Raw genomic sequence first — 51,076 nt, forward strand, 5'->3', positions numbered from 1 at the left:
AGTTTTTGCTCTGACAGAATACTTCGATCAGACTAAATTCATGAAAAAAGCGAAACTAACAACTCATGAACATTTTAAACAAGTTTGTATATTTTCCCTGAAAATCTGAACTTGTCTTAACAAGTGCCTAACATAATTGTTAAATAATGCTTACGTATGATGAAATTGGCTCATGTAAAATTCTGTCCACGCAGGTAAAAATCTGGCAGGTATTGAACTCTCGGTATTAAAGTTGGTACTACTTGGTATTAAAATTATACATGTCCGTAAGCATTTGCCACCGCTCTGGTAGTATTTCAATACCGAGCTATAAGTAGTACCACCTACATATGTACGTATGTATAGGTAGAATCACATAAATATTAATACTGCTTGATATTGTTTTAATACTGGATTTCTAAGGTACATATTTAACTTGGGGAGCTTAAGGTATTTTTACATATATAGCTTAGCATATGTACATAATTGTCATATGGAAAATATTTGAAATTTCATAAAATAATTTCTGAGGTACATACATTTCTGCATTTAAGTTTCCGATTTTCATTTTCATACGCGTCATGTTACACGATGAACAAAGCGAACAAAGTGAAAGTCCAGTCGACGAGTATGTAGAAGGCGGGCATCGATTCAGCCGACAGTTTGAAAACAAGAAAGAAAAATAAAATAACAATTCATAATTTTCCGTCATGCGTTAGTTTCATGTCGTTTAAATATTTGCAAACGCCACAAAATTGTCGTCGCTTTTGTAAAATACATTCCATGAAAAGGTACGGAAATCTGCAAAATAATTGATAACCAGGTTAAAATATTACGATTTACATACTTTTACATAATTCATAATTACTTACTCCTTCAGTTATTCATCTCCGTCGTCATGTCCCCGACCGAATAAATGTAACGCTAAAGAAAATTGTAAACAAAGTTCAGGTACGAGCATTTACTTATTTATCTCAATATTTAAAATAATGTTGAACCATTTACACATTTAATTGTTTTGTTAATCAGGTTCATCCTCAGTTTTCTACCAATGTGACAAATGTGACTCGTTTTTTTATTCGAAACCTCTCGTCGTGACACATCTTTCGAAAACGGGTCATGGAAAGTTAGCACAAAAATTCATCAAAATGAAATAATTTTATTAAATGGTCTTGGATAATTTTAACTTTTCACCTAATTACTGCAGACAGGAGGACGAATCAAATTCTGTGGGTTGGAGGACCGTCCCATTTCCGACCCCGATTTTAAAACTGGACCGGACGACAGACGAGATCGTCGAGGTCACAGATGACCCTCCACAATTCGCGCCGCCGCCCTTCGTCCCGGTCAAAATGGCCAAGTTTAAATTTAAAACTATCTCCAACCTTGCCGACCCCTTGGGTGAAATAGATTCCGGTAATTCACCCTAAAATTGTGGAAACTTTGTGGCTTAATTTTGTAAACTTTTTTAAGACATGGTAGATATTTGTCATTTTATGCGAATAATGTCATAATTTTAAAACGGAGAATATATTTTGTACTTCACATTTTCTCAGAACATCCAGGCGAAATCCTGGACGACTCGGACGAATCTACACCTCCCTCATCCCCCGAAATCGTACAAGAAAATTCCGAACTTCGCCCGACCTGCGAAAAATGCAAACTCTCTTTTTCAAGTCTTCATGCACTCCAAACGCACCAGTTCCTCATTACGAAGTGGGTCGCTTTTTAAATAATCACCACACTCTTAATAATAATATTACCCTTTTGAAAAGTAAATGCACTCTAACTTTGCAAATTAAGTAAACTCTACCAAATCCAAGGTAACGGGAACTTTATAACGAGCATAGTTTACTCTGGATTTGGTATAGTTTACTTACATAACACAGATTTTTTAAAAAAAGTGACCTTATTTTTAAGAGTGTACTACATGTTTTCATTTTTAGCTGTGCTAGCAGGGCAGCTGAGCTGGCCAGATTACGGTACGTGTAATTTATTATGTAAATCCGCGTGAAACCAAGAATGTGTCTTGCTCTCCTGTTTAATGGAAAAAAAGATTGTCCCCGCAGGCGACGCCGGAACGGACCACCTAAACCTCGTCGCTGTCGGGTTTGTGGCATTATGTGCCGATCTCATGCGCACTACGACCGGCATGCCAAAACCCACCGTGAGAGGAGTTTAGGAGCCTTGACCTGTGACACGTGTGGGGCCTCATTTTGTAACAATTTTTCACTAGAAAGACACCAAATAAGGGGAAGGTATTTATATAAAAACTTAATTAAATACTTAATTCTTTGAATGATTACGTACCCAATTTATGTAATTTGCATACATCAATTGCAAATTCCTCAGTTGCACCACACCCAAACTTGGAAAAGAGTGTCGCAAGTGCGGACGCACATTTACGCAAAGTGGGTCCTTAAAACGACACTTGGAAAATGACAGGTATTTATTTAATTACTATTTTAATTGGGGGCTAACTAGCTTGTATTATATAAAAGATTTAATTTGGTAGCTAATTAATTTACTTCGTGTCTTCTCCAGTTGCTTTCACGGCCCTGATCGACGTCTTGGCCGCGAAGGGAAAAAAGCTTGTGGCACGTGCGGCCGCACATTCGGGAACCGTATTTTGTTAAAACGACACTTAGAAAATGGGAGGTATTCAATTAATTAAATTATATCCTAATTTTGCGGGCAAATAATTTATTTAGTGTCTTCCTAAAGTTGCGTCAAACGCCTGGAGAAAAGAGGAAGGAAACCAATTTGTGATAAGTGTGGACGCACATTTACTCAACATTTTTCGTTAAAACGACACTTAGAAAATGACAGGTATTTACATACACGGAAAAATTTCACTAATTAATTTTGTGGATGAGTATGAGTATTTAATTTGATTGTGTGCCTTCAGTTGTTTCAAAGGCCCAGCTAGAGGTCCTGGAGCCGCGAAGAAAAAGTGTGACACGTGCGGGCTCTCATTTACACAAAGCGGTTCGCTAAAACGACACTTGGAAAATGATAAGTACGAAATTAATTAGATGATTAATTGTGTAAAATATGAAAAAGAAGGTGACATCAGCTTTGTCTATTTGTGTTTATAGTTGCTTCAAAGGCCCAAGTCGCGCAGTAAGGAAAGCTTGTGGCAAGTGTGGACTAGCGTTTGCTCAGAGTCGTTCGTTAAAATTTCACCTAGAAAAGGATTGGTAATTAGCTTAATTTCGTAGATTTTTAATTTATTAAAATAATTCCCATATACTTAACCCATTAGCTTGTAACACAGACAATTGTCGTTTTATAAGAAATAGTTTAATTCGGGAGAAAGACAAAAGTCGTCCTGAAAAATCGTGGCCATGGTGCAGAGGAAAGACAATTGTCGTTTCTGGAAGGTCCTTGATTTTCACCATTTTCTCTCCGCGGCTTAAAATCTGTTGGAATTTTAAGGAATTTCTCCCCTGCCAAGCAAACGTTAAATTTTAACATTTTCTTACCGAAAATTTGGATATTTCCAAATCTAATGCAATGTTAAATTTGTGACATTTCATTTTTTTCGAGCTTTATCAAAACTCGTGAATTCCTACTCTTGCACCATGATCACAAAATACTTATAACCTTCCGGAATTCATACACTTTCCTGTAGTGAATGATACTCGTTAAGGGTTAATGAATGATGTACATACATACGCGAAAAGGCAAGACTGCCAGAAATCTGGTAATTGACGGAAAATTTGCTACAGGTTTGTATTAAAATTTTGCCCGTCTATAAAAATTTGACACCTAGACGGTACAACGTTTATATCGAAATGCTACTACACGGTATTACTTATCTTCGAGAGTCAAAAGTTATAAATACATACACCGCTTAGTATTAGTTAATACTGAATTTGCATATTTAGTTAGTAATCCTTGCGTCCACGGTAACTCGTCGAACGGTAGAATCTTCAAGTCCACTTTTGTACGTTTTTCCTAATTTTTCTTACTCGTGTTTCAGCAAAATTCTGGACCAGGATGGATCACAAGAGGACGATATTGCCGCGGTCGTCGTTAAGGATGAAGAGATCATCCAAGCGGAAGTACAAAATTGGTCAGAATTATTTGGGCTGAATGGTGGCGACTTTGAGGAAGTGGTGGATGTATATGATGGTGGAGATTAAAATTTGTATTAAGGGGTCTCAAACTACATGGTTACAAAAAATTAGATATGTAACGAAAAACAAATAAAACTGTGTTTTAATCCACCATCTTATGACGTATTTTGCTGATCTTTGTATGTCATTTTATTCAGAACATATTGACGCGAACATAGGTATTAGATAACTAGCATTAACAACAAATAAAACTAATTAGACAATGTAAAACCTGCACCATTGGTGCATAATTGCCAAAAAATTATGTATCTATTTTGTTGCATTTTTCTGCACCTTTGGGGCAAGTTATAACCAAATCATTATTACAGGGTGAGCTACTTCTAACGTTACTACGGTTTATTTTTATTTTGATATATATTTATATGTAATACTGACCCAACTCCGGAGTTGGCACTCCTAATCGGAACGGACGTAAGTATGATAACCGATAAACATGCAAATATGTATGTGTAACGAGCTGGTTTTCACAAATAGGCTAATCAAGTGGTCTATCCTCGCATCTCTAATTACACCTGCTCAAACAGCATTGATGTATTAGCATTCTTATGATAATTAAAGAAGATTTTTTATATGTTTAGTTTTAGGTTGAGCTACATAATATAAATATACATACATAAGCTAGGCACATAATATAAATGTGTTGTGGTATATTTTCGTTAGTCTAACAGACACGTGTATAAATATATTTTTCTGTGACTGCAACTAACTAATGGCAACTATGTACATAAAAAAATAGTGCCCAAAGGATGTTCTTATCTGATAAGTACACTCTAAGAAAACCGGTAACTAAGTTATTACCAGGCGGAGTATCTATGTGACTCTACTGCATGGTAAATAATTTATTATTGAGTGGTAGAAAATTAGTTACCAACTGGTAATAATTTCAAATTTCGCGACCGGGGTTATTATCGGTTTGGTAACAAAATGTCTACCACTCAATAATAAATTAATTACCATGCGGTAGAGTCACATAGATACTCCGCCTGGTAATAACTTAGTTACCTGGTTTCTTAGAGTGTAGATATCACGAGTGAAAGCTGTCATGCATGCATAATTATGCATCCACCCATCCCACAGTGCCATTCATTACTTGGGATTAGAGAGTTGGAGATTTTTTGTACTTTTACTTGTACTGTACTGTGACTACAGTACAATACAAAAATTAGTACAAAAATCAAAAGACCTGGAGAATTTCATTATTTTGTACTCTGAAAAAATTGTATTGTAAAACTCCGCGAAATAGATGAGTCAAAAATTGAGACAAATCAACTCATGATATACAAAATGAGAATCCCTCCAACATGTGCGTTTAAAACGATCAAACCAAAAAGTCGAAATTTTTTACCCTTGACCTCGATTAAAACGGTCACCAGGCTGATATAAGCCGAAATGATAGTAATTTCTGAACTCCTCGCTTCAAAGTGAACTACGTCTGCAACGGTTGAAATAAAATATTAACATTTTTGACCTTTGACCTCGTGAACATGGTCACGGGGTCTTCATACGTTAAAGCTATGAAGATTTCTTAAATTCTCGCCTTAATACACGTCTAAAACAGTCGACACTTAAATTGCGACCTTTGACCTCGTCCTTTCGGTCATTGGTTGGTCGTAGGTCAAAAGTATTGACGACTATAAATTCTTGGTGAAATTTCCTTTAAAATGATACCGCATATGAAAATTAAGGTACAATTTTGCGTTTACTTCACGCCAGGGTGACCTTAACCTTGACCACAGGGAGCCCATCTTCGAACTCGACCTAGGGTCAAAAATTAGAAGCAAAATGGCGAAAACGGCGTCTGATTACATTGAGGCGTTCTAGAGATATCCTAGTTGCCAACCCTTGATTTTTCCACAGTAGTACAAATTGAGCCCGTGTTTCAATTTGTCTACTGTAGACTGTAGAATTAGTACAAAAAGCTGATGACGTCATCATCTAGAGTCCACAGTACAGTCTACAGTCAGAGTACAAGGAATCTCCAACTCTCTATTAATGACCATAAAAATAATCTAATCACCAAAGTCATAAATGAATATTTATGTATATAAATGAATTCGCTGTGAGTGGCATGAGCTTGTTTGAATTGAAATTTAAAGAAAATATGTATATAACTACCCACATGGATTTCCCCAGGTCTTAAAACGTATTATATAGACTTCTCTCACACAGGTTGCACATTACTTAGTTGAGATTTTATACCTGTCCATCCAACAATTAATCCAAAATGGGTAAACAATTGAAAAACGTTTTGCTAATTGTCGCATCCATATTTATAGTGATTTTCATTATTCCACTGATCTTTTTTTTCGTCATATTCCCTCTAATTTTATACCGGAAATTGATCATATTTCTGGCCTCGTATAAAACCGACATTTATCTCCCTCTCAACATCTGCAGCAGTGGGATAGCGTGGGACGACATGTACAGAAAACCGTCCTGTGGCGCTATTATCGTAAATTATTTAAAGCATGGGCACGAAATAAATCAAGTAATTCGCAGGCTGGAAAGTGTTGTACAAATTGTACGTCAACATGAGTAAACAAGCGTATAAGCCCGTCACCCACCGGGCGTAAATTATAGGCTGGAAATGTCTGTTGACAACGGAAGTGAAAGCAAATGTTCCGCGGAGGAAGTGACAGTATAGAAAATCATGTTTTAATATTTAACAGATTTTGAATATTCTAAATATGTTGAACATTTACATATCTCATATTTGCTGGTGTTTATCTGGGAGTAGATAACCACCGTTAAACAACCATCCCAAGATAACCACATATAATCAGACTTTTATTTTTATTTTTAATTTCATTTTTAAATTCGCGCTATTCTAAACTTGACTTTCTTTACTTTCACTCCCATTGTGGAGCACTCCCGTTGCCGACAGACATTTGTAGCTTATAATATAGATTAGTTTTATCACAATTTTCGTTTTTCAGCATCCCGAACTGACATGCACGCTATACTCTTGGATGTCAATCCTATTTTGGAAGAAATCCCCAAATTTCCAACTCTCCCAACACCTCACAATTTATGAAGAATCTAACCCCGAAAAAATCCAGCACTATTTGGATTGTCTGCCGGATAAACCGTTCTCAAAAGGCGAACCGTTATGGGAATTCATATCCTTGCCAAATTATTCACACAGTAAATATCACACAAAATCTGCCCTAGTTTTCCGACTTCATCACTCCATAGCCGACGGTTTGGCAGTGCTTTCATTGTACAACGATATTTTTGACAAGAATGGTTCCGGAAAGGAGATAATTTTAAGAAATGGTGAAACCCAAAAAAATTCGAAATCTCCAAAATTGGATATTTGGAAACTTTTCGAATTGGTATTCATAATTCCGACGGAAGTAATATTCCATACACTGAAAGGTATTGACTCGAATCCTCTCACAACTCAAGGGGCGACTGGGGAAATGGTCCGGTGTCAAAATCTCGTCGCCCTCGATATGGCGGACCTTAAACGGATTTCCCGCGCTGCTCGGACAAATATCACGTCCATCATGTTTTCCGGCGTGACCGGCGCGGTGCGGAGAATTTTGAAGGAAAGAGGGGCAAATTTGGGGCAAGATGCGACATCAATTTATATTCTGCCCAATCCTTTCAGTCAACCAGGAACTTCTTTGACGAATACTTTGTATGGAAAAATATTCAAGAAGGTTTTTGTTTTTAAAATAAATTTGCGCTCACTAAATATTACGAATTTAGATAAACCTTGCCTATTTAATTTTGAAATAGTTTTCCAATGTCCTCCCATACTTTTCATGTTGCCTCCCTCCGAAATTATAAAATACCAACCATTTTAGACTTAATAATTAATTTTGTTTGTTGCAATTGTAATTTTTAAAATTGCATATTCTTTCTCCAAGCAATTTATAAGTTAACAAATTACTATAATTATGTATGTATGAAACACATATCGTCGCACTTTTGGCTTCTTTGTAAATAGTTGGATTCTTCCACCGCATTGGTTCTGGGCAGAGGTCAACGCCGCCGATTACACGCCGACAGACGCCGGTAGTATTTTATGCGCCGCCGCCGCCGATAAATCTTATTTCATATTCCTACAACATTCTGGCGCCGCGCCGCGCCGCCACGCCGCCGAAAAATCTTCCAAAATTGGCGCCGCCGCCGCAAAATGATCTCCCCTCAAAGGACCGATTAATTTCCCACCAACCCTCGTATTTTATGCTGAATATCATCGTTTATTCCGGGGTTTCTATTTTTGTCTCTGACTGGGAAACAGCCCACACGTGTTGCCAATCTGATTCTCACTCAACCATACCACGACATCCGGTGATATATGGGGTAAGCATTAATAGTAGATTACCTTTCAACATGCAAAACTCCTGGCGTGAGGGGCTCTCCTTGTAATTTTTACATTATGTCATAATGGAGGAATAATTAAATTATTTACTACCCTGAATAAGCCAGCGCTTCACTTCGCATGTTTAGGCAACACGTATTCGTAGTTTTCCCTCAAGGTGAGATAAGAATAATAAAATAATATTTTTTATGTATTAAATACATTAAATAATAGGACGGTGGACTATAAAAAGAAAATATTCTGAGCAATCATATTATTGCCAGACCTGATTTACTCAGACCAACAAGCAATTTTGTTAAGTAGCCAAACCCAAGGAGAATAATTTTTGAAATACTGCAAAGAATACTTTTAAGTACCATACTTAAACTCGCTGTTCGCAAAAGGACACCAAATATGTCTCCGGATATAGAGGTACCAGGGAAGACGCTGAACGAACCCATTGCAATTGTCGGGGTAGCATTTCGCTTACCTGGCGCGAGCGATGGGGTAACTTTGTGGAAAAATCTGATGAGCGCAACCGACTCGGTGGACTTTGTCCCACGCGACAGGTGGACAAGTGAAAAAGGGTGTCACGGACTCACAAAGGAACACCGCTCTTTCAGAGCTGGCTTCATCGACGGGGACGTGGACAAATTTGACGCAACCTTTTGGGGATTGTCGCCACTGGAGTTGGGGTTTATTGATCCGCAGGCACGACTTCTGCTGCAATTGAGCTGGGAGGTGAGTAATTGTTTCGGGTGGTAATCGCGTAAATATGTAGGAGCGTAAGGGATTTAATATCAGTCGTGCGGAAATGTTTTAACCAAATATTATATCAATAAATCAATGAGTATAATTGTTCAAACTTACGGCCGCAACCCATATAGCTGCATCAAATTATTTACAAACTTAGATATGTAAATGTATAATTGAGTACAGTAGTCGGAGGAACCGTAGGAAAATGTAGCTGTAAATAGTGGAGAGCTTGGAAACCTCTGGGAATGTTTGAGGAATGTATTGAGGACGATGAGAAGGAAACTCATTGCATTTTTAAAAAGTCGATTAATCCAAGAATGAGAAAAAAAAGAGGCGAGCTGGCCGGAATCGAACCGGCAACCTTCGTTATGATCACTAATCGGTTACCACTTTCCCCACAAAGCCCTGTGAATGGCTGATGCTTATTTTTAAAAACGGGAGGGATATTTATCCTCTTAACCCCGTTTCAAAGCATCGAATCGTAAATTTGGAAAGGAGAACCGCTGATGGGAATGTAAACATTTAACTTTTGAAAAGTGCGGTAATGAGTGACTCATATTTAGGAAAATGAGAGTACCTTTTCTAACTTATTGAATATTTGAGAAGCCAATTTTTATAAAAAAAATAAGCCTTAGCCAGTCACAGGGCTTTGTAGGGAAAGTGGTAACCGATTAGTGATCAGAACGAAAGGTTGCCCGTTCGATTAAGACCGGCTCGTAACTTTTTTCTTATTATTGGTTTAATTGGTTTTTCAAAAAGTCAATGAGTTTCCTTCTCATCTTCCTCAATGGTGCATTAATGCAAAGTTATAGAAATTTTATCGTTATCGTGTACGCTACGAGCTCATACTTCGTTATTACAGGGTGAGCTACTTCTAACTTTACTACGTTTATTAATTGCTGACCTATGTTAGCTCCATCTAGATATTAATAAGTTTCACCTAACAAAAGTATATTTTCATAAAACTTGGCTCACTTAGATCTATATGAGTATTATCAAATTCGTGGTTCTCAAATATTTTGTAATGTGTGTATTTATATTTTATTCAGGCTCTGGAGAGTGCTGGAATTACGCCTGGGTCGCTTCGTGGGACCTCCGCTGCTGTGCTTATGGGGATATGGAGAGATGAATACAAAGACCTTGTAGTCTCATCGAGCTCAGTAATTGGTGGTGAGGAGCTGCGCCGTTATATGGGATGTTCAATTGGCAGCTCTGCGTCAAGGATTGCTCAATGCTTCGGAATGACTGGTCCAACCGAGGGAATTGAACTGGGATGTGCTTCATCGTCGTATGCAATCGGTGCCGCGATGCGACATTTGCGCAACCGGAGAACAAACTTGGCGCTTGCTGGTGGAGCAAATCTTATTCTTAAACCGTGCAAGACTGATGATTTTCAGGTACAATTACATGTAGTCTGATTTAAGTAATTAATATTGCAGATGAGCCTAGAGACGAGATTAGAAGCACATAAGTGGTTAACGGAACCGCTTGAATTTGGGGGATATAGCGGTTCTGGTTTTGTATTTGGATATTAAGTAGGGTTCCGCTGATCAGGTTTTATGTTTTATTACCAGAGTTTGGTCGAGTAATTTAGGTTTTCAATTCAGTCGAATAGTACTAGGGTAAAGTTAATATTCAGGTATTTGCTACACACCCGGTTAAAATTTTTAAGGTTAAGATTGAATATAAAAATTACTTGTCACTATACATACAAAACATGTTATCTCGGATAAACGGGTTCAAGGTGGTGGGTATGGCGGGTTTTGCGTTAGCTGGAAAGGTTTTGTTGGGTTCTGATTTTTTTAAATTAAATCGGGTGTAGATTGATGTGGATTGGAAGGGTTATGTTCCATTTTTATGAAACAGACCAGGGTGGGTTTTCAGGAAATAAAGTCTTAAGACCTCATATTATCCGTTCGATATCGAAGACCTGATAGTATTACCTTAGGCGGATAAATGAGGCGACTTACGTTATTAGTAAATTCGAAGTTTGAATATTGTAGGGGGTGGTATCACCTACAAGCCGGAGTAAGGTATTTCAGGAGGATGCTGATGGTTTTGCGAGGGCGGAAGGTGGGATTGTCTATGTCCTCAAGCGAGTTACGGATGCGATCAAAGACGGGGATAACATTCTTGGGCTAATCAGGGGCTTCGGATCTTCACAAGATGGTCTTACCCGAAATTTTGGTACACCAACTATTGGGGGCGAAAGGGAAGCTATGCTGGTTGCGCTTGAGGATGCAGAGGTTAATCCGGAGGATATTGGCTGGGTGGAAATGCACGGAACCGGCACACGAGTGGGCGACCCAACGGAGGTGGCTGCAACCCGAATAGCTTATCAAATATCGTCCGGCGAAAGAGGGCACCCACTAACCGTTACCTCCATCAAGGCCAATATTGGCCATACTGAAGGCGTATCGGGGGCTGCAAGTCTGCTGAAAGTCCTGTTGGCCATGAAACACGGATTCATCCCACCTCAGCTTCTAACCGCCGACCTCAACCATGGAATTGACTTTAACGGATTGGTAATACCAAGGACAGCAGTGCACTGGGATGGACCATTAGCCGGAATATCATCGTTTGGAATCACTGGAACGAACACTCACATGATCGTGGAGCGTGCTCAACCCATGGCTATACCAGCAAAAAATTTGTCATTAGACAAACGTGCAGAACTCTATATACTCCCGTTCTCAGCTTAGTCTGTGGGCGCGCTTGCAGAATTGGGACGAAAACATGTCGAGGCTTTGAAATTGCTGGAGTTGGAAGGTAATTTTGATATATATTGAATTTATAGTTTCGAAATATAATTCAAGCGGGATCATTCTAGACTCAATTTTTTTATTAAAATTCTTTGTAATAATAGAGACGCTGCAAAACCCTCAAACCGATTGAAAACTAAAAAATTCAATATGCTTGTTTTCTAAGTATCACCCCTTGGTGAATAGCCCTTGTGTGATTCGTAGTATAAAAAACATGCACAATGATAACTATCCCATTTTCAGCTAAGTTGGCAACTGAGCTTAAAACCACAAAAAGTCGCACCGGGTACTCGGCCGAGTTTTAAGGTTTCTGCACGAAGCGAACTCGGCTAACTATTAGGACACTTTAATGTACTTCTTTTACAGTAATCGTCATATTCCCATGTTGATAATACCTATACAGTGCTGCTTTAACTATCCAGCATGCTAATTTTTGGTATTTAAATTTTCACCGGCCCGACCAGGGAGTTTTTTTTAAATTCCAATGGAACTTATGTTTTCAATTAAGGCAGATATTTTACTTTAAGGTAACTCAAATAAATGGTGTCTAAGTTATTTTTAAGTCAAAAATGTACCTTAATTGAACATATAAGTTCCATTGTAATTTTAAAAAACTCACTGGTCGGGCCAAGCACTCGGTACAGCCGAGTACTCGAACGGCGGAGTACTCGGTGCAACCCTAAACAAAAGTATAGTGTTGAAATTTTGCCCATAAAACAAAATTATTAAGGCCTTTAGAAAATTCCTCACATTTTTTAATGCAGATCTAAATATTCAGATTTTAATGTTAATTCAAATAATTATCCTGCATGGGATTTATAGTTTTCCGAATTGTTACATACCTAGGTAATCTTGAAAATTAATTCTTCACTGGTTTTCATAGATGGTGACGACCAATTAGCAGCATATTGCTACACAGCATCAACTTGTCGGCACCATTTTGATGAATATCGATCAATTGCAACTGGACGCAACCTTTTCGAGCTCCTGAAATCTCTTCGATCGAACAATTACGAATTAAACAACATGACTAATTTTCAACACAATACCATACGCATTAAACCCACTCGGCCGACTTCCATATCTTTTCTATTTCCCGGCCAAGGCTGTCAATATATCGGAATGGGATTAGAGTTGTACAACTCGTGCGCAACATACCGTCGCCACTTCGACGAAGTAAACTCACATTTCATTGATATCGGCGGCATCGACCTTTTGGAATGGATTAGGGATGGCAAGGACATTCCGTTTTATCCGCAACTGAGCATATTTGCAGTGGAGTACGCACTTCTCAATATGTGGAAGGAGTGGGGTGTAACGCCCAACTTGTGTGTTGTTGGCCACTCATCTGGAGAAGTGATGGCCGCAATGGCTGTAGGGGTCCTAAATTTAGCTACGGCAGTCCGCTTACTCGTGTTTACGCGACAAACTCTGATAAATGAAGTTGAGCCAGGGCAAATGGTCGCCCTAATGACTGACGAAGCAATGACACTACAAATGATCAATCAGTATGCTGAGAGATGTTTCATGGAAAATAAATCTGAGAGCTCTTGGATTGATATTTCGGCGCTAAATTCATACAACCAGACTGTCGTGTCGGGTCCGGTAGAAACAAGTAAAAAATTTTCAACCTTCGTCATCACATATTATAGCACCAAAACCTCTCTCCTTAAATTCGTTGATAACGCTTTCCACTCACGATCGTTTGGGAAAGCTTCGAACACATTTGAAACGAATTTGGAGAAATTAGATTTTCCTGAGCGCAACCGTGGCGTTAAATATATTTCATCGATGTACAGACGGGAATTGGATGATTCAGAAAACTTGGACATTTCATACTGGTCAAAATTATTTACAAAACCTGTTAAATTTGTTGGTTCAGCTGCCGCGGCTACAACTTCCGTGGGTGCCAAACTGTTTCTTGAAATTAGCCCGCATCCCACCCTCGCCCCTCTGATGAAAGACAACTGCCCTCAGAATGACCTCATTTGCATTCCGTCCCTAATGAAAGATGCTGAGAATTGGATCACCTTGTTAAACGCAATTAGTACTTTGTACCTTCATCGAGTCGAGCTGGACTGGTCACGAATTTGGATCAGTTTGTTTGGCGAAGACATTTTACGAAACAAAGTGTCGCATCTTCTACCTACATATCCATTCCAAAATGAAGGTCCCTTTTGGTTTAGCCCTCTAACCACTTTAAGCCAGGATTCAGAAGTAGTGCACAGAAATAAAATCATTCACCCGCTACTCGGGTCAATGCCAGCCGTTCCCAAATTTGACGAAATAAATCGAATAACAATCTTTGAAACATCGTCAGACGGCATTCTGATGAGAGCTGGAAGCTGGCTACGAGACCACTACCTGGGATCCTGCAATATTTTTCCAGCCCCGGATATGTGGAAATGGGATTTGCGGTTGCAACTCTGCTTGGCAAAACAGAGAAGTTTAACAATATCAAGTTGTCCAAAGTAGAAATCAAAACGGTTCTTTCCTTGGATGTGAAGTCGGACATTCAGACTAATGTGGTTTACGATGGCGAAGGGTTTAATATCTCCATATCAAGCCGCGGGGACCATACAGAGGGTATGTGGACGTTGCACGCTTCTTTAAATGCCAAAGTCATTACACCTGATGTATACACGATCAAGCCAGAAAAACATCTGGGCAACTTTACAGGGGAGTCATTGCCATCCCCTTACCCCGAGTTATCAGACTTAGGATATAAATTTTGTGCAGGATTCAAGTCCCTTCTAAATTTAGAAACGTGCATAATTTCCTGAAACAGGAGTCTCAGAGCAGGTGTAGTCACACCCATATTTGACACGGATGGATTTGGAAGCTTTATGGTTCATCCGATCATACTGGATGCCCTACTACAGATAACACTACTCGCACAACAAGATTCACTAACAACCTTGAGGGTTCCAGTTGCAATCTCAGAATTCGAATTAGTTTGTAGTGCTTCCGGTAATATTGGCAAGAATACTTGTGCCAGGCAGATCCGTGCTCAGGCCGGAATTAATTCGTCCACGTTGTTTATTCAAGGAGCTGATCTAAAGTGGCGAACCCTAGCATCCATGACCAATTTGAGAACGATCAGCACGACCACGAAGGCCGTTAGACGAACAATTGAGGGAAGTAATGAAATGAGCGACCGTAAGGACCATGACCAACTTTTACCTCTATTTGTCGAAGAGTGGGTAAAAGATGATCAACTAGTTAATTATAGCCAATCAATATGTGAACAGTTTTCTTCATGTAAGACCATCTCTCGACCAGCTGCAGAAATTCAAGACTATAAGCTAATTTCGTCGTACATCGGGAAATGCGTTGCCGAAACTCTCAACTTATTGGGATTTTCCGATTTCACGCATAACCAGCTCATAACACGATGCGACATTGCTCTTCATCTCGGCCTAAGTCACCTTGCTCCAAATTTTCTGGCAAGGCTGCTTAAATATGCGGGCCAGGCAGGCCTGTTGAAGGAATACTCCCTAACAGAGTACATCGTATTGCCTTACTCCGATTGTTTAACGCATAATTTATTGGCAACTAACTATGATAAACATTTACCAGAGGACTGGGCTTTCGTAGAATTTTACACATCTAAACTGACCAGCTTTCTCAGTGGAACCGAGTCAATTCTACCCTACCTATTCCCGCCATCATTACCCTCCTTGGAACCACCAAATCAAATTGTTTCTAATGAAACATCCGTAAACACTAATTTTTCGGCTGAAAGGTTTTACAGCGCTACAATAGCTTCCTACCTAACCGAAGACTTTATTGTGGTATTTACTTCTTTCTTGAAAGACAACGGTCAGCGATTGCGTATTCTGGAAGTCGGAGCAGGTACAGGCTCCGCGACTCGTGAACTGCTGCATCATCTTCGCGACTCTTCATCTACTTACACCTTCACCGATATTTCAATTAACTTCCTCAATCGAGCCGAAGCTTCTTTGCCGCATGTCCCTGGGGTTCAAATGGACTTTCGTGTCTAGGATTTGGAAAAAGATGCTCTGGTTCAAGTATTCGAGAATGAGACCTTCAACGTAATTATTGCCAATAACGTCCTTCATGCCACCACTGACATAAACAGAGTGGTTGAAAATCTTCGATTGCTGCTTAGCCCTAAGGGCAATATTTTCATCGCCGAACAGCTTCACCCCTCTGCATTTGTTCATATCATCTTCGGCCATTGTAAGGGTTATTGGCTTTTCAACGACGGCATCCGGTCAGATCACTGTTTAATCGACGGAGACGCCTGGAAGTTAGTGCTTCAGTCTGTTGGTTATGGGGAAGTATCAATTGTGGAAAATAAAGATTTTCATTTTGGAATAATTATCGCTACAAACAAAGAAGACGTCTCACCACCACCATCTTTCATTGTCATTGCTTCCAGTGACCAGGATCAGTTTGCGAACCAGCTTGTAGCTTCGAATAAAGAATATGCGACATTGTACAATATTAGTGAAGCAAACATTGTAATACATCCCGAAAATAAGATTGTATATTGCTTCCCACAAGTACTCAAGGATAATATTCCTGCTTTGAATCAAGTTCGAAAGCAGTTAGAACACTTCCTCCGTTTTTCTCGGGCGTTGGTATCGGTTGGCAGGGTTGAACTTATCCTCGTAAGCCATGGTCTCATTCCTGTGGGGGATACAGAAGCCCGTTATCCTGTTGCTGGTGCAATCCGTGGTTTTTCGAGAACTCTGGCAAATGAAATGCTAGAGTTGGACATCACATGGGTGGACCTTGATGACGATGAATCTACAATGCAACAGATACAAGAAGTAGTTGCGGAAATAAGAAATAAAGGAACATTACGAAATCGGGACAGCGACCCATTTGTAACAGTCAGTTTTGAATATAATTGTTTGCATTGAACTCAATTCTATCAAAAACCATATTAATTGCATTGTTAAATTATATAGGTACTTTTTTAGGGTTCATTTTAGGTATGCAAAGTGATTTAACGCTGTGGTACATTTGGGGGTCAATTTTCAGACCCAGATTTCGAAATTTCAAAATGGAGTAAATTGAAACTTTGTTCGGCTTGAATTCTAGGTTTACAATCGTTTACAACATTTTTAATTCGCTCAGCAGTTTTATGTATATGGGCAAATTAGCTACTGTGCCTATACAAAATTATAACCCTCTGTATAATTTACCATCCCATACATACTATTTCTTAACTTAATTTTGCAATTTTTTCATGCAGTTCCCATCCTGTTCATAAAGTTTCTCACATCAATGATAACCCGCTTGCGCGGTCGCATTATTAATTTAACTCATCAATAAGGACACAATTTGACACAAAGTATCCAAAGACGCACTCACATACATAGATACATACATATTAATACACACATATACGTAGGTGTTTTATTATTGATTTTCAAACGATATGTTCCGCACTGTTTGTGACCAAACTTTTGATGAAATAACAAACTTCAAATACATTTAAGAGGCTGTGATTTTTTTCAGCTCTGTGAGTTAACATAAACACTAGCAATAAATCAGCAAACTTTACCTCGACGGAAAAAATGTCATATTTGCAAATTAAATACCCTAGTGTGATTTAATTTTTAATGCTGGAGGGGCAATCCGTGTCGCAGATTTATGATTGTATGTTTAATGTTTACGATGAAAACTGCCAAGCACAAAGCACAATATAAATTGGGTCAATAACTTCAAATGATGGCGAAAAGAGGTCTCGGACAAAAAGTCGCCAGGACGCTCAAAATCCGTTTCCTCCACAGGAAACCTTCAGAAACTAGAGAACCAATAATGAGAGATCCACGATTGAAACTGTCCAATTTAGCTGATGAGATGGGTGTTCAAAAACCAGCAATTTGTTCCATGTTAACTGAAGACTTGGGTATGAAAATGGTTTCCGCCCATAGGGTACTAAATTGTACTCTCCATCCCAAAAACTGGATCGAGTCGACTTTTGTAATGAAGATTTTGACCTTTTAGATGAAAACTGGAACCTGATTTATACTTCAGTAGTTGGATATGATACTTGGGTTTACTACTGTGATAATGAGACCAAACTATAATCTATGCAATGGAAACACAGGGGGTCACCGCCGCCCGTGAACGCAAAAGTGCAAAAATCTACCAAAAAATGGAAGATGACAATTTTCTGTGAAACCTAAGGTACCCTCCCTATAAAATTTATTACCTGAAATACTACGATAAATGTGGCATCATATGCAGAAAGCCCGAAGGAGCTGCATGCTACGGTTGAAAAGAAACGTGGGGTCAAAGAAAAGAGTTGGGTGCATCTTTGACACGACAACGCGTCACCAAATACCTCGCTGGTTTCGAGGGATGCTGCAGACGAAAATCGCTTCACCGTCATAAACCACCTCCCGTACAGTCCAGATTGGACCCTTACTGATTATTATTCGTTTCGAAAGTTGGACACAAACATCAAGGGGAAAGATGTTAAGGTGATAATGAAATCAAATCGTAAATTTTTGAGTATTTTCGAGGTAAATTTTACTGATTTACTGCTAGTGTTAATGTTAACCTACGGAACCGAAAAAAATCACAGCCTCCTAAATGTATTTGAAGTATGTTATTTCGTGAAAAGTGTGGTCAGAAACAGTGCGGAACATACCTTTTGAAAATCAATAATAAAACACCCACGTAAATACGCATCATTTTATGATATGCTCATGTCCATAAAATTTATTTTTATATGAAAACAAGTTTCATCAGAGCATTTCTCTAGTATGCAAAACAATGGTAATTACATGAAAATCCGACTCACAACTTTTTCCACTACAAGAAAAAAAACATTTTTGACCTACAAATTACGGAGCATCCATCGGTTACACTGGCTTTCGAATTTTTGAGTCTATCTGAAAATTATCAACGCGACCATTAAGTTTTTTTTGAAATCGGTGACAATGACGTAAAATCTGAACCCAACTTTAATAACGGCATCGTTGTGGCACAAAAAGACAGAATTAGTAGTACATGCGGATTAATTTAATGACTGGATTACTTTATGCGAACCCGAAATGCTCCACTTTTGTCGGTCGACACTAAAAACAGCAACTTTGTCCCTGTCATAAACCTGTCTTATAGTTCCACTTGAATCATAGACAAGTTTGTCATTTGTTGCTTGACCTCTGCTTGAGTAACGTGTCTGCACGTATTTATACACGTAACGAAATAGTGCAAGGTAAAAAAATTGCACACTTTTTACTAAAACATTCCACCCTTCAAGTGCGAGGTATTGCGTTGAATTAGTATTATTATTTATCATTGTGGTCAATATTTTAAATTTTAATCAGGTTAATTTATGTGTAAATAAATGGTAGGAATTCTATTCAAACTTAGTAGCATATTTTAATAAATTGATAGCAAGTGTGTCTAAAACTCAAAAATCATACTTCTTTATACTCACGCTTGGTCGTCGATCTCAATAAAAACGTAATCAATTCATCAAGCAGTTTTTTGAGTAAGAAATGACACCTTGGAGTCAGGTATGTATGTATGTATGAGGTTAATATTTTGTAAATATCTGAGGGGTTAATGTATGTATATATGTACTGAAAAGTTTTTTTAATACTCAGGTTTTAAAATTATTCGTCCTCGCGACCACAATTCACACATCAATTGCAATTGTCAATTTCACGAGGGAGAGATTGCGAAAATCTGGACCTGCCAAATTTCATAGTCCTCAGACAAATGTCTTTCTTCACTTAAATCAAATTCTTTACGGCAACAAAAAAATCGCCAGGTGAGTATTTATGTATTGACCCCTGAAAAATATGTAAAATTTTTCGATTATTTTTTATTATGTTTATTAAGGAGGCTGGGGCATCGGGCGGTGTCAAAAAATTGAAAAATAATCTTAAAACCAAATCCTGCCGGCCGTTCCCCTTCAATATTTATGATGGATGGTAAAAAATAAATAAATAAGTAAAATCTTACCTGTTTAGCCTACACACAATTTAGAAATTTTCCGTTTTAGCAATCCCCAAACTACCGGGTAGTCTGGTGAAAATGAGGAAACGTCCACAAAGGGTAGCTATGTTGGGAGGTTCGCCGAAATGAAAGCTCAATTAACGGTAGGGTTGCCGCGGGTAACGGGTCGGGTACCCGTTACCCGCATACCCGCACGATTTTTGCGGGTACCCGTTATCTGCGGGTAGCTGGAACTACCCGCACGGGTAACGGGTAATTCAGTTTTAATTTTATTTTATTCATAACTCGGCTTAAATAGAAAGTTACCAGCTCATCAGATCGTTTACCAACAAGTGCATCAATTTCCTATTTATTCGCATCAAAATTTGGCATTTGCCAGCAACAAGCGTTTATTACAAATGTATCTTTTCAGAAACTGGACATGTCTACGACATGTACGATATGTACATATACATATCAAGAAATCAAGCCATAAATTACAACACATGGTGCATATCTTTCCTGAATGACCTCTTTAAAGAAAAATTTTGGGGGAAATGTCGCATGAGCGCCTTGGTATTCTATCTATGGAGGAAATAACGAGAAAATTCACTATAAAATTGAAATTTGCTCCCAATATTTCTTCAAAGGGCCATTCAACGGAAAGATAGATACATAGATATGTAGGTGTGAGTTAATTCCTAATGTTTGGCTCGATTTTTAATACAACTCGTTGGGAAATTCCAGTGTAACATGAAAAAATGTTTCATTTTAATTCCGGGAAATGCGTCTGGGCCTTCTGACGTGTGCAAACGGTGCACTTGGATATTTGGTGTCGAATCGTATCCTTCATTCTGATGATCCAAAACCGACGTTGGAGGATGGACATGAGCAGTTGAGGCGCTGCGTGGAAATTCTGAAGATGACACTGTCCAACCAGCATCTCGGTGAATTTGCTGTGACTTGGGAGGAGGATGGGATGTTTCTTATCAACAGGGAGCTCAGAATTACGGACACGACCACCTACTCTCAAGATTCCGTCCGAATCTAAGAATGGTGAGAGGGAGAGAACCCTGCTTTTTGGAGGAACAGGCTTCCCAGAATTGATTGAGTTGATTTCCTTTGCGAAATGTTGTTGTTGAATTATTTTGACCCAGTAAAGTTGTGCATGGACGATCATCCCAACCTTGTTGCAGTTTCCACAAAGACTGCATGGGAATCTTTGCAGAGATGATGATGGGGGCGAGCCAGCCAATAGGGTCGAACAACCGGGCGATTTCCGAGAGGACAATTCGCTTTGATAATGGCTTGGTTGTGGGAATCTGGGGGCTGATTTGGAAGAGGAATTGGTCAGTTTTCGGATTCCAACAGATACCCAGGGTCTTGATTGATGAATCTTGATCGAATGAGAGAAGGGACTGAGTTTCTCTCATCTCAGGAGGGACTGCGTCGAGAACAGCTTGGGAATTTGATGACCACTTGCGGAGGCACAGTGATCCATCATTCATGAGTTCGAGTAATTGGTGTTGAGTTTCAAGGGCTTGTTTGACATCAGGTTCTCCAGACATGAGGTCATCCATATAGAAATCTCGGATAATGACTTCCGATGCGATGGGAAACTTGCGCTGATTCCTAATTCCAAGCTCCTTGAGAGTACGAGTTGCCAGGTATGGTGCTCCTGCTGTACCACAGGTCACTGTACGAAGACGAAAATTTTTGATTGGTTTGGATGGGTCATCTCGCCAAAGTATTCTTTGCAGGTCGGTGTCCTTTGGGGAAACGAGGATCTGCCTGTACATCTTCTCGATGTCAGCAGTGATGGCGACCTTGTGAAGCCGGAAACGGATGAGGATGTCCACGAGTGAATCCTGGATTGTAGGACCCACCAACATTTCTTCATTTAAGGATTTGCCATTTGATTTCTTTGCGGACGCATCAAATACAACGCGGAACTTGGTGGTGGAGCTGGACTCCTTGATAATGAATTGATGAGGGATGTAGCATGTTGATCCTGAGTCGGAATCCACTGGTTGGACTTCCTCCATGTGACCGAGATCTTCATACTCTTGCATGAATTTGTTGTACTCCTTGCGAGCACTTGGGTTGGCCTGAAGTCTTCTCTCCAGGAAATGAAGCCTCTTCATCGCAATGTTGAGGGAGGAACCGAGTGAGGGACGAGGGTTCTTGAACGGGAGTTGGACTTGGAATCTTCCGAGGGAATTCCGGGTAACAGTGGACATGAAATGCGATTACACTGCTTTCTCCTCTTGAGTGGAGAGTCGTGTAGTTGGCTCACTTTCAACTTCCCAGAATTTGCGAAGTGTAGCGTCGAGGTGCTCGTCGAGATCACTGGCTGATGATGACGAAGTTGTAGATGGGGTACTGGGCGTAGAGACGGTGGTGTGTGCTGTGGGCTTAATGTCGTAGAGTGGAACTGCTGAACCACCACCAACAAGCCAACCGAAACTGGTTTTGACAGCAACGGGACTGTTGGGGGGACCGCTTCGTTTTCCACTTTCCAGAATTGCGAAGAAGAATTCTGCTCCCAACAGCATGTCGACGTCCTGGGGAATGTTGTAGTTGGGGTCGGCCAATTGCAGCCCCTGAAGATGAGACCACGCGTTGTGGTTGAACGTTGACGATGGTATTTTGCCAGTGATCTTTGGTGTGACGAGACACCTGGAAATAGGAAAGGAAATTGATGTGTCGAAATGTGAGCTTACTGTGAATTGAGTAATTCCTGTGGCGTTGACGAGAGATGCACCTCCCAAACCAGTTGCGGACGTGATGCACCTCCTTTTCACGGCTCCGATCCTTCTGATGCAGGACTCGGTGACGTAATTGGCGTTGCTTCCATTGTCGACGAGCGCACGAAAGGTGTGAAACTGACCACTCTTGTCAGCCACCTTGATGAGAACTGTTCCCAGCAGAGTATCGTACTCGTTTGAGGCTGGTGTCGAATCTTGACTTGTGAAATGAACGAATGAGGGCGAGTTCACATCTCCATCTCTGTTGTTGGCTTGAGGCAACTTGTGAAGGAGGGTGTGGTGCCTGCCACCACACGTCTTGCAAACCTTGGTGGACTTGCAATCTTGAACTCTATGATTTTCCTGGAGACAGTTGAAGCACAAATTGCTCTTCTGCGCGAAATCCGATCGCTGCTGGACGGATCCTCCAAGGAACTTGTCACATCGATAAAGGTAATGAACGCCTTGATCACATACCTTGCACTTTGATCAGGATGATGATGATTGAGATGAGTTTTGGGCGAAATGAACTTGAGGACTGGATTGATTCCGACTCACTTTTCCATTTGATGGGTTGCTACCTTTTGCAGACTTTTTGAATTGATTGCTGGGTGTGGTCTCGGTACCACTAGCAGCGAGGGCACGAGCGCGTTGCTCGAGGAACTCAAAGAGGGACTAGAGCTTGGGAATAGAACTGTCTTTGAGGCTCTGCTCCCACAATTCTTTTGATGAAGAATCCAATTTCGCAAGGATGATGAACATGAGGATTGCGTCCCATTGGTCGGTAGGGAGCTTGAGAACATCCAATGATCGGATACACTCATGTGACACATCGACGAGTTTGCGAAGTGATGATGATGAATGAGATTGTGCAATTGGTTGATTGAGGAACCGACGTAAAATTGCAAACAGTTGTTCCCTATCGTTCTGGTAACGATCGTGGAGCTGATTCCAGGCAATGTCGTAGTTTCCGTCCGTGATGACCATGCTGGAAATTTGTCGGGATGCTTCTCCTTTTAGCTGCGACTTCAGGTAGGTGAGTTTCTGCGATTTGCTGAGGAATTTGTTGTCGTGGGCTGCACTGATAAACAAATCACGAAAAGAAACCCAGTCATTCAGAGTTCCGTCAAAAGTGGGGAGTTCGAGGCGTGGAAGTTTGATGTCACATGGGGATGATGATGAATGACTTGCTGTAAAAGTACTGCTTGTGGGAAAACTCATCTTGATGCCTGAGAATGCAGAAAGGAGTCGAATTGTCTTACCAAGGAGTCGTTGATACTCCGCAAGGTGAGGTATCATATCTGGTGGGGAACACGCTTGGATTCTCTTATGTACGTCCATGATGTCAATTTGCGATGCCTTGGCCATGTTGAAGAGATATGTAGCAGAAGCTTCGCTGAGGGGGGTTGTTGCATGATCCCTAAGTTCTTCTTCCAAGTAGTCCAGAGTGTCGCTGTTGCTTGTACGATCGTGGACGGCTCTGTCTAAGAGTGATGGTGCCATGATGTTAAGTATTCACACTTGCACACTTACGGATGTCGAATCCGGTTTTGAGAGACCAAAAAATGATGGGGATGACGGTTCCCACCGAGTTATGTTTTTTGTGTGGGTGAATTTAGTGGGTGTGGCACTTGGTGGAAATGTGGGTGGATATGTAAAACTGTAGGCTGCACAATAAATGTAATTGGAAGAGGACACTTGGCTGCAGTTGAAGTCAATATATTTCACATTAGGAAAATTGAGACGAATTATAATTGTGTTGGTCAGAAAGATAACGAATTGGAGTCAAAATAGATAAAATTACATTGAATGAGAGAGGCTCAAGACTGACAAGAAATCACATAAGAGAATCACCCGAGAATGGGTATTGCACCCTTATTTATAGTTTTAGTGAATGAGGAAAAAGGTGCATGAAAATTAGTGTACATAAATAGACTTCGTGGAAACATGTTACAAAACTTGGTTCATGGAAAGAAAAAAGGTTCACTTAATTGTTAAATTAACCTTAACTAAAATTGTTGTGCGTCAGCAAGTTAAATGCATTAAGATAATAGAATGTTGAACTTCAATTGATAATTTTACAAAATCACAAACTGAACAGGGTCAATATGATGGTTTTTTCTTGTGGTGCGTATTTGAAGTTGATATTTTCGGATTCGTCATACTTTTTTATGTATGTCCTGATTTTTGCACGGCCACACCTCTCTCCCTTGAAATTTAATCAAGCCTTCTTCGAGTCTTTGTCGCTCAGATTTCGGTACTTACAAAAAACTCGGTTCCCGACTTTCTCGCTTTGAAGTTGCGTACGAAATTTGTTTTTCAAGGAAATCTTATGAAATTTTGAGGGTACGGGGTTGAATATATTTGCAATATTATACGAAAAAATAAGATCCCTGAAACCATTGTTTACCACCCTGCTACTAATTTGAAACTCATCAACAATTCCCGGGGCGACCCCTCTATCTTTACCCGCGACAAATTTCCTTTTAACGCGGGTATTTATGTATGGACTTCAAGCCCGAAATACGTACATATTTAGCTGCGTAATCATCGGCTCTCGGAGAAATTCAACCCCTAGCGTGATTGTAAGCCTTTTAATTTACATTTGCATGTACATAATTATAATTTCCTTAAAACTAAAGAAGTAACTTGTTTATGCGAACATGTTTACATATATTTATAAGACTTGAATTCCAACTAGAGCACATAATTGCAGGTTATTAGCAATATTGTATGCAAAACTCATTAATCGATAAAATTGAGTTTTTGCCCAATATTACCTACATATATGCGTATTTAAATACGCAGATGCATGAGTTTCGAAAGCCAGAATGTCTACATACAAATTGTTTGTTAACTATGTCCTGTCTTGCTTCGTTTTTTTACACGAAACCGTAGAATTTTGCAAAGCCTACTAGACACAAGATTACTTATGCGGGCAGTTTATCGAAGTCTTAAATAGTCTGGGGAATTTTTGTTATTTCCAACTGAACCATTCTCCAGTAGCAATGAGCTCATATTTGTATAACATCAAAGAAACGAGTGAATAACAATAAACCAAGTTGTGATTTACAATCTAAAATATTTGTGAACCCGGACATTACATCAGATTTTGTTCAACATGTAAAGTTAAAAAGGAAATTTTCGTATTTAATCCCAAATGACACCATAACAAATTGTAAACAATGGATTCAAGAGCATGATGTCGTCATCAAAAATGCAGATAAAAATGCCGGTATATGTATACTTTTGAAACAAGATTATGAAAATGAAATATTAAGGCACCTAAATGATGAATCTACATACACCCCGTCAACCGCAGCCCATTACACGAAAAGCAGAGATGATTTTGAGGACCTTGTAAAGTGTCTAAAAATTCAATTTGATAACGGTACCCAACTTCAACATTTAATAATTCAAAACGACCAACCTTGTAAGTTCTATATATTGCCTAAAGTACATAAAACCTTTGTCAGAATACCACCTGGTAGGCCCATTACAAGTACATGTAATGCATTTAACAGAAATATTAGTGGATTAGTCGACTTAATTTTACAACCAATAATGAATTTAATTCCATCATTAATTCTTGACACTCGACATTTTTTACTATTATTAAATAACCTTACACTGCCTAAAAATAGAAACTTAGTATTACTTACCTATGACATTGAAAGTATGTATACAAATCTTGATGTAAACCTATGTAAAAAACATTGCCTAAATAAGTATCTGAAATTTAAAGGTAAATTATCGGTACCGTATAAATTTTCCTCGTATCAATTTCAAAAACTTATGAGTTTATGCTTGGATTACAATTTTATTAAATTTAAAAATCTGTATTTTAAACAAACTAAAGGGATCGCGATGGGAAATGCAACATCGGTGAGCGTGGCAAATATTACTGCGGAGTGTGAATTGTCTCCACTATTTGATAATTGTGAATATATATTTTTCCATGCTAGATTTGTAGATGATGGTTTCATGATTATTGATTCCACTGATATTGCTGATTTCAACGTATGGTGCATGAATATTTTTTCACATAGTAATCTTAAATTTACACTAAACCATAGTACAACCGATATTTGCTTTTTAGATGTTAATGTAAGTTTATCAAACAATAAGCTTTCTACAACTTTATATAAGAAACCAATGTCACGCCCATTATATGCTCACTATTTTTCTAATTTACCTAAACAACTTCTGAATTCATTACCGTATAGTCAAGGATTACGAATTATAAAAATTTGTTTCGAAATTGAGGACAGAGAAACGGAGATTGAAATCATGCTGAATACATTTCATAATCGTTGTTATCCTAATGATTGTATAGATAATACGCGACAAAGATTAGCTCAAATGTCAAGACTAGATTTATTAACTAAGTGTAAAAATTTAATTATAGATAATTTAAAATTACACCACCCAGAAATTCTTTGTAATATGAAGGTCAAAACTGAAACTCATGATTCCATTTTACATAGATCGTATGTTGTAATGCCATATTACAAATCTTTACCAACTCTAAATAGTCTCACCATTGAGTTTATTATGAAAGAAAGTGATCGTATATATACACACATGTTGCATACGCTCAATGTTAAAGTAAGTTACAGAAAGATAAACTCACTTACGAGGCAACTATGTAATAATATTTAGTATGTAATATGTATATGTACATATCATCACCGAGGACGCCAACTTCTGCCCAACAAACTACTCCGTCTTTTTACTTTGACACAATCACATGGATTTTTAGTCTTTCCAATTCTAAATAAATACTACTAAATATATTTTTATAAATATTTTTAAGAAAAACTCCCTGTTTCAGGTAAATTTTATTGTATTTGGTAGCGACGTATTATTATTATTACTATTATACATTTTTGCATTTAATTCATATATTTTTAGGGATGAACTTGAACTATTTTATATAGTAGAGATCTTCATTTATTAAATTTACCACTTTGTAAAGGTATCAAGTCATTATATATACATTTTACAATAATTTTACAATAAGTCTACAATAATGTAATCACAATTTTTTGCCATTTTTCACATATGTATGTATGCAGCCTGATGAAAGATTATGAAACCGGTCGCTACTGCAAAATTACTTCAATAAACAAATCTTTCCATTAGTTTGAAGTGCTTTAATTCATTCAAAAAAAAAAAACTAACCAAATCAAATTGAGGATAGTGATTAACTACCGAAGTACAGTGATTAACGCGATTAAGATCGAAGTATTTGTTCCTTTTGGTTTAGCTTTGGTCCAATATTAACACAATTATTGAGTTAATATTGGATGGTGTCACAATATCGCAGAAATTTCATGAACTAGACATGTACATACATACTTAAGTGCTTTAGTAGATGTGTATGTGTGTATGTGTGTAGATACATATGTCGTGCTACAAAAGTATGCTGCTCAGCATACTTTTGTAGCACGACATATGTATATGGGTGGATTTGACACCTAAGGATTTTAACAACCGAAAAAAAACGAAGAAGATTTTCTCGTTATACACGGATATATGTAGCAATCACGGATATATGTAAGACACTCGATAGTTATTCCTTTAAATCCTGAAGTTAATATGAAGCTTTTAAAATGCCTCGTGCCACTCCTGGTAGTCATGATCTACCCAACATATGGCGGGGATGAACACTCCTCTCGCAGTTTTGGTCACTTTGGCCCCTGCGTATTGAAACTTTTGCGGCTGAGCAATAACCATGAACACGTCGACCTAACCGAGCACCTCATTCGCGACAACGATCCGACCAGCCTAATCTACATGGTCAATGGAGGACCTAATATATCCAACGAATTAACCAATGAAAAGAAGAGTGCACTTGACTTTAAATTCTATGAGATCTGCACGGTCACAATTTTCGTTAAATTCGGCTTAGAGGACAACCAATTTCGCAGCGAGTATTTGGCTTACACGAGGGACGCACATCGAAGCCGGGAACACTCTGTATTTATCCTAATTTCGCAACAACCCCCAGAACAAGTTGTACGATTTCTGTATAACTTTGAATACCGCGTGCCGTACAGAATGTTTGCCGTTCACATAAAGAGAAATATTGATTTCTCAAATCCATCTCCACTACCAAAACTGGAATGATATTTTGTCTGCCCTTTCTGCACAAACGTGTTTATTCCAGTAAACTATAACCAGGAGGTTAAAACACTAACGGTAGTGAAGTTCCAAAAACACGGGTGGCGAAAAGATATCTCAATCTCGGCCATATTACAAGACAATTTCGAGCCAAACAATCTATGTGGCAAAGGGCAGTACTACATTGCGCCGCTTAGGCAGGTTTGTGGAATTGCGGAAAGACAATATTTAATGCTTGGTGACATTTTAAACATTACGTTTGTCGTAACTCCTGTTCCATTGTGGGTAAACCACAAATGGGGTTATTTTCACCAAAGTTTACATTTTGTGGAGTACGCTTATTTTCAAGTTAGTATGCTGCACTCATTCCGGTATGAGGGGTATCACGGGTTATACTGTAATTTCAATGTTTGGTCGGAAAATTCGGATTTCGTCGTATGGGTGTCACCCCTTGCCCCAGAGGTGTGGCTTGGTTGTGCCATTATGCTAGGGGTTTTAGTGCTCATTACAATTTTGAGGAATTTCTTCAAAACTAAAAACGTTTCGATTAATTTGGACTTGGTGAAAAATACTAAAGAAATGGTTTTTGAATTTTATGCGACGTTTGTTGGGCAAGCAAAGGGTAGTAAGACCCTGCCGGTGTTTGTCTATGCATCGCTTCTGTTCACAAGCTTTATGCTCATTGCTCAGTACGACTTATATTTGACGGCTAATCTAGTTGCGCCGCCACTGCACGAAAAATTTCGTACCTTGAGTGAGTTTTTTGCCAATGACTACATCCTTGTATATAACTCGGAGGAGGTCGACGGCTTAATTTCGACCCGGTCCAGATTACAGAAGGAGTTTGCGCGGAAGTCACTGGGCGACTTTCCCTACACTCTAAATAAAATCATTACCAAATCATTACCAAAATGCACACGTATATGACTCTGCAGAAACGGTAATAATAACCACCAGCTGGTAAAGAAATTGATTGAACCCGAAGTGGTAATAAAGAACACTTTTTGGGATAAAATTAATACCATGATGTATGACAGATGTACTACAAAATGTAGTACAATGTCTACCACTTGGTAATAAACCATACCACTTTGTACATAGTGTGCTATTCCTACCGGTATTAATGCTTTTTATTATGTATACCCCATTATTACCAAATGTTCTGCAGATTTCCACCGAAAATAATAGATTTTTTGCTTTTCTTTACAATAATCTTTTAATCAATTATATTTGTTATAAAATCATTTTGAAACATACATAATTATAAAATTTGAGTATAATGAAAACTATTGAGTTACATAAATACATACATATTTACATATTTATTCTTCTGTTCCCCCTTCAAATTCCGATAAATCATCGATTTTGGATGAGTCCACATCGGTGGACGTCACCAAATAAAATGTTCTGCAGATTAAAAATTCACAATTTTTAGAAATTCTCAATCACGAGCACATTTAAATAATTCGTGAATTTTCACTCACCCGACCCTCCACTGACTTAGAACATCTCAATGAAGGTAGTAGCTTAATTATTGCGGCTGCGTGTTTCTGAATGTTTAAGTGTTTCTGATCGGAGGTTGTAAGAGAAAGTTTGAAATTTAATTGATCAAATTAAATATATATTTAAATATTAAGAATGCTTTAATGACTCACCCTTTCACCTCTATTAACTTTGCTACAAATTCATAACTAAAGTTATCGACGACGTTTTATCGACGCAGTTTTTCTCATTGCACTCTGCAACCAAACGGAAACTTTTGACGCTCTCAGTCACTGCAGCGTTTACAATCTTCAAAATTTAAAATTGATTTTATGTATTTATTTTCGGATAGCTAAAAATACCGTTAACTGATTATAACCTGAGTGAAAATATCAAAATCATTGGAAATTTGGGTTCTTCTGAAATCATTATTGGACATCGGCGACTCATCAGGATGTGTAACTAAAAATATACGATATGTTGCAGACTAAGAATAATTTAAGTTTAATAAATTACTCACCGTAAATTATTGATGAAACCTTCGTCGTCGATCTCCTCCCCCTAGTCGTCTTGCAGAAAAATCTCCGTTCCGATTTCCAACTCAAATTTTTGCTTCACTGAAAAAATAAACTTAAGATTGTTATTTACATACTAGTTCCTATTAAGATGGTGCAGTGCAAAATGTAGGTGCCCAATCAAGATCACCATCTTGATTGGGTACCTACATTTGATAATTTGATACTTACCTGTTTCCAAAAATTCTATATAATTTCCAGAAGTTTTTGTCAGTTTTTTCCGTCGGGCAGAATTGGTTTCGGCATGTTGACTTGAGTTGAGCGGAAACTAAAACCGAAAAACGCGCCACTGTGTAGCGTCTCACAATTCATACCAAATGTATTAAAATTCTTACCTCTATGGTAATAAACTACACCAAAATGTAGATCTCATCAGCACCACAACTTGTAGCGCACGTGATTAAAATTATGGTAAAGAGTGTTTTCTAAATTTGAAGGATATAATTACCGGCTCGTAGGGATTTATTACCAAAATTATAATGATGGCTTAAAATATTGCGGTGGAAGGCTAGTTACCCGTTTGGTATTGATACGGTAATAACCCCGTATAATTTTTGTAGCACGCGTAATTACCAAGAGCTCGGTAAAGACGCTTATTAGGAATTCTTTACCAAGTTGCTAAGAGTGTACCTGTTTCCAAAAATTCCATATAATTTCCAGAAGTATTTATCACTTTTTTCCCACGGGTAGAATTGGACACATGTTGACTTGATTTGAGCTGAGCGGAAACTAAAACTGCCCAGTGCGCTACTGTTTAGCGTCTCAAAATTAACACCAAATGTATTAAAATTCTTACCCCCATGGTAATAAACTACACCAAAATGTAGATCTCATCAGCACCACAATGGAAATAATTTGTACTACATTTTATTAAAATCATGGTAACGAGTGTTATCTAAATTTGTAGGATATAATTACCGGCCCGTGGAAACTTATTACCAAAATTATAAAGACAACTTGAAACATCGCGGTGGAAGGCTAGTTACCCGTTTGGTATTGATACGGTAATAACCCCGTATAATTTTTGTAGCACGCGTAATTACCAAGAGCTCGGTAAAGACGCTTATTAGGAATTCTTTACCAAGTTGCTAAGAGTGCAACTCGAGTCTCGCAAAAATTCTTTACCCGAATCGGGATCAGCAAGATATGCTGATCCTCTTCGTAATTTTAGAGTATTACGGCCATATGCAGGTATGGCTATCTATAAACAATTATTAATTGCTGACTAGAAGGATGGGATTTTGTCTAATTAACTGCATATGTAGTAATCATACGCAAGGCGCTATTTATGCAAATTAATTTGATACTTAATAAAAAAAATCGCCGATTAAATTGGCCTTGGATTCGCCTTGGACCAAGCATAAAATGTATTATATACATATAAATATAAATTAACTAAAGGAAATTAAAAGTAGAAGAGTAGTAATTAAAATAATTGGGTATTTGAAAAATCCAATTTATTACGAGACTACAGGAAATGAAATATGTAAAAACAAAACCATTAGTAACAGGGTTCCTGATATCAAAAGTATTTTTTATGTGGCACTAATTTTCTAATAAGTTTCAAACGATTATTTAAGCTAAAAAGTCCACCAGCAAATGGGTAAAATTTTGCAATATAAATTTAGCTTATTTTCAATAAAAGTACTCCATTTCAGCATAAAAAAACACTGTCATTCGCACGCTGTGAACCAAAAAACTAACCGGCATTACCGGATCCCTGCAATATTGGCAAATGCTTGTCTTTAGCCAAGTATCAACTTTTGTTGTCAAGCTTTGGCTTGACACCATAAAAGCTCTGCTGCATTCAGTTGCATACGTGACAGAAAAGAGTTTATTTTACTAGATTGTCAGGTCAAAATACCTGTCATTAAATTAATTACATCCTGAACTACCCAGAAAAATACTTCAGCAAAAATTTTATCCCCTAACTAATATAAATTATGGCGAAGATAATTTACCTTGCTGCTCACATTGTTATATTTTTGTTTCCTTTCTTTTTAACCCACGTATTTTGTTTCGAGCCCTTTCCAATTGTCAGATTTTTAAACGGAGTCCAAGAATGTGATGTCCAATTAATCCGCGATGGGAAAGAAATCCTTGATTTCTCATTAAATTACTACTCCCCAACAACAATAGGCCTTGGGCCGAATTCCAAAACTTACGACGAATTAAACAGTTATTGGGGTTCTAAATGGCGCCCGACAAATTTTAGCTTGAACACTCTGAATATTCGGGTAGGGCGGTGCAAAATTAGCATAATTTTCTTTGTTCCTCTCAATCACTTCAAACTTGCAACGAGGGCAAGCGCTTTGTATGCTGAAGATTTATTGAGCATTCCAGAAGTACGCTCTCTACGAGTCCTAAACGGCGTTGTTCGATCGAACAATGTCACCTTGATTATTCATCGGGACATCAGTCATCTGACCAACTCATTATCGGCTGCCATGAAGGACATAACTTATTACTCAAGATTTGCATTCCAAATGACTTTGTCGAATGGTTGGTTCGAATTGTGTAACTTGATTAAATGGCGACATTCATTTCTTCCTGACAACATGGCCTGCTTTAGGACAGCAGAAAAACCTTTAATGCAGCTTCACCATGTTTTCGGATCATCAAAATGTTGGTTCGCTCCTACGAGTCAAGAACAACTTGAGAGCGCTGAACTGCTAAATCCTTTTAGGAATTACAATGGTAGCGAGACAATGGTAGCAATACCCACAAAATTTTATGCTCTCAAAGACGTTTTTCATAACGCAAACATAACTGTATGCAGATATATTGAGCACAGGGTTCGGTACCCACTATTCCGACAGGAACGTGGTAGTGACTACCCGCCGGCAGGAAGAACGGAGCAATACCCGCTTAGCCTAACCGGCCAAAGATTCTTGACGTGTTACACAAGTCAATTCCTAACCTTTGAATTCTATCTCACCCCGTTTCAACCTGGATTGTGGATTGGTGTAGCAATCACCCTGGTCTTTGTTGTGGGGTGTTTAACGATTTTTATTAAGCTTAGTGATGATTGTAATGGTAACGACACAGCCTCTTTCTCTCCATGGCTTCATATTCTACCAACCATTTTTGAAGAGACTACTTCCGTCCCATCTGTCATCGAGAAGAGACAATTTTACCGTCTAACATTCGGCACTTGGGCCCTCATGGCCTCCATCCTGACAAATTGTTACAACGGCATTATGATTGAGACTTTAATCGCTCCTTTTCCAGGAATTAAAATTCTCACATTTAAAGACATTTTTTGTGAAGAGGAAAACGTTTGGGAACCCATGAGCAATATGTCGGCGTGGTTGAAGAAAACTAAAATTTTAGAGTATTGGAGTCAAGCTACCAGGATTTTCGATAATAGTGCTGCTGCCTACGAAAATCGCTCGGAACTACGGAATTACTCTCTTGAAAATCCATTCGAGTTGGATCATTGTTTTCGACTCCTTTCAGCACCACAGACAATGGCATTACCCAATCTGCCATCGAATCTGTTGTTCTACACCCTTCAAGAATGGTGGTGGCAAATTGAGCGTAATATTCAGTATTTTGAAGCCCAACTATATCCTGAAACTCTACTTCTTAGTCCAAAACATGGACATGAGTTGAACGATGGAAGCGAAAAGAATAGGAGCAAATCAACGGAGGAGCTTTCAAACCTGGTGGAGGCTGAAATTGTGAAATGTGGAAAAACTGTCTTCATTGCAGAATGGGAGGAGGTTGCCCAGCAATATTTATTTCTGTCCAAGAAATACTATTGGAAGAATTTTTATATTAGTGAAGATTCACTGCGGCAGGACGTAGCATTACTGAGCTTTAGGAATCTTGATGGGTCTAATGTTCCAACGAAATTTAAGGCTTATGTTGAATCGGGTATTTGGAGCAGGCTGGAAGAGGAAGGTTGGGCAAGGAAATTTGCTCGAAGACCAAAGTCTTTGGGAGAAGAGGGACCAGGTAAGGAAGTCCCCGTTCCACTGGACGGGTCTATTCTAACCTTATTCGTGCTTTGCGGAATGGTAATTTCTATGGCTTTGTTGGTCCTGGGAAGAGAATGTCGGCGGGAGATTTATTTATTTTCTTTGGCCATTTTCCCGAAGCTGGGATGGTATTTTATTTTAATTTCTCGGAAGATAAACAATTTTTTTGGTATGGTATGGTATGATTTATTTTGACCACCCATTTAGGCCTCCGGCAGATAGAGTACAAGAATTTATTAATATTATTTAAATAATCTATAATATATGTTTATCGTTAATAATTAGAGGTGTTAGTACAACCTAGTATTGATTAAATTGTTAGGTTGAAATTATATTATGGATTGTCCGGTGAAAGATAGTGTCAAGGTTCCCCTTATTTTTTCAATCACCTAAGAACCAATTTTGAATAAGTAAAAGAGCACCAAAATTATCAAATTTGATAAGATTTCTAAAACTGAAAACAGAATTTGATTATCTCTTTTGGTTAAAAAATGACAGCACAAAATTTAGAGGAAGTGGAAAAATTAGTTTGCCACTCGTGCAAAAAAGTGATTTTTTCGGATCGGAAAAAGGCTCGTGATCACCCCACTTTTCCAGGGATGCACCGGACAAAATTCACCATACACTATACGTATCTAAGGATCGTGAAAATTCAAAATTTTACTTTGCCGACCTGTCCGCCAGGAGACCAATATACTGACGAAAAACGTGGAAAAACTTTTACAGAAAACAGCAACAGATCCGTGAGGGTTGCACCCAGACAACTAAAAATTTCAAAAACATATCTTCGCAAGATCAAAGCCAATAAGATGGGCTTCAAGAATTACAACACTTTAACTGGGCCAAAACACAATGACGATGAAAAGGCCGGAGCTAAAACAATTTGTCGAAAACTTGTTGAGAAAATGTTAAAATCGACTCCCAGAAGTTTGATGTCATGGATGATGAAAACTACTACTCCGTTGACCTCGAATCGTCAATCCTGTAAAGCTCTACTCATGTAGAAGTAAAAATGACATTTGTTCGAAATATTAATTCAAAACCAAGCAAAATTTCCAATGAAATACATAAGATGGCCGGAGGTCGACAAAAATGGGAACGTCTCAAATCCACTTGCTTCCACCAAGAACATGAACTTTGAACTTTATTTGAAAGAGTGTGTCATCAAGCGATAGACCCCCTCTTTCAAAAACAAACGCGTTTTGTTTTGGCCGAACATCTGTACGTGCCATAGCACCAAAATGGTGGCAGAGTATTTTCGAGGAAAAAAAGTTGATTTCGTCGATAAGAAAGACAGCACCCCAAAAGTACCTCAATGTCGACCCATTGAAAGATTTTGGGCATAAATTAAGAAATAATACTCTCATAAAAAAGCCACCAAAAAATTTCAAAAAATTTCGGCGGGTTATGGAGAAATTTGTCATATGCGTCAGTAAAACGAGTGGCAAAGCGCTCGTCAGGGCTCCTCACTGAGGGGTCCCCGACAAAGTTGTCTCTCCACCGGTACGGAAGGGGTATCTGAACGACTGAAGGGTTGAAAAACTTTGGTATGTCCATCGGTCGCACTCCACCAAAGTTTCGTTAGATTTGGTTCATGCATTCATTTGGTGCTGGTCAAAATAGCTTGACACTTAACTTCACCGGACAGTCCATATTTCCATGTTTATTACATAGACTCTAATTTCCACAACAATATTATAAGATCTCGGTAGAGTTAATCATAAACCTGTAAATGGTAATATTTCTACTTATTTAAAGATAAATATACATTTTTAGCATAATAATTTTATATAATATTTGGTAATACTTTCACCTTAACGTCTGCACTAATTTTATTGATTAGCATGTATTCCGGTTATGACACGATTAATGTAGAATTATCTAGAAGAAACCAAACTCAATGGCGTTTTGATCGACTACCCTAAGAGGTGAAAAACTTGCGAAATTTTGCGAAACTTTTGTCTTACCAGAAGGGTTACATACAAAAGTAAACTATGCATACCTAGATAACACTACATAATTGATTTGTAATATTTTCCGTCCTGATGATGATCGCAATCGAGATCGAAAGCATGACACCATTTAGAAAACAATAAAGTTTTTCTCATTTGTACATCCACAATGTCCGTAAATAATAATTCTCCTGATAACACTACACTTTAACTGACAGCAAGGCCGTAGTAGAGTAATAAATAATGGCCCCGTAGTACGTCGCCTTCGTATTTCTTACAATAGGATAGAAATTGAAACCAAAAAGCCCCGCAGAGAATTTCAGCGGCTTCGTCGATCTTAATCGCCTCGTCAAATACTTCTTGTCCAAACTTATCACCGCGTGTCTTCTCCACTTCTCAATTACTTTACCCGTTTTACCATGAATGTCCACCGCCATTGGGAGAAGCAGATGAATTATGGCTGGGATTAAAATGGCGAGTGATGGGCAGACAAGGTATAACGGCATCGGGATAATGTGAATCATTTTCAGGGTGATAAAATTTACAACAACCTCCAACATTAGACCGACCCCCATTAAGGTGGAGGCACACGTGCTCGACATTTGGTAATAGAGTTGAAGAACTATTTCCAATTTTAGGTAATTTCGCAACATTGCAGAAATCGCATGATGTCCTTGACCAATTCGGAGCGGAGTTCTGTCAAAGGCGTTGATACAGCTTCGAATCAAGAGACATCCCACGGTCGACCCCATCACGAGGATAGGAAATAGGCGGCAAATTTGAAGCGTAGAGGGAAAAAAGAGGAGCAAACGGAGAAAGTGAAATGCAAACTCGAAAAGGAAAGATGTCTGTGAGCTTGGCGGGAGTAAAACTTTCCTCCAAATGATGAGAGGGTCGTATTCAGAGTAAAGTGCGAAACAAGTAGAGAAATAGGGATAGATGGAAAAGAGTGCGACGACGCTGTTTAAAATCAAGCCCAAAATGTCCAGCTTTCCCGGGAGGAGTGGTCTTCCAACTAAAAAGTAGAGAAATATGTATGTATCTAAGTTTGAATACACATATGTAAGTATCTAATTAAAGAAACATTAAAGTACAGGTGGTTTTTATGTCTCTTTACAACGGAAAAGATCATAAATTTCCATTAGTTACAAGGATTTTTGGAAATTTATCTAGTTTAGAAAATGAAAAAAATCTTATTTAGTTAATTTCAGAATCCAAACTATGGGAAATTTGCGAATTTTTTCATTTTCAATTTTCCATTGTAAAGAAACAAGCCTGCTTTTGACTCTAATATCAGATTCCATTTTTGCTATCCTTACGTTCGCTTTAACAAATTTATAAAAGACATAATATTAAAAAGCCAAAACTATTTTTATTCTTGGCCTGATAAAGAACACATTTATTTCCGGATGCTATTTATGTAAATCAATAAGTTATTCTAAATAATTGAAATGACGTTTAACGTTGTAAATATAAACTGAAAATAAGTATACAGGGTGGTAAAAATGTCACGCTACAATAGAAAATTTTTCGATGGGAAAAGTTCGTAAATTTCTATTAGATACCGAAATTTTGTCTCTAAAATTCAACATTTCAAGAATTTCGTCATCAGTGTTCCATAAGTTTTAAAGTTGAATAATGGAGATTTAGGGGTTTTCCCCATTGAAAAATTCTCCATTGTAGCGTGACATTTAAAGAACCCTGTATTTAAAAGCAATATGTACAAGTTGGTTATAAAGCATGTCTGTAACCGATATGAAAGAAATTCTTCGTAATCACCGATAGAAAGATGTTTTTTAAAGTCAGCTTTTGCTAACAAAAATGTTTTATAACCATACATACATACACTTGCACCATTTGTAATTATATAATTACCAGCCAACAGTTCTTTTTCCAGCTTGATGCAATAATTGTAACCAACGGTGGCGTGTCCCATGAAGAGCAACATGGCGAGTTCCACAATCCCAACAAAACCAGCCAATATTGTGAGGAAGACACAAACCAGAGTTTGAATTAGGGAGAGGGAGATCTTCCCAAAAAGGGCAAGACCCAGGAGGAGGACAGAGGAGATGCACAAATAACCGAAAAGTAGACCAAAAATGACAAAAGCCCACGGAATTAATTTAGCGGAAGGGGTGTTATGAAGCAAAATCCGTTTTCTTCTATCCCAATGGAGCGGGCAGGTCCATAAATATGAGGAGGAGAGATCACAATTGTCAAAGGCTTTCCAAGAAAGATCTGTTACCATTTTTGCGGTTTGATGGTAATTGACGTTTATGTTTTTAGTCCGGGGTAAGGCTTGTGTGATTGTCAAGGTGTCCTTGTGTCTGTACTACGATTAAAAACTTATCCCGTCGGCTTTAAGTTTTGCACAAACTTGAAAGAAACAAATAAATATCGAAGATTGGCGAAATCTCTGTAGTAGTTGGATGGTGGTCACTTACGTGGGTAAAAATTCGAAATTTTGGTTAAAAGCTGAAACAACGTTGCTAATGAGAAAATATGACATTAAATTGGAAATGCCCTATGAAAAAGGTTGCATTGGACGCTTTTATATTTTTCGTTAGTTATGTATATAAATGACCCTGAAACAACTAAGGGCAAGTGCTTCAGACTGAGGATGAATTCTCCGTAGTTTAACAAAGCTGGTATGATTTCCTTCTTAACGTTCTGACTTGACGGGAAATGATTTAGATTTATGGATTTCAAACTCAACAATGTTAGAGAAGCGGTTGACTTTCTGCATTATTTACAGAAGTCGATCCAAATCGATTGATTTCTTTAAAGGATATTCACAATCCGGATAATCCAGTTAAACTTCAGCAAAATTGTAATAATGTTTAAACTCCGGTATCGTTGGAGGATTTGAGTTAATCTAATAATTCAAGGAGGAGTCCTGGACTTCTACATATATGCTAAATTATGCCTAAAAGTTGTATTGGATTGAGAATATGAAGTTCATGAAATATTTGTGTAAAAATTTCAAGCATTATGAAGATTGGTTGCCGCTTGCCTTTTACGTTACAATATTCAGCAATCATTGTCTGAACAACAATCTTATTTTTTGTTTGTTTCTTGCGTAGAAAATGTGACGGATAGTATCTTTCACATTGAAATCTACTTTCAATTGGTATGCATTCTTTATTTATTACCTAATGGAGATATCTTTTTCTGCTTGAAAATTGGCAATTTATCCCAACCTGGTAAAAAATTCAGTGATATATTTATGTAGATCAAGTCTGACATCAACATCGACATTGATCGATTTTGACAAGTCCAAGGTAAAATAGTTAAGTGCAATTAATAAATTTGGAAAATTGTTTACCTGGATAATCACCAAGCATCAGTCATTAGGGTAGGTTTTTGAGGTGTTGGGGTATTGCGGGTTTTGGTGGGTTTTGCCGTAACCAATTTGAGCAATACCCACGGGTATTAATACTCAGCGCAGTCGGTGTTTTCAAATTTTACCAAATTTGATAACAGGTATCACTAGCAATTCTGCAAATTAATTACTTATTAAAATATAATTAATTAGCAGTTTTGTTGCGAAATTAGTACAAAACATATTTCCTTATTCGTGCACTTCGTCCCATGACATAGCTCGGATCATCTACAAGTACAGAATCTCACAACCGTGAATAATGCCAAGGAAATAATGAATACCTACATACATACATTAATTACTTATTTAGCCAAACTCGAAATGTCAACCTTTACGTGATTCCCAATTTTCTTTCCGTAGTACAGAACTAAACTTGTTTAAATAGGTTAATTGCAATTTTGTTAAATATGCGAAGCAAACAGTTTAAAAATAATCATAGACTCCTAAATTCCTTGAAAAATTTAGGGCATGCATCAAACGTACTCACAATGCAAGTCTTTTTCGTGTACAAATCAGATATGGTTTGGACCAATTTTATTTTGTTCACCACAAAAAATAAGCATACCCGTATTTTTTAATTTTTCATAATGCGCTAATTTGAGAGCGAGGCGCTAATTTTAAAACATTTTTCAGTCAAAACCTCGGTTTTTAAAAATTCTGAAAACTTTCGAATTTTAGCGCGAATCCAAAAATTCGAAAACATGTGTCTTCAGAATGACTTGCTTGACTTGTAAAAAATCCAAATGCAGTATTTCTTGAAAAATTAAAAATTTGAAATAGTTTATAATTTTAATGAATTTCAAAAACTGGCAAAAAATTTTGAAATTCAAATTTCGAGACAATTGGATTTTTCATAAGTCAGGTAAGTCATTCTGAGGAGACATGCTTTCGAATTTTTGGATTCGCGCTAAAATTCGAAAATTTACAGAATTTTAAGAAACCGAGGTTTTGGCTGAAAAATATTTTAAAATTCGCGCCTCGCGCTCAAATTAGCGCATTATGAAAAACAAAAAAATACGGGTATGCTTATTTTTTGTGGTGAGCAAAATAAAATTGGTCCCAACCCGATGAGTTGTACACGTAAAAGACTTGCATTGTCAATCACAAGGGAAACCTTCGAGGTGCCCTTTGAATCCAGGGTTCCCACCTATACGAAAATGACCACAATATGCTACTTATGACGTAAAGTGCAAGAATTTATGTGCAAAAATCATTTTTCGTCAATCTGTGACGATTGAGTCTTATCCAAACTAAAATTGTCAGGGCGTGAAGTGATTCCGATTTTATTTATTGTTACTCTATTGTTGGATAATTTATTTTACCAAACTTTGGTAATTTGGTAGTTTGGATGTTGGATTATGTATTGTACATTCTTAAGATATGTCACAAGTGTATGTATGACGTGTCGACGCGATTTTTTAAATTAACTTGTGTTACCAAAGCACGAGACCGACGATTGTAAGGATTACTTTTTTACATTAGTTAGTGATAAGATGTGGAAATCGTGTCAGCCTTGCTAAAAGCAATTAACGGAATGCGTATCAATCATGTCACACAACTAAATCACCCAAGCTCAATAACGTATGTACATACTTTATTACGTAAACTTATTAAGTAAACATTTTCCTCTCATGTACCCAATAATTTAATTATGTTTCGTGTTTTCCACTAATGTACGTAATTGACTTGTGTTGTACCATATTCGATAACAACTCGGCACGTCATAACTTTTTGCCCTTAAATACAGAATTTGCAGCCCATTCATTCACCAACAAAAACTCATTACCATACCTACATTGTCCCCATCGTTGCCAAAACCTTGCCAAAATGAAATTTCATCTGCTTCTCATCACCACCTTATCCCTCTACCTCCTTCTTTTGCCCTCCAGAATGGTGCATTCTCAACTTATCGCTACCAAACTGGCCGCCGTCCTCCCGACCAGACGTCACGCCACCAACGCTCACTACGACCCATCCAGCGATTCTATCTACATCTTTGGCGGCCGGCAGTATGCCGGCGTTACGAACGACATCCTTCAATTTAACATCACCTCCGAGACCCTAACTCGCGCAAAGGGGTTCCTTCCAGTCTCCCGCTGCGATGGGACGACCTCGTCCGATTCGTCCTCCAACATCTACTACCACGGAGGGCCTAATTCCGCGGAAATTTTTAAATTCTCTACTTCCCTCCACACCGTGGAGAAGGTGGCCATGCTGCCTTCCCCCAACTCTGAGTCTGCGTCGGTACAGATGTCGCCCTTATCAGAGGAGGTGTTGATCCTGGGAGGGGTCAAGGCCCGGGATCGCGTCGTCCGGTTCAATATGGATACCTTGGAAGTACAACAATTGGCCCCACTTCCCATGAACTACAGTGTCATTCTGGCCGTCGCGGATGGAGCTGGGAGCGCCTACATTTTCGGAAATCCTTACACAGAAGGGGAAATATCTGGGGAACATTATGTAACCAAGATGAATTTGAGTACGTTAGAAACAGTTCAAGTTGGGGGTCCAACTTTTCCTTCGGTTCGAGATAAGGGGGCGGCCGTATGGGATGGGAGTGATGTTTACGTGGTGGGTGGATACGGCGGGTTCCCGTCGGGAATTAGGAGTGACTCGATACTCAAGTGGAGCCCGGCAAGGATGGAACATAGCATAATTCCCGTCCTTAATTTTCCCTGGGCGTTCGACAGGCAGGAATTTAAGGGAGCGAGCGCCGTCTTTGTGGAGAGGTTGAGGAGGATTTATTTCTTTGGAGGGATGTCACAAAATGCGGGAAGTGGGGCATTTATGATGTACGATGGGATTTGGTATATTCAATTGTAAATAAATAGATTGGTTTGAGTAAAGTGGGTTCGGATATTAATTGTTGGATTGAAATTTTGAAAAAATCGAGTAATAAATTGATCAAATTAAAGTAAAATTGTATATTCGCTATTATTTATTTACACTCATGTATTTTAATATTACAAGTGGAAGGACACAATATGCATCAGTTAGATATCTACATATTTGTGTCTTTATTTATAAACGGCTTGATAAACAAAATTGAAAATTCTGAGCAATCAAAATTGATAATTTGGGTCGAAATAGTTTCCAATTCCAAAAATCTACATAATCATCTAATTTTGTTTATTCTTCCGTTTTTAAATAATTCAAACCGATTTATTCAAATTATTGAATTTGACGTGAATGGATATACAGATATTTAGATGAAATTTTAGATAAAGAAAACCCAGTTTCACAAGACGATCTTTTGTATGCTATGTGTTCGAAAAAGTGATCATTTTTTAAATTTCACGCATTGTACATCAAAAATTTCAAAAAATTAAGTAGAATGCAATCATGATGATTGTACATATGTAGAGCAATTTGATTGCATTTAATTGATATAATTAGTATATGGCATTTAATACGGGCGAAGTGTCTACATTGTCTCCATTTTCATTTAACGGCATTGATGTCCTTTGATACCATTTGATGCCAACCACTGGTGTCAATGACATGACATCAATTTAAGTTTAATTTACGAAACACTGGTTACGCTTGTTCAAAACTTACACATTTTTTGCACAATTGTAAATTTAAAAGGAGTATATAGTGTTGACATTCTTTTGAAATTAACAAACATTGAAGCAACGGTAAAAATTTTATTGTGAATTTCCACTACAAAAACTATACCTGCTAGGGAAAAAGTTCCTCCACAGAGAATGAAAAGTGTAAAAAAATTAAATAAATTTAAATTTCGCAGAACCAGTTTTTACCAGAAGTTAACGCCGCCGATCTCACGCCGGCGTGCCGCCATATGCCGGTAGCATTTTACGCGCCGCCGCCGCCGATAAATATAATTCCATATTCCTTCAATATTGAGACGCCGCGCCGAAAAATCTCCAAAATTGGCGCAGCCGCCGCCGCCAAATTGGTCGGCGTTGACCTCTGTGTTTTAAAGGTTTATTTTAAAGTCAACAGTTTTGAGTGCATTAGGTTGTCCTCCCCTCATCCTGTCGACTTTCGCAACAGCACAGTCAAACACGGCGCTGTCTTATGTGCGGATAGCGAGTACGGATCAACCCAGTGAGTGAAGCAGAGGCGATCTCATTGCAGATGTATGTACAGTAAACATCAGGGAAATGCTAATCATTTTATTAATTATTTACTGTTCCTTACGAAAGTAAACATGTTCTCATTAACCATTAAGCGGATACAATCGTGTACATTTTTAATTTCCGATTTTGCTTGAATAAAAGTAAACCAGATAAATATATGAGTTTATCAATTAGTCGAGTTAAACATCTCCGAAAACAAGGGATCCATCACCTCCTGCCATTTTGCATATCCCAACTTGGAAAGATGAATCAAATCATGGACATATAATCCTTCATAGAAGAAATTCCCGTCAAAATAAGCACCCCTCATATTCAGGTATCGCACCGAGTTTCCATTATCCAGGATGGATATCATCCCATTTATATTGTCACATCGGCTCGTCATTACAGAATTCTCGCGCGGAAGGATTCCCAGCAACAGCACTTTTGTCTCTGGTAAGCGGGACCTGAGTTCGGTAACGATGGCGGCAATTCCACGGGCGATGTCGACATCGGTGTTTTCGTCCAAATTGTTCGTTCCTGGATGAAAAATATGGCACGAAATTAAAGCGCACGAAGTAAATTAGCTAAAAAATTAATTAACAGACCAATTTTTAAAACGCAAACTTTTGGCCGCAAATTTTCCACTTCCCCATGAATAATTCGCCAAAGCACGTGTTCCGTTCTGTCCGAGCCCACTCCGTAGTTTGCAGAACCCAAGGGAGCATAATATTCGTCATATATTTCTTTAGCGCCCCAATATGGATCATCCACGTCCCAGTTGTCAGTAATGGAATCACCGTAAAAGAGAAGGTTGATTTGACCCCCGTTTATCAAAGAATTGTTGACGAACCCTTCGTGTCGTTCAAGCCAGGATCCGTCACGTGGCTCTGGGATCCAAGGAGTCCCAGCCAAAACGGCGGAAAGAAGGGAAATTGTTGCGAAAATTGTGGGTATTTTCATTGTAGCTGAATAACTTATTGGAAAATTTTTCGAGACCAGAAAGAGTGCAGACTAAACCAGACAGAATGCAAAAGATACAAGTTAGTTGTTAATTGTGTTGCAAAGTTGGATTTCATTATCATGACAGCTACAAGATTAATCGGAATTAGCTGCCTGATATATCCAATCAATAGGGTGATTACATGGATAAATGATTGTTTGCATGGAAGATTTAAATCAAGCGAATACATATGTATATAAAAATTTAATTATTACTTAGGAGGGGAGGTTCACCACCTGCTCTTCTCAGATCTTGACGTCGTTTAAAATCCAACGGACTAAGGGTTATATAATTTTGCTACGAAGTCGTTTAACTTTGCGAATGAAATTTTTTTATGTTGCTCATGGATTGGTTTTGTTGCTACGGAAAATTTCTTATGTTGCTATGTAAAGAAATTTTTTATGTTGCTAAGGAAATTTGTTATACTGCTAAGGAAATTTTTTATGTTGCATAGGAAATTTATTTATCATAAGAAGAATCGTATTCATAATTATGATCTTAATCTTAATCATAATTATAATCATAATTGGAATCACAAGTTTACATCCCTTCTGATAGGTGAAGCTAGAATGTCAACAATCAATCAGAATGCAGGAATGTTACGAAAAACCTAACGGGAATACAACACCACAGCCATATTATGTTCACAGTAGTCAATTTCATAATTCGTGTAAAATTCGCGCCGGTCTATTTTACCCTTTCCCGGGTACATCGTGTCGATCACCCTCGCTGCCGGATACCTAGTTGCCATTCCAAAAGTTCCCACTATTTTACCAGCAGTCAACATTATCTCGCGGATATCATCACGCGTATGGCTAACAGCCGCAATTCGTTCAGATACAGCTGATTCCCTATAATCGGTAATACATTCCTTCAACTTTTCTAACTTCTCAACCAGCTCACCCAATAATTCCGGCATAACCAATACTGAAGTCCTGATAAATTTGATGTAAAAACTCGCAAATTCGACAAAGTATGGCGCAAAGATTAACTTGTTCTCAGAGTAAATGCTCATACTGGTAAATCTGCCGTAAATTTCGTGTAGCTTGGATTTGCACGACATTATCGTGGATCGTTTATACTCTCCGCAACATTTCAGGTCTAGCATTTGCTGGAATTCTTCTGTCGCGGAAACAACAGAGACTTTGATATACTCCATCCAATCGGTAACCCGCTTCCGTTCAATTTTTCCCTCCAGCGCCTTAATCTCTACCATCGTGTCGTTCGCTTCAACGAAGAAAGCCGATGTTTCAGCCGCCGCGTTGATCAATATCCCTGAAATCAATCATGTTCATATATATTCATTCATTTAATGATGAATGAGTAAATTATTCATTCAATGTTCAAAATTTGAATGAATAAATTATTCATTCAATGTTCAAAATTTGAATGAATAAATTATTCATTCAATGTTCAAAATTTGAATGAATAAATTATTCATTCAATGTTCAAAATTTGAATGAATAAATTATTCATTCAATGTTCAAAATTTGAATGAATAAATTATTCATTCAATGTTCAAAATTTGAATGAACATTTTATTCTGATTTATGAATCAATTAATATTGAGTGAATATCTATTCAATTAGTGTGAATGAATAATGAATCAATATATGTTTCTTCATTCATTTTTAACTCAATGCTTAATACATAGGGAAAGTTGAGAAATTCATGTAATACTGTGAATTTATAGTGAGTGAAATTAATAATGAATAAATGTTGAATAATTAAGGAACATTTTTCTACAAATTATGAATGGGTGAATAAGGAATTAATATTTTTTTAAACTTTGAATGAATAAATATTTCTTGAACATGTATACCTGCAATTAGGTGGATAAAACTTGCCGCTTCTCCAATCTTTGGCAGCACGTCCATCATAATTTTCCATTGTGTCGAACGGTTCGATGACTGATCTTCCAGACCGGAAGGAAAAGATGGGAACGACAAGATTGGAATTGGCTCGCCATATTTCTCTAACTTTTTTATATCCTCCATATTCCCGCGTTTGCATTTTTCCCCAAGTACGGCTAACCACCCAGATCTCTCATTTAGGCTAGCACTATCCTCAGCCCAGTGTTGTAGTAATTAATTACGTAATTAATTACAAGAAAAATTGAGAAAGTAATTAGTAATTAGACTTTAATTACTTTGTGGCAATGTAATTTTAATTAGTAATTAATTACTTCGCTTCAATTGAGTAACAAAGTAATTAATTACTTTGAGTAATTAATTACTTGATTGCTTGGAATTAGAATGCATATTAGCAAAATCGTGATTTGCAAGATCATTTTTAGACGATCGTGAAGATTAATTTTGCGTTAATTATTCTCCCGGTATCAATTAATCATTTTGTTGTAATTTGATTTGTTGGAATATATATACTTAGGATTAGATTAATTTTAAAAGGTTAATTGCAGTTCTTTAGTATATTGCCGCTCTTAGAAATATAGCATTAAAATATTACCAAGCGGTATTCATATGTGACTCTACCAAAGTGGTAGTGGTTAGTAATGCAGTGTAGTAATACCTCGGTATTAAAGTTTTACCATATCGGTAACAAATTTTTACCGATCGGATAAAAATAGACCGGTGTCGACCGGTATACTTTTAAGACCAAGCGGTAGCAACTTTGACACCAGGAAATTAATACCTGCGTGACTATACCATACTTTTAAAATTGTGCCGTCATGATTATATAAAAAATGTAATTAATTTGTAATTAAGTAATTAATTACTTTCGACGGAAGTAATTGTAATTGTAATTAATTACTTGACTGATGTAATTAGTAATTGAGTAATTAATTAGTTTCTCTCGTCAAATGTAATTAAGTAATTAGTAATTAATTACAAATTCAAGTAATTAAGCAACACTGCCTCAGCCTTTAAATAGTATCGGTCTCTCCCATCTGCCAGAATGACGCAGTCATTCGTCAAGGACTAAAATCGTCTCAAAAAATAGTAGTCGACCCTTTTCGATTTTTCTGTCTGCGGTAAAATAGATAATTTCAGAGTTTTGTATTTTAACATATCTTTTTTTGTAACCGATAGTCGAGTGTTTTAGAAGTATTCCTTCATAAAGACAGGTGGGATCCGGTTTTCCACTTTCAGCCATGTGGTAATTAAAATCTGCGCAAAATTATTGTTATTTGATTTATTTCTGTTTTTTACAGAAAATAAATACCAATTACTTTGTTAATGATTGCTTGGATTTAGATTCTAAAATTTTCGGCTGCTTTGACTTCCCTGTATTATGGAAGGATCCAGCTGTCCTGAATTACAGTAGCACGCAAAAACACGGGACTGTTCTTTTCACTGAATAAAATCGTTCTTTCTAAACCCAAGAGTGAATAAATACATAGCAGTTTTATCTTTAAAAACAGTTACGCGACAAGTTTGGTAATTACACAATCTTATCAGTGGGATTACGCCGTCTGGCGTTATCACGTTATTACGGCGTTATTGTGGAATTGACATTATTGCTTAGGTTATGGCGACGAGACGCAGATAGACATGCCCTTCACACAAATATCGAACTTTTGTTACACACTTACACTCTAAGAAACCTGGTGATAACGATCACCGCGCGGTGGTCATATGTGACTCTACCGGAATGGTGACAGCTGTAACCACCGAACGGTGACAACTGCACCACCGCACAGTGACTGATCATCACTAAGCTGGTGATGGGCATCTACCCTCCGGTGGTCTTCTGCCACCTGCCGGTAGAGTCACATATGACCACCGCGCTGGTGATAAAATTTCTTAGAGTGTACATGTAAGTGTGCAACTTGGTAAAGAATTCCTAATAAACGTCTTTACCGAGCTCTTGGTAATTACGCGTCCTACAAAAATTATACGGGGTTATTACCGTATCAATACCAAACCAGTAACTAGCCTTCCACCGCAATGTTTTAAGTTATCTATATGATTTTGGTAATAAATTCCTACGAGTCGGTAATTATACCCTACAAATTTGGATAACACTCTTTACCATAATTTTAATAAAGTGTAGTACAAATTGTTTCCGTTGTGGTGCCGATGAGATCTACATTTTGGTGTAGTTTATTACCATATAGGTAAGAATTTTAATACATTTAGTGTGAAATGTGAGACGCTAAACAGTGCGCATTTGTCAGTTTTAGTTTCCGCTCAGCTCAACTCAAGTCGACACGGCGAAATTAATCCAATTATGCCCGTGGAAAATAACTGATAAAAACTCATAGAAATTATATAGAATTTTTGGAATCAGGTAATTATCAAATCAAATTATCATATGTTGGTGCCCTATCATTGATAAGTTATCAAGATGGTGATCGAGCACCATCTTAATAGGAACAAGTAAATAATAAAAATAATAATCTTTTGTGTTTAGTTTTTCAGTGAAACAAAAATTTAAGGTAAGTGTACGGCAAAACTATAAAATATTTAGTTCGATTTAAGTTTCATGTTAATATGTATAAATACATCTGTATGTATGTAACTGCATAGTTTGCATTATACTTAAATTTTATAATTATGTGATTATGTCTCATTGTTTTACAATAAATATAATTGATTGAAAGATTATTGTAAAGAAAAACAAAAAATCTATTTTTTTTCGGTGGAAATCTGCACAACATTTGGTAATAATGGGGTATACATAATAAAAAGCATTAATACCGGTATGAATAGCACGCCGTGCACAAAGTGGTATGGTTTATTACCAGGCGGTAGACATTTTACTATACATTGTAGTGCATCTCTCATACATCATGGTATTAATTTTATCCCAAAAAGTGTTCTTTATTACCACTTCGGGTTCAATCAATTTCTTAACCAGCTGGTGGTTATTATTACCGTTTCTGCAGAGTCATATACGTGTGCATTTTGGTAATGATTTGGTAATGATTTTATTTAGAGTGCATAAGCGGCATGACTCTCCAGATGTTTCAGTAATTTTGGACTCTGGGTTATCCAATAAAGATAACTAGGACGTACAACCTTTCAGATATTTTTTCGCAGTTTTAAATAAATGACCATTACTTTGGGCTTTTTGAAATTTTAAGTCACAATTGAAAAATTGTTAAGGTTTAAAATATATACACTTAAGCACACAGTTACCTGGCAGAGGCAAAACTATGAATTGAAATCCATATTTTAAAAAAAAGTTGAAATGATTTTCGCGTAATAATTTTTTAAATTAATATGTAGATAAACTACCTGGTAATGACATACCACAAATTCATTTCCGAAAAAAAATTCAGTGTGGGATAAACCAAGATTTACCCATGAGAAGTTAAAATCAATCCGGGAACAATTATTTGGAATTTTCGTTCATCCGCTAAAAAAAAGTTATTCGGGGAAAACAAGCACTTTTCTATTTTTATATAGCTTTCTTCATTTTCTGATAATTCCAACATGCGAAACCGAGGCGCGATTCGTTATGTGTTCGGCCAAATCATACTTGCCCGAAAAATTTCATACAATTAATAGGTAGACCATATTTCCGGAAAATTATTTCAGAACAATTTTCCAAAATTTTGAAAGCTTCCGAGAACTTTCAAGAACTAAGAAAAAAGTCAAAATTCTAGACTCCAACTTTGTAAAATCTTCATATTGTAAGAAACCCACGGAGGTGAATACGTTTCAAAATCGCCATTTGAATATATGGAAGAAGGGAAAGCTGAGACACGACAATTCAAACCCAAAACCTGTAATCAACGGACACTTAATTAAGACGTAAATTAAAACACTCTACATTTTAATTTAAAGACAGGAATTTTATCACCAGGCGGTGACCAAACCGGAGGGGTGATCATACATCACCGCTCGGTGACACCGCTGAAAAATAACCCACCACCAACTCGGTGGTGCGTGATT

The 51,076-nt window shown here is 37.7% G+C and overlaps 7 protein-coding genes across 8 annotated transcripts; 4 read left to right on the top strand and 3 right to left on the bottom strand.

Moving 5' to 3' along the window:
* Positions 1 to 598: 598 nt before the first annotated feature.
* LOC110854610 (zinc finger protein 569) lies at positions 599 to 4,226 on the top strand. 2 transcript variants are annotated; one of them, XM_022103073.2, is made up of 13 exons: positions 600 to 770; positions 860 to 930; positions 1,009 to 1,105; positions 1,187 to 1,395; positions 1,536 to 1,695; positions 1,926 to 1,961; positions 2,049 to 2,237; positions 2,332 to 2,424; positions 2,524 to 2,637; positions 2,704 to 2,808; positions 2,888 to 2,998; positions 3,078 to 3,179; positions 3,965 to 4,226. In XM_022103073.2, exons 1-13 carry the CDS (start codon positions 703 to 705, stop codon positions 4,125 to 4,127), a joined length of 1,518 nt encoding a protein of 505 aa, XP_021958765.1. In that variant the 5' UTR covers positions 600 to 702; the 3' UTR covers positions 4,128 to 4,226. The 2 variants fall into 2 exon arrangements, with proteins under 2 accessions (XP_035711312.1, XP_021958765.1); XM_035855419.1 differs by lacking the exons at positions 2,524 to 2,637; positions 2,704 to 2,808 and having other exon boundaries at positions 599 to 770.
* A 4,621-nt stretch (positions 4,227 to 8,847) lies between these two features.
* LOC110854788 (phthiocerol/phenolphthiocerol synthesis polyketide synthase type I PpsB-like) lies at positions 8,848 to 11,891 on the top strand. The gene is made up of 4 exons (XM_022103234.1): positions 8,848 to 9,174; positions 10,239 to 10,586; positions 10,629 to 10,709; positions 11,193 to 11,891. Exons 1-4 carry the CDS (start codon positions 8,848 to 8,850, stop codon positions 11,889 to 11,891), a joined length of 1,455 nt encoding a protein of 484 aa, XP_021958926.1.
* Positions 11,892 to 13,073: 1,182 nt separating this feature from the next.
* On the top strand, positions 13,074 to 16,903 carry LOC110854789 (putative inactive phenolphthiocerol synthesis polyketide synthase type I Pks1). The gene is made up of 5 exons (XM_022103235.1): positions 13,074 to 14,266; positions 14,341 to 14,697; positions 14,740 to 15,745; positions 15,956 to 16,813; positions 16,892 to 16,903. The coding sequence occupies exons 1-5, from the start codon at positions 13,074 to 13,076 to the stop codon at positions 16,901 to 16,903; spliced, it is 3,426 nt and encodes a 1,141-aa protein (XP_021958927.1).
* A 3,987-nt stretch (positions 16,904 to 20,890) lies between these two features.
* LOC110854790 lies at positions 20,891 to 22,123 on the bottom strand. Its single transcript, XM_022103236.1, has one exon. The coding sequence runs from the start codon at positions 22,121 to 22,123 to the stop codon at positions 20,891 to 20,893; it is 1,233 nt and encodes a 410-aa protein (XP_021958928.1).
* Positions 22,124 to 25,873: 3,750 nt separating this feature from the next.
* LOC110854738 lies at positions 25,874 to 27,774 on the top strand. Its single transcript, XM_035855492.1, has 3 exons — positions 25,874 to 27,464; positions 27,545 to 27,608; positions 27,709 to 27,774. Exon 1 carries the CDS (start codon positions 26,195 to 26,197, stop codon positions 27,290 to 27,292), a length of 1,098 nt encoding a protein of 365 aa, XP_035711385.1. The 5' UTR covers positions 25,874 to 26,194; the 3' UTR covers positions 27,293 to 27,464; positions 27,545 to 27,608; positions 27,709 to 27,774.
* A 16,475-nt stretch (positions 27,775 to 44,249) lies between these two features.
* LOC118436822 lies at positions 44,250 to 47,951 on the bottom strand. The gene is made up of 3 exons (XM_035855451.1): positions 47,038 to 47,951; positions 44,821 to 46,490; positions 44,250 to 44,752 (listed from the first exon to the last, which is right to left on the bottom strand). The coding sequence occupies exons 1-2, from the start codon at positions 47,210 to 47,212 to the stop codon at positions 45,826 to 45,828; spliced, it is 840 nt and encodes a 279-aa protein (XP_035711344.1). The 5' UTR covers positions 47,213 to 47,951; the 3' UTR covers positions 44,250 to 44,752; positions 44,821 to 45,825.
* On the bottom strand, positions 44,400 to 45,175 carry LOC110854633 (platelet-activating factor acetylhydrolase IB subunit beta). The gene is made up of 2 exons (XM_022103097.2): positions 44,821 to 45,175; positions 44,400 to 44,752 (listed from the first exon to the last, which is right to left on the bottom strand). The coding sequence occupies exons 1-2, from the start codon at positions 45,173 to 45,175 to the stop codon at positions 44,400 to 44,402; spliced, it is 708 nt and encodes a 235-aa protein (XP_021958789.1).
* Positions 47,952 to 51,076: the final 3,125 nt, after the last annotated feature.

This window comes from Folsomia candida, unplaced genomic scaffold (genome assembly GCF_002217175.1).
Source record: "Folsomia candida strain VU population unplaced genomic scaffold, ASM221717v1 Fcan01_Sc010, whole genome shotgun sequence".
NCBI classification, from domain to species: Eukaryota; Metazoa; Arthropoda; class Collembola; order Entomobryomorpha; family Isotomidae; genus Folsomia; species Folsomia candida.

Bases quoted from the DNA above. Each gene is read 5' to 3' on its own strand.
- LOC110854789 (XM_022103235.1), top strand. From the start codon at position 13,074: ATGGGATTAGAGTTGTACAACTCGTGCGCAACATACCGTCGCCACTTC. The intron at 14,267-14,340 runs GTCAGACGGCAT...ATATTTTTCCAG, and splicing joins ATAACAATCTTTGAAACATC to CCCCGGATATGTGGAAATGG. The intron at 15,746-15,955 runs GTATTTACTTCT...TTTCGTGTCTAG, and splicing joins TAACCGAAGACTTTATTGTG to GATTTGGAAAAAGATGCTCT.
- LOC110854633 (XM_022103097.2), bottom strand. From the start codon at position 45,175: ATGAAAATACCCACAATTTTCGCAACAATTTCCCTTCTTTCCGCCGTT. The intron at 44,753-44,820 runs GTCTGTTAATTA...TTTTTCATCCAG, and splicing joins AGTTTGCGTTTTAAAAATTG to GAACGAACAATTTGGACGAA.
- LOC110854738 (XM_035855492.1), top strand. From the start codon at position 26,195: ATGAATTTAATTCCATCATTAATTCTTGACACTCGACATTTTTTACTA.
- LOC110854610 (XM_022103073.2), top strand. From the start codon at position 703: ATGTCGTTTAAATATTTGCAAACGCCACAAAATTGTCGTCGCTTTTGT. The intron at 931-1,008 runs GTACGAGCATTT...TTTGTTAATCAG, and splicing joins AAATTGTAAACAAAGTTCAG to GTTCATCCTCAGTTTTCTAC. The intron at 1,696-1,925 runs GTGGGTCGCTTT...TTTCATTTTTAG, and splicing joins CACCAGTTCCTCATTACGAA to CTGTGCTAGCAGGGCAGCTG.
- LOC110854788 (XM_022103234.1), top strand. From the start codon at position 8,848: ATGTCTCCGGATATAGAGGTACCAGGGAAGACGCTGAACGAACCCATT. The intron at 10,587-10,628 runs GTACAATTACAT...TTAATATTGCAG, and splicing joins GCAAGACTGATGATTTTCAG to ATGAGCCTAGAGACGAGATT. The intron at 10,710-11,192 runs GTATTTGGATAT...TGAATATTGTAG, and splicing joins GATATAGCGGTTCTGGTTTT to GGGGTGGTATCACCTACAAG.
- LOC110854790 (XM_022103236.1), bottom strand. From the start codon at position 22,123: ATGTCCACTGTTACCCGGAATTCCCTCGGAAGATTCCAAGTCCAACTC.
- LOC118436822 (XM_035855451.1), bottom strand. From the start codon at position 47,212: ATGGAGGATATAAAAAAGTTAGAGAAATATGGCGAGCCAATTCCAATC. The intron at 46,491-47,037 runs GTATACATGTTC...GATTGATTTCAG, and splicing joins TTTTATCCACCTAATTGCAG to GGATATTGATCAACGCGGCG.